We start from the raw sequence: 72,089 nt of genomic DNA on the forward strand, positions 1-72,089 counted from the left end.
AATAGACACCTTTATCAAATAGAGTGTAACTTTTGCATTTTACGCGATTTAGTCCTTTTCTCAAATTAACCACTTAAACGATAAAATTTTCACACGAAACTTTCATACATATATAATCACATACTGAAATCATCAAAAATAATATTAAAAAATAATTTTTTGAGCTCAGATTTGTGGTCCCGAAACTACTATTCAGATTTAGCTAAAATCGGGTTGTTACACTACGTTTGTCTGAGAATCGACTAAACCGTAGCTTTGATACCACTAAATGTAACACCCCTAATCTGTATTCGATGCCAGAATAGGGTACGAGGCATTATCAGACTTATCACACGAACTTTCATACAATTCTAAGTCATCAATTTGCGTCCAAATTAAAACTTTTTGTATTTAATCATAAAGTCCCTAATACAAGCCTACGAGGCCTAAAACATGCTTTGGAAGTGATTCGGGACTAAACCGAGAACTTTATAAATTTTTACAACACTTAGAAAATTTTTGCTAAAACTAGGCTGACCTTATGGATATGGACACGCCCGTGTGGGCAGGCCGTCTAGTCACACATGCCCGTGTCCCGACCCCGTGTAGTCACTCTCTGACTTGTAACTCATGACCAAATTGAGATCACACGGCCAAGTCACACGCCCGTGTGCTAGCCCGTGTGGAAAATTAATTTTCATAAATTAGGTGCAGACTTTACACTGCCAGGGCACATGCCCGTGTTCGAGGCCGTGCCGTCCACACGGCTAAGACACACGCCCGTGTCTCTGCCCATGTGCTCAATTCTAAGCATTTAGTTTCTCAAAATTAAGGTGCAGGGGACACACAGCCGGAACAAATGCCTATGGGGAAAGCTGTGTGTCACACACGGCCTAGAAACATGCCCATGTACCTACCCGTGTGGACCAAATAAGGCTATTTACCAAGCCATTTTTCCACCCTTTAATACACACACCTACACTCTATAACATAGCACCAATTCAAGGATATACATACAACCAAATTAGTCTCAACCAAGACATCAACACATCATTCACATGCGACCATCTATCATACACAAACACCACATATTTATCAATTCAAATCATGTAAATTCCCACATCCATGAAAGGCATTATCATATAAATTACTTATAACAATAGTAGCCAATTTCAAATGGCCTTATATAAAATGAGCTTTCAACCAATATAAGCCAACACATTTAACCAAATCAATTATGACACATAACAAAATGATCGAGTCCTCTATACATGCCATAACTCAAAATGTTGAAATCTTTGGTACCAAAATAATTGTTGATAGAGTGAGTGGATCTCCGACGATCTCTGATCTTCGAGCTATCTTGATGACACTATAAGACAAGGGAAAGGAAGGGGAGTAAGCTATATAGCTTAGTAAGTTCATATGCAAAAAATAAGCATCATAACCACACATTTAACATACAATTAACATGATGAAAATTGGCTTAAATGTTATTAAAATCTTGTAGTCATAAATTACTCAATCACAACCTTACCAAGGGTTCATCACATATCGAGCTCATTACGTATGAGTTTTACGTACATACCTCTACCAACTCTCAATATAACCATAGTCTTTCACAACTTTGACATTCTCGTTGAACACTCGAAATATTAATAGATACTCGGAAATCTTGCACATAAGTTCCATATATGTAGCCAAAGCTACCTCACATCTCATAATACATATAGGCTCGTTTTCGAGCTATTCACGGGCTTGCTCACACAAGCTGTCAGTCAGGACGTAGCTACCCAGTGCTGCTCACACAAGCTGTCAGGTATCCGAAACACATGCCAGACTACCTAGCCTCTGGTAGGATGTACGAGACCAGCACTCGGATTATATAATTGCATATACACATGGGTTCCTAGTGACATGTCACTCGTATTATATTCTATTCCTAATGTTCAACCAGGATTTCTTGCTTGTCAAAACTCTGTCGAATACATCCAAAGAGTCAATCACAATTCATACAATATTAAAGCATTTAAAACATAAATATAACAATTCGTTATTTACATACGAACTTACCTCAGTACAAAATAGTAGAATTGGACCTAATCGTCAAACATTTTGTTTTTCCCCCGATCTAGGTCTGAACCTCATTTTTCTTGATCTATAATAACAAATTTAACCCATTTAATACTCACATTATTCAATTTAGACCAAAAATCATATTATGGTAAAATTTTATTTTTGCCCCTAACTTTTCAACTTTTTACATTTTAGTCCCTAGGCTCTTAAACTGAAATGTATTCAATTTCTTCAAAACCCAAGCCTAGAAGAACCATTTTCATATTCATACTAGCCCACATCTTCCATTTAATCACACTTCTACTACCCATTTTACAACTTTTACAAATAAGTCATTTTTGACATTTTCATCAAAAATCGCCTAATAGATGTTGTTTATCTAACACCAAACATATACCATTAGGCATCAAAATACAAAAATATCTACCATAGGTAAAAATTTAGACTTTGATTATTTCTTAAATTAGTGGTAGAAATAGATAGATCAGGTTACAACGACTTCAAAAATGTAAAGAGCATTAAAAACGAGGCAAGAACGAACTTACAATCAAGCTTGGATGATGAACAAACCCTAGCTATGGAGACCCATGTGAATTTCAGCCATTGGGAGACTAATTTGAGAAGATGACATCTTTTTATTTGTTTATTTTGTCTTAATTTACCAAATGACCAAAATGTCTTTGTTTATTTTGTCTTAATTTACCAAATGACCAAAATGTCTGTCACTAAAACTTTGAAATTTTATCCATCCATGTCCATTTTGTCCAACTTAAAGTATAATGGTCTAATTACCATTTAAGGACCTCCAATTTAAAATTTCATAGCAATTAGAAACCTCTAGCTTCTAATAATGGTCTAATTACCATTTAAGGACCTCTAATTTAAAATTTCATAGTAATTAGACACCTCTAGCTTCTAGAACACACATTTTGCACCTATTGTAATTTAGTCCTATTAGTCAAATTGGACACTCTATCGATAAAATTTATTAACGGAATTTTCACACAATCATTCAATCATATTATAGACCTTAAAGAAAAAATAAAATAAATATTTCTACTTTGGATTGTGGTCTCGAAATCACTATTCTGACTTGACCCTAAAACAGACTGCTACAATACGAACTTACCTCGTTTACGGAAATGACGAAACGGACCGACTATTCAATTACTTTGCCTTTTCCCCGATCTAAGTTTGAATTCCTCTTTTCTTCATCTATAAGTAATTCAAAATCATCTTATTTATTCCTTTATTTATTCAATTCAATCCAAAGTATGTATTTAAGCTATTTTATACATCAGCCCCTAAACTTTCACATTTTTACAATTTAGTCCTTATTACACAAAATCACAAATTCATGAAATTTAAGACTAACCCATACTAGTCAAATTACCATTATTCCCTAGCAACCCATATTTTTTAATAATTTCACATTTCTACCACACAAATTACACATTTCTCAATTTAATCCCTATTTTACATTTTTCTCAATAATCACTTAACAAAACTTGTATAATTCATAAAAAAATATACATATTTCATCATCAAATATCAAAGAACACATATATACATCAATGGAAACTCTCGCAAATGTTAACAATATTGAAATCGAAGGTACGGGCAAGATAGATTGAGCTACAACGAACTCAAAAACATAAAAATCACTAAAAACCGAGTCAAAAATCACTTGCAATTGAAGCATGCATTAGCTGAAACTTCAAAGCTCATCCATGGCTTCTTTTCTTTCTTAATTTTGGCTGGAATAAAGATGAATGAAAAATTTTGTCTTTTGTTTTAATTATTTTACCTTTATTTAATGAATTACTATATTAACCTTATAAAAAATCATTTAAAACACCTTAATATATATATCCATATATGACCGCTCATGCTATTAATGGTCTAATTGCAACATAAGGACTTAACTTTAAGGTTCTATAGCTATTAAACACTTTTAATAGAACTCCACTTTTACACTTTACGCAATTCAGTCCTTTTTATCGAATTAAGCATTCAAACGATAAAATTTCTAAACAAAATTTTCACACAAACATATTTTCATGCTGAAACATTAAAATAATAATAAAATAAATATTTTAAACTCAGATTTGTGGTTCTGAAACCACTGTTCTGATTTGACTAAAAATGGTTTGTTACATTGGTTATTTTCTTATAATTTTTATAGATTTGAGGTCATGGAAGCTTAATTTAGCTAGTTCATGTACCAATTTGTAAAACTGTTAAAGTTTTAGAAAGTTTTCATTGTTAATTTCTTGAAGTTTTAGGTGTTAAATTGATAGATTTTAAGCTTAGATGCGAGAAAAGACTAAATTATAAAACTTAATTGATAGTTTCTTACCTTAGAGACTAAACTAAATAGAATGTAAAATTGACTATAAAAATAAGAAATAGGAGGTCCCTAATTTATAATAATGAAATCATAAATCAATTTAAAGCTTTAAATCAAAAGTTATGTTAGTCTAGGTTTTAGGGACTAAATTGAATAAATTACAAAATTTGTATAAATTGATAATTGAATATGAATTGATTGATTATTAATAGTGTTACATGTTTTATGTTAATCCATAACTAATGTCGACTAGAAAATGTCCGAAGACATTTTGGTAAATAGAGCATTAACAGTTTGAAAAATGTCTTACTGAACAAAATTTAGTAAAACATTTTACGGGAATAAGGAGATAATTTTACGCTAACCAAAATTTTTTTATGTTGACCATCCTATTTTACATGAAACAAGTATCGAAAAAGACTAAAAATATTTTCCGCTAAATTTTTTACGTCAAACAATCATAACCTTAAGAAAGTGAATTTGAGTTGATTAAAATTAATTGAAGATTTTTAATTTCCTGATTTGGGTTTTAAATGTGAGATTTAGAATTATAATTAATTTTATTATTGCAAATAAATTATTTATTAAAATAATAATTTATAAATAAAATATTTTTTAAATCTACAAACAAGATTTAGACCATATTCAAGCTTCTTTTTTTAAAAAAATTATTTTATAAATAATAATTTATTTATTTATTATATGTCAGTCTTTGTTCATTAATTCTCCTCAAATTTATTTATTTATTTGAGGATTTTTTTGGAAAAATCCTTGACAAATTGACGATAGAATCTTGCGTGATCAAGGAAACTTCGAATACCTTTCACTGACGTGGGTGGTAGCAATTTGTTAATAACCTCAATTTTTGCTTTGTCAACTACAATTCCCTATTTTTTAAATCTTATGTCCTAGAACAATGCCCTCACAAACCATGAAGTGACATTTTTCCCAATTTAGCACAAGATTGGTTTCTTGACATCGACAAAGGACAAAATCCAGATTTCCCAAACATTCTTCAAATGTATCACCAAATATTAAGAAATCATACATAAAGACTTCTAATAATTTCTCTAGCATGTCTAAAAATATAGCCATCATGCAATGCTAAAAAGTTGCAGGGGCATTGCATAACCCAAATGGAATCCTTCAAAACAAAAAATTTCCATACGGACAAGTAAATGTAGTCTTCTCCTGATCAGTAAGCACTATGGCAATTTAATTGTACCCTGAATATCCATCCAAAAAAAAATAGAAGGCATTTCTTGCTAGTCTATCCAAAATTTGATCGATAAATGGAAAAGGGAAATGGTCCTTCTTGGTGGCTTTGTTGATCTTCTGGTAATCCATACAAACCTTCATCCCGTGACAGTACAAGTGGGAATAAGTTCATTATTATCGTTGGTGACCATAGTGACACCCCTTTTTTAGGTACACACTACACAGGGCTCACCCAGGAACTATCAGAAATTGGGTAGATGATTCCAGCAACCAGTCATTTGATGATCTCATTATTTACCACTTCTTTCATGATAGGATTCAGTCTCCTTTTTTGCTCAATAGATTTAATATGACAATCTCTATTATTATCTTGTACTTGCAGATTGTTGGACTGATTCCTTTGATATCTACAACCATCCCAAAGCTTTCTTAGATTTCCTCAAGACTTCTAATAATTGACCATCTTGTTTTGGTGTTAACTCAGTAGAAATGACTACTAGCAATGTGTTGTTATCTCCCAGATACGCATGCTTCAAGTGCACTGGAAAGGGCTTTAATTCCAACTTGGGAGGATCTTCTATTGATGGTCAAAGAGGTATAAAAGAACGGTCAGATAGATTTAGTGGTTCAACACTGCCCCTTGGTCTATTTCCAATTTGCTGAAATTCCATAAATTTATCAAGATCTATAATCATGTCTATATCAATTAACTCATATACATCTGCATCATTTTCTGAGTTATTAGAACAAAAATCTTTAATTTTTTCTTGTATTGTTGTATCAATGATTTCAATGGCACAGCATTATTCATCAGTATCTGCACACTTCATAGCATCAAAGACATTAAAAGTTAACAGTTTATCATTAACTTGCATAGTTAATTCACTCTTTTGGACATCAATTAATGTTCTACCTGTGGCTAAGAAAGGTCCCCTAAGTATAATTGGGACCTCTATATTAGCCTCACATTCCAAAATGATAAAATTTTCTAAGAAAATAAAATTGTCAACTCTTAGCAACACGTCTTCAATTTTACCTTCTGCATGTGCAAAAGAACTATTAGCTAACTACAATGTGACAGTTGTGGATCTTGCCTTTCCTATTCCAAGCTTCCTAAAAACAGACATAGACATTAGATTTATGCTTGCACCCAAATCACATAGTGTTTTGCCTACATACTGATTACCAATAGAGCAAGGTATAGTAAAACTCCCTAGATAATTTAGTTTTGGTGGCAATTTGTTTCGAAGTATTGTCGTGCACCCTTCAGTGAGAGCAACAGTCTCAAATTCTCCTAACCTTCTTTTCTTTGAGAGAATATTTGTCATAAACTTCACATAGTTAGGCATTTTTTCCAGTGTTTCCACCAATGGTATATTAACATGTAATTGTTTTAGGACCTTCAGAAATTTCCTAAATTGAACATCTTACTTAGATTTTTGGAATTGCTACAGAAAAGGTGGCGGTGGTCTTCTTTCTATTTGCCTAAACTATTTTGTCATGGAATTTGTATCAACAATAGATGTAGCATTTGTTTCAGCATTTTTTTGGTAAGTCTTTTTCTTTGTAGCTTGTTCCCTTATTGCTTCTGGAATCTTTTCATTTGCAACAGTTGAACTTCCTTCTTCAAGCATGGTGTCATTCAAAACTCCTGGTAGTTGAGTACCACTTCGAAGTGTAATGGTTTTGCATTGTTCCCTTCCCTTGAGATCGAGAACTCTCAGTGTCATTCAGGAATGCTGTAACACCCCTAACCCGTATCCGTTGCTGGAGTAGGGTTACGAGGTATTACCAATCAATTCACAACATATATCATATATTCTCATAAATCATTCAACACAATCACATTGTCCCTTATAAGGGCCTACAAGGCCTTAAACATGCTTTAGAAGTGGTTCGTGACTAAACCATAACATGTGAAAATTTTGGAAACTTAGAAAAATTTCAATCATAAGAGTTCACACGCCCGTGTGAATAGGCCATGTGCCTCACACAGTTCCAGACACTCTCATGTCTCTGGCCATGTAAAAATAGGGCATACATACTAACCTGGGTCACACGGCCAACCACACTCCCGTGTGTCTAGCCCGTGTACCTTTCGAAGTGGCTACACACGCCAGTGTACCAGGCCGTGTACTAGGCCGTGCCAAACCTGTAGGGTACACTGACTTATGCAACACGGCCAAGTCACACACCTGTGTGCTAGGCCGTAAGTGAATTAGGGGGTATATTGACATGTACCACATGGCCGGTCACACGCCCGTGTGTGAGACCGTGTGGAGCATATTGGCTTCATTTCAATTTCATCACCAGAGCACACACGATTGTGTGTCACACACGGCTAAGACACATGCCCGTGTATCTGCTTGTGTGGAAAAAAATAGGTCATTTGCAGGGCCAATTTGCCACCCTTATTCATGCTCACTTAAACAACCAAAATGGTACCATTTCATCATACAATTAGGCAGCCAAAATCATCAACCAAATGCACAATTCATACCATTATAATTTCACCTATTCCGAATCTCAAATCACTACCATTTACTTAGCCAAATACATGTCAAAACAATATCAATCTATATAGTTCATTTACCATAATTCACACTCATATAACTTCCTTATAAATAACCACACAACATCTAAAATCATGCCTCATCAAGGTATTTCTCAAGTATTTTATACTCCACAAATCAATTAATCATTTGAGCAACTATAAAACCATAACCACATTCATACCAAACATACCGAAATAAACCATCACTCATGGCTATATATACAAACCAAAACATATACAATTTATAAGCCAAATCTCATGTCTATATTCACAACCAAAATGCCACATCTAGCCTATATATGCTATATGCCAAATATGTATAATCCAAAAGTACCAACTTAGATGTTTGATAGTGTGATGATGTTCCCGACGACTTCCAGATCTGAGCTAGCCTTGATTCATTTAAAACATAGAAAAATAACACAAAGTAAGCTTCATAGCTTAGTAAGCTCGTATGATAAAAATTTAACAAATTACAAATACAACATTCATCAATCTAAACATATTATCATGTACTTTAATATTACTAACAAACCTTTCAACTGCTTATTCATAAGCTTATATACAAACTTTGTAACTTCTTCGATTTTAAGCTCATAATATACATGTACATACCCGTACCAATCCATAACAAGTTCATACATACACGGAATGTCATTGAATACTCAATGTCTTTCACACTAAGTGTCATACTCAATATCTCACACACTAAGTGTCGTACATAGCCGAAGCTATCTCAAGTCGCACAATAAGTGCCATATATAGCTGAAGCTATGTCGAATTGCACAGTAAGTGCCATCTATAGCCGAAGCTATATCGTCTCGCACACTAGGTGTCACAAATAACCGATTTGTCATCAAACATATCTGTAGTCCTGTATATACAATTTATACAATATCAAGGCACTAAAGCATAATTATTACAATGCTTAATACGTACGAACTTACCTCGGATGCTAAAACAGCGAATCGAGTCGATTATTTGATAACTTTATCTTTTCCCCGATCCAAGTTCGTATTCCACTTTTCTTGATCTAATTATATTCAAAATTAACTTATTCAATCATCTATTCATTCAATTTAGTCCAAAATACACTTTAAAATACATTTACACTTTTGCCCCACAAATTTCACATTTTTCACAATTTAGTCCTTATTTCACAAAATCACAAATTAATAAAATACAAGACTAACCCATGCTAGCTAAATTACCATAATGCCCCTAACAGTCCATAATTTTCATTTATTCACACTTTAAACCACTACATTTCACATTTTCTCAATTTAACCCCTTTTTGACATTTTTGTCAAAAATCACTTTACAAAAACTATTAATCTAACATTAAACCTTCCAAATCTATCATCAATCATCAAATTACTCAAACATTCAACAATTACAACATGTTAAATCTTTAACAATTTTGCAAAATAGTCCCTGGGCTAGCTAGTACTAGATGCAACAATCACAAAAACATAGAAATCATTAAAAACCGAGCAAAAACAGACTTACAATCAAGGAATATAATAGCTGATCCCTATCAAGCCTTCGTGGACATTTCTTTCTTCCAAATTTGGTGGTGGAGAAGATGAATGAACCATATTTTTATTATTGTTTCATTTAATTTTACTTTAATAACTAAATTACAAAAATAACCTTAATGATAAACCATTTAAAACATTCATTTAATGTCCATATATTTCCACTCACCAATATAATGGTCCAATTACAACATAAGGACCTTAAATTTAAGGTTCTATAGCTATTTTACACCTTTAGCTATTAGAATCCAAGTTTTACAGTTTACACGATTAAGTCCTTTTTCTCAATTGACCATTTAAACGATAAAATTACTTCACAAAATTTTCAAACATACATGCTATCATGTTGCAAACATTAAAATAATAATAAAATAATTATTTTGACTTCATCTTTGTAGTCCCAAAACCATTGTTCCGATTTGACTAAAAATGGGCTGTTACAAATGCTACTTTCTGTTAGGAATTCAATGCAGTGACAATTTGCCCTACTTGGTATTCCAAGGCTCTTAAAGAAGAAACCTAGCTCTGAATGATAACATCATCCTTGGCCATTTACTATTTTAATAAAGCTTCCATATACGAAGAACATGAAGTAGAATTTTGCTGAGCATTTTGTGGTGGCAATGATTTATTGTACCCAGGTGCTACACCCGCAGCATTCAATCGAATGGCATTATTGGTATCTCTATTATGGATTACTCCAATTGAAATTAGGATGTTGTTTCCACCCGGATTGTAAGTGTTGGAGTATAGTTTGTTGTTGTTGTTGCGAATAAAATTCCCTATGTAATAGACTAAGGTTGGATTTGGGGGGCATTCATCAAAGACATGATCTTCCCCCTAATAAATACAGGCTAACTGTAATAGCCCATTTTTAATTATGTCAAAAATAGTGGTTTCCCAACCACAATTCTGACAAATGAGTAAATATTTTAAAATTTATTTAATGTCTGTAGAGTTATTTTAAGGTTATATTAAATTTTTTATGAAATTTTGAGGTTTATATGGTTAATTAGGTAAAAATGACTAAATTGAAAAAGGTGCAAAAGATGGTTTCTATTTGTAACACCCCTTACTCGTACCCAAGACCGGGACAAGGTACGAGGCATTACCGTACACAACCGTGAACATTCCAGGAAGAACGGGTTATAAAATTTCATTTCAAATTAAAAACCAATTGAACAAAATCATATTGTCCCCATTACAGGCCTACGAGGTCCAAAACATACGTTAAAAGTGGTTCGAGACTAAACTGAGAACTTAAGAAAATTTTTGAAAACTTTTCATGTTTAAGCCTCACACGCCCGTGTGAAGGTAATGCACAAGCTTGTGTGCTTGGGACACGCCAGTGTCCCGTACCCATGTGGAATTATTTTTCATTTCGAACCTACAAGGGTTTTCACATGGCCAAGCAGACGCCCATGTCCTTGGCCCATGTCCCTCACACAACCACGACACGCCCGTTTCACAGCCCGTGTACAAAAACTTTGACATTCTATTTATGACATCATCATTCATTTAGGAGCACACAGCCAAGGCACACACCCGTGGCCAGAGGCCGTGTCCTCCACACGGCTGAGGCACACCGCCGTGTCTCTACCTGTGTGTTTACTACGATGCATACTGCCCTAAAATTCTAGATACAGAGGACACATGGTCGTACAACACGCCCATGAGGACTGACCGTGTGTCACACACGGCCTAGACACATGCTTGTGTGTCTACCTATGTGGACCTTTTTGGAGGCTATTTCCCAAGCCTTTAGTCACCCTAAAAAATCCATACACACTAATATACTTCTCGGACATTTATCAGGGTATAAATGTACACTTTAAACCTTCCTGGCCAAGGTCATACATGTTCATGTCCCTCTTTAACCTATATAATATTACATCTTTGTGTTAGGGTTAACATTTAAAAAATCCCATTTTATACTTGGCGTATTTATAACCCATGCCAAATGTGACATAAACCATTTCCAAATTATTTGGCCATATTACACACGTCCATTCATGGTATATCGCATCAACCATCGCATGAAACATTCGAGCATAAACATGCAAAATTTTTAGGTTTACAACCTACATCAATATGAGCCGTATCTCATGGCTATATTCAAATTGAATAAGCAAATCATTTAAGCCTTTACTTTGGCTATCCAAATGACACATATAACAAAAATGACCAAGAATCCTATACATGCCATTATAAAAAAATAAAAGTTTCTATATACCAAAGCAAGACAAGTTGATAGTGTGATCGGAGCTCCAACTGTCTTCTAATCTTCACAAGTTCGTGAGCTCTGTAAGATAAGGGAAAAGAGAGGGGGTAAGCATTAACATGCTTAGTAAGTTTAGATAACTAGAAAGTAAACTTACCAGTTGTTTAGCATACAACCATATTAGATATTCAGTCCAACAAGTATAATATAATTTCCCTATCACATACACTCAGTCATCAAGTTAGTCTCATGTCAATACAATATAGCATTAATCTTAGATGAGCTCACTGATTCAAGAAATTCCATTCTCATTTCTCATTTTAACCCCGTTGAATTTCTCGGAATCTCGATGGATATCCCATTTACCATCATTTCATGCAAGTGATCATTTTAAGTACGCACTCCCACGAACCTCGCTCTTACGGCGGGATTACCAGTCCAGGCTAAATCCCTTGTAATGTAAACTCATGGACTAATGTCAGAATTACCAATCCAGGCTAAATCCCCTACAACGACATATACTCCTATGAGCTCGGATCTGAATTACCAGTCCAGGCTAAATTCAAATCCTAATTGGACTACCCATCCGAGATAAATCCATTTCAGTACACATATTCTTCGGGAGGCTAGATCACTTTAGGATCAGCTGTCCAGGCTAGATCCTTTTTACCGTCAATTCATTTCTAGAAAAATCCATCAGATATCCTTGTTATTTAATCGGGACAGTTTATCAACTTTTCATTAACACAATATTTTTCATACATTATCTCACAACGAATAGCAATATTATAATTCATACATGAATATAAATTTTTAATGTATTTAAATAGTCTACATTCGAGTTACACGAACTTACCTCGTAACCATTTCGGATTCGAATTTCGGTTACTCTGAAACCTTTTGTATTCCTCGATCGACCTTCAGGATTGGTCTTTCAGGGTCTATATAAACAACAATAAATTATTAATACCTCAGATTACTCATTTTCAGCATAAAACTCAACCCCGGATGAAATGACCATTTTTCCCCTAACCTTTTACAACTTTTACAATTTAGTCCCTAGGTTCGTATAATGAAATGCATGTAATTTTCTTGGTTACCCAAGCCTAGCCGAATATTTTTCATACTTATAGTAGCCAACATTTCCCTTCATTTCACATTTTTCTACCCATTTTTACGACTTTTACAAAATGGTCCTTTAAACCATTTCCATGAAAATCTACTTAGTAAAAGTTGTTTACTATCCTTTAAGCTCTCCTATTCCTCCATAAACCATCAAAACACAAGCTTCTCATGCATGGGTAAATTTCTAACCGTGAACCCTAGCTTAAAATATGGGTAGAAATAGATAGAGCATGTTATGAGGATCTCAAAAATACGAAAAATATTTAAAACAAGGCTAGGGAGCACTTACTACTGAGCTTGAAATGTTGAAACCCTAGCTATAGAGAACATATAAATTTTGCTAGCGATGGGGAAGAAGATGGCTGATTTTAGCTTTCATTTTCCCTTTTTATTAATTTTATTACCAAATGACCAAAATGCCCCTCCATACTAAACTTTCAAATTTTTCCATGCATACCCATTTTTGTCCAAAAACTTAGAAATTGGGAATTTCTATTTAAGACCTCCTAATTAATAATTCAAAGCAATTTCATAAAAATTGCTTCTAGAACCCAAGTTTTGCAATTTATTCAATTTGATCCCTAATTTCCAATTGGACACCTTATACTTTGAATTTCTTCATGAAACTTTAACACATGCTTATTTTCATATCCTGGGCCTCAGAATAATCATAAAAAAATTATTTTAATGTCGGATTTGTGGTCTCAAAACCATTATTCTGACTACGTCCAATTTCAGGATGTTACATTTCTCCCCCCTTAGAGACTTTCGTCCTCGAAAGTCTTACCAGTAAACAGGTTCGGATATTGGCTTTTCATGGTTTCTTCAAATTCCCATGTAACCTCTTCCACTCCATGTCTATGCCATAATACTTTTACCAAGGCAATATTCTTGTTCCTCAACTGTTTGACTTCTCAAGTCAGAATCTTAACCTGTTCTTTACCATAGGTCATATCTGGTCTAATCTCAACTTCCATCGGTGAAATCACATGAGAAGGGTCTGATCTATATTTACGCAACATGGATACATGGAATACATCATGAAGCTTTTCCAATTCAGATGGCAACACCAACCAGCAGGCTAATGGTCCAACTCTTTCAGTAATCTCATACGGTCCAATAAATCGTGGACTCAATTTGCCCTTTTGACCAAATATCAAGACCTTTTTCAATGGAGACACTTTCAGGAATACTTTATCTCTGACTGAAACTCAATCTCTTTTCTTTTCAAATCAACATATGACTTTTTCCTATCCGATGTCGCTTTCAAGAAATCACGTATCACTTTAACCTTTTCTTCAATGTCCTTGATTAAATCAACTCCACGAATTTGACTTTCCTTGAGTTCTGTCCAAAACAGTGGAGTTCGGCACTTTTGGCCATACAATACCTTATAAGGTGTCATTTTCAAACTCATCTAGAAACTATTGTTGTAGGAAAACTTCACTAACGGTAAGTATTTTTTCCAACTACCTTGAAACTCAAGAACGCAACACCGTAACATGTCCTCCAGAATCTGAATCGTTCGCTCAGACTGACCATCAGTTTGCAAGTGGAATGCCATACTAAAACTCAACTTTGTACCCAAGGCTTCTTGTAGTTTCTTCCAAAATCTCAAAGTGAATCTCGGGTCCCTATCTCAAATGATCGACAACGGTACCCTGTGTAATCTCACAATCTCAGATATGTACAAGTCAGCCAATATATCAAGAGAGAAATATCTCCGTATCAGAATAAAGTGACCTGACTTCGTTAGTCTATCAACCACATCCCAAACAATATTTTTCTTTTTTGGGGTCAACGTTAATTCTGTCACGAAATCCATGGTAATCCTATCTCACTTCCATTCGGGGACCATCACAGGCTGTAACAAACCAAAAGGTACTTGGTGTTCAGCCTTGACTTGTTGGCATATCAAGCATTTCGATACAAATTTAGAGATATATCTTTTCATACCATTCCACCAGTACATTGTCTTTAAATCATTGTACATCTTGGTACTTCCTAGATGAATAGACAAATGGCTATCATGTGCCTCTTGCAAAATTTTCCGAATAAGTTCATTATCTTTGGGTACACAAACCCTATCTCGAAACATCAAGTAACCATCGGGACCAATCCAAAAATCTGATTCCACGCCCATCTCACATTGTGCTCTCCTCACTTGCAAGTCACTATCATTGATCTAAGCTGCACAAATTTCTTAGAGAAATGTCGGCCTGGCTCTTAACTCTGCCAAAATCGAACCATCATCAGACAACACCAATCATGTGTTCATAGCCCTCAATGCAAACAAGGACTTCCTACTTAAGGCATCGGTGACTACGTTTCCTTAATCAACTCTAACCATCTCCATTGTCTCAAATTCAATTCCTTTTGAGTCATCAAGTACTTCTAACTTTTTTTATCAGTGAATACACGGCAAGTTCCACCATACAAATGGTGTCTCTAAATCTTCAAGGAAAATATAATGGCAGCTAGCTCCAAGTCGTGTGTTGGATAATTTTTATCTTGTGGCTTTAATTGCTTCGAAGCATAGGCTATCACCTTACCCTCTTGCATCAATACGCACCCCAGCCCATTCAATGACGCATTGCTATAGACTATAAATTCTTTTTCCGGCTCGGGTTGTACTAAAATTAGAGCTTCTGTCAGTAATGTCTTTAATTTCTCAAAACTTTGATGATACTTTTCTGACAATTCAAACTTAACATCTTTTTGCAGCAACCTCGTCAAGGGAGTTACGATCATAGAAAATCCTTTTACAAAGCGTCGGTAGCAACTGGCTAAGCCCAAGAAGCTTCTAACCTCAGTTACATTCTTTAGGGGCTTCCACTTGACAATAACAGAAATCTTATTTGGATCGATTCGGATGCCATTATCCAACACAATGTGACCGAGGAATCTGACCTCTCAAAGCCAAAATTCACATTTGCTAAACTTAGCATATAGTTGCTTGTCTCATAAAGTCCATAAAACAATCCCCAAATGTTCAGCATGCTCAGACTCATTACGGGAATAGATCAAAATATCGCCGATAAATACCATAACAAACTTGTCCAAGTATGGTCAAAAAACACAATTCATTAAGTCCATAAACGCAGCTGGGGCATTTGTTGGAACAAAAGGCATGACAAGGAACTCATAGTGGCCATACCTCATGCTAAAGGCAGTCTTAGGCACGTCAGACTTTTTAACTCGCAACTGGTAGTAGCCGGATCTCAGATCTATCTTTGAAAACACGGTGGCTCCTCTCAGTTGATCAAACAAATCGTCGATCCATGGTAAAGGATACTTGTTCTTAATAGTCACCTTGTTGAGTTTTCGGTAGTCTATACATACCCTCATCGAACCATCTTTCTTTTTCACGAATAATATGGGAGCGGCCCAAGGTGAAGAACTCGGTCTTACAAAACCTTTTTCGATCAATTCTTGCAACGGTGATTTTAACTCCTTCAACTCAGTTGGGGCCATTCTGTATGGAGCAATAGAGATAGGCATCGTTCTCGGTACCAGCTCAATACCAAACTCCACCTCTCTAGCAGGAGGTAATCCGAGTAGCTCTTCTAGGAACACGTCTAGATATTCACAGACTATCAGTACTAACTCAATCTTCAACTCAGGTTCTTTAGTATTCAATACGAAAGCAAGGTAAGCTTCGTACCCTTTTCTCATATATCTTTTAGCCAACATTGAGGTAATCACAACCGGCGGTGCATCCAACTCATTTGAATCAATCCAGAGAATTTCACCATCTGAGCATTTCAATTCAATATTCTTGTTACCACAATTTACAACCACCTCATGAATAGTCAACCAATCCATGCCAAGTATTACGTCAAACTCATCAAATGGAAAAAGCATAAAGTTAGCTGGAAAACAATTACCTTGGATCATCAAGGGACAATTCTTACAAACCTTATCTACTAATACAGACTTGCCTAGAGGGTTCGACACCTTGATCACAAATTTCATTGGTTCCACAGGCATATTCATGCTAGACACCAATTTCATGCAAATGTATGAATGGGTCGATCCCGGCTTAATCAAGGCAATAACATGAGTATTATGGAGAGAAAATGTACTCGTAATGACATCAGGAGCTGAGGCTTCCTCTCTAGCGCGTATAGCATAAGTTCTTGCAGGGGCTCGAGCCTCAAATTTTGCAGTAGAATCCTTTGTAACAATTCGGCTGCCACTAGCACTTCCAGGATGCCGTGGAGGTCTACCTCGGGAGATGGGAGCACTCAGGTTCAGGGCTAGCGAAACCTCTCTATCAGCTCATTCGGGACAATCTCTAAGAAAGTGGTTAAGAGAACCACATCTATAGCATGCTCCACTCCTCGTCCGACACTCTCCAAAATGGAATTTATTACAACTTTTACACCTCGAATTTTGATCTCCCACACTTTCCACACTAGCAGTCATGGGGGAAGAAAACTTCGGGTTGTGACGCTTAGAGGTTCTTGCTCTACTCGAATATCCGACTAATGCAGTGGAGCGTTCCTGATGACTTCTAGATTTCTTTGTGGGGAACGAGTGCGCCTTACCACTGGATATCTTACTCGAAACTCGAGCTTCTCTCTTTGCTTTCTTTATTTCATTATTTAGCTCTTCGGCCCTCTTGGTTCAATCGGCTAATGTAGCTAATTCCCTTATCTCAAGGATCTTGATTAATAGTTTAATTTCCTCATTCAAACCTTCTTCAAAGTGCTTGCATATTTCTGCCTCTGTTTGTACCCACTCCTTTGCATACTGACTTAGTCTTACGAATTCTCTTTTGTATTCTGACACGGTTCTATTTCCTTGTTTGAGTTCCAGGAACTCCTTTCGCTTCTGATCTAAGAACCTTTGACTAATATACTTCTTTTTAAATTTCTCTTGAAAGAATTCCCATGTAATGCTTTCTCTTGGTGCCACCAAGGATATAGTCTTCCACTAGTGGTATGAAGTGTCCTTCAATAATGACACCGCACATTTCAAGCTTTCCGTAGGAGTACACGACAGTTCGTTGAAAACTCCCATGGTATTCTCAAGCCAAAATTCATCATGCTCTAGATCGTCATCCATCGTGGCCCTAAACTCTTCAGCCCTATATTTCCTAAGTTTGTCAACAGGAGCCTTACCCAATCTCATCGGATAAACAACCCGTGGTATCTCATTAGGTCGGGTAACAGGTGAGGGTGGACGTAGTATTTCAAGGCGGTTTCTCAGGTATTCCCCAAACTACTCATCCGTCACCTCGAAAAAGGTAGCTCTGGCCTCTTCCTGACCCTCAGACATAGGCCTTCTACTACTACTAGAAGTAGCTGGCTGAATGGAAGCTGGAGCATGGCTCTCAGCTCCCTCGAACTCATCTTGGGCATGATTAGAGGACATTACTATATACAAATACAATTGAAATGGTTAGGAGATGTCACACTATCTTAACTTTTATAATGGCATGTATAGCTAGACTCAATACATGCTATGTTAGTCTGAGAATTGACTAAACCGTAACTCTGATACCACTAAATGTAACACCCCTTACCCGTACCCGAGACCAGGACAAGGTAGGAGGCATTATCGTACACAACCGTGAATATTCCAGAAAGAACGGGTTATAAAATTTCATTTCAAATTACGAACCAATTGAACATAATCATATTGTCCTTATTATGGGCCTACGAGGTCCAAAACATGCATTAAAAGTGGTCTGAGACTAAACTGAGAACTTAAGAAAATTTTTGAAAATTTTTCATGTTTAAACCTCACACGCCCGTATGCTTGGGACACGCCCGTGTGCTTGGGACACGCCAGTGTCCCGTACCCGTGTGGAATTATTTTTCATTTTGAACCTATAAGAGTTTTCACACGGCCAGGCACACACCCGTGTCCCTAGCCCATGTCTCTCACACGGCCACGACACACCTGTGTCACAGCCCGTGTGCAAAAATCTAGACATTCTGTTTATGATGTCATCATTCATTTAGGAGCACACAGCCAAGGCATATGCCCGTGGCCAGACGTCGTGTTCTTCACACGGCTAAGACACACGGTCGTGTCTCTACCTGCATGTTTACTACCATGCATATTGCCCTAAAATTCTAGGTGCAGGGGACACATGGCCATACAACACACCCATGGGGACTGACCGTGTGTCACACATGGCCTAGACACATGCCTGTGTGTCTACTCATGTGGACCTTTTTGGAGGCTATTTCTCAAGCCTTTGGTCACCCTCAAACATCCAGACACACTAATATACTTCTCGGACATTTATCAGGGTACAAATGTACACTTTAAACCTTATTAGCTAAGGTCATTCATGTTACTTCATGTCCCTCTTTAACCTATATTAATATTACCTCTTTGTGTTAGGGTTAACATTTCAAAAATCCCATTTTATACTTGGCCCATTTATAACCCATGCCAATTGTGACATAAACCATTTCCAAATGATTTGGCCACATTACACACCTCCATTCATGGTATATCGCATCAACCATCACATGGAACATTCGAGCATAAACATGCACAATTAGTAGGTTTACAACCTACATCAATATGAGCCATATCTCATGACCATATTCAAAATGAATAAGCATATCATTTAAGCCTTTACTTTGGCTATCCAAATGACACATTTAACAAAAATGACCAAGAATCCTATACATGCCATTATAACAAAATAAAAGTTTCTATATACCAAAGCAAGACAAGTTGATAGTGTGATCGGAGCTCCAACTGTCTTCCAATCTTCACGAGTCCGCGAGCACTGTAAGATAAGGGAAAATAGAGGGGGTAAGCATTAACATGCTTAGTAAGTTCGGATAACCGGAAAGTAAACTTACCAATTGTTTAGCATACAACCATATTAGATATTCACTCTAACAAGTATAATATAATTTCCCTATCACATACACTCGATCATCAAGTTAGTCTCATGTCAATACATCATAGCATTAATCTTAGATGAGCTCATCAATTCAAGAAATTCCATTCTCATTTCTCATTTTAACCCCGTTGAATTTCTCAGAATCTCGATGGATATCCCATTTACCATCAATTCATGCAAGTAATCATTTTAAGTACGCAATCCTGCGAACCTCGCTCTTACAACGGGATTACCAGTCCAGGCTAAATCCCCTACAACGACATATACTCCTATGAGCTCAGATATGAATTACCAGTCCAGGCTAAATTCAGATCCTAATCGGATTACCCATCCGGGCAAAATCCATTTTAGTACACATATTCTTTAGGAGGCTAGATCACTTTAGGATCACTCGCCCGGGCTAGATCCTTTTTACCATCAATTTATTTCCAAAAAATCCATCAGATATACTTGTTATTCAACCGGGACAGTTTATCAACTTTTCCTTAACACAATATTTTTCATACATTATCTCACAATGAATAGAAAAATTATAATTCATACATGAATAGACATTTTTAATGTATTAAACTAGTCTACATTCGAGTTACAAGAACTTACCTAGTAATTGTTTCGGATTCGAATTTAGGTTACTCTGAAACTTTTTGTATTCCTCGGTCGACCTTCGGGATTGGTCTCTCGGGGTCTATATAAACAACAATAAATTATTAATATCTCACATTACTTATTTTCAGCATAAAACTCAACCCCAGATGAAATGACCATTTTGCCCCTAACCTTTTACAACTTTTACAATTTAGTCCCTAGGTTCGTATAATGAAATGCATGTAATTTTCTTGGTTAGCCAAGCCTAGCCGTATATTTTTCATACTTATAGCAGCCAACATTTCCCTTCATTTCACATTTTTCTACCCATTTTTACGACTTTACAAAATGGTCCTTTAATCCATTTCCATGAAAATCTACTTAGTAAAAGTTGTTTACTATCCTTTAAGCTCTCCTATTCCTCCATAAATCATCAAAACACAAGCATCTCATGCACAGGTAAATTTCTAACCATGAACCCTAGCTTAAAATATGGGTAGAAATAGATAGAGCATGTTACGAGGATCTCAAAAATATGAAGAACATTAAAAACGGGGCTAGGGAGCACTTACTATTGAGCTTGAAAATGTTGAAACCCTAGCTATGGAGAACATACAAATTTCGGCAGTTATGGGGAAGAAGATGGCTGATTTTAGCTTTCATTTTCTCTTTTATTAATTTTATTACCAAATGACCAGAATACCCCTCCATACTAAACTTTCAAGTTTTTCCATGCATGCCCATTTTTTTCTAAAAACTTAGAAATTGGGAAATTTTCTATTTAAGACCTTCTAATTAATAATCCAAAGCAATTTCATAGAAATTGCGTCTAGAACCCATGTTTTGCAATTTATTCAATTTGGACCCTAATTTCCAATTGGACACCTTATACTTGGAGTTTCTTCATGAAACTTTAACATATGCTTATTTTCATATCCTAGGCCTCATAATAATCATAAAAAATTATTTTAACGTCGGATTTGTGGTCTCGAAACCACTATTCTGACTAGGCCCAATTTTGGGTTGTTACACTATTAATTAAATGGACTAAGTAGCTTTGGAAATGAAAGTTAATGGACTTAATTGATAATTATGTCATATCTAATGTTGGTGCACATTTATGGATTCATGTTTATTACTTGTTAGTTAAAATAATAAAGGATAAAATCGTAAATTAAAATTTAAATAAAACAAACAAAGAAAAAAAGGAGTTGTCATCTTCTTTGTGCTATCACCGAAAACTGAAGGAAGAAAAACACCATTGCTAGGTTTTGGTTTGGTTATGAGATTTTGCTCTACATGGTAGGTAATTCTCACTTGTTCTTAATGATTTTTTTGTTTATGAACTCGTACTAGCTTAATCTAGCTAGCTAGTGGGTAAATTTGTAAAACTGTTAAAGGTTGGGGGATATACTATGAATGAAATTGATGAATTTGTGATGTTAATTGATAGATAATTAAAGTTAGATGTCAAATGAACAGGTTTTGTTAAAGGATTTTTAGTAAATTTAGGGTTTAAAGATTAATTTATTTAAATGATAAATTTCATATATATTTTGTAAAATGAGGAAAAATAAGGGTTGATATAGGTAAAAGGAAAAATTGAATAATATGGGTTTCCATTAAAAGTGGTTGAAACTCAAGTTTTGGGATTAAGGACTAAATTATAAAATATTAAAACATTAGGGGTAATTTTGTAATTTTATAATAAGATGGGTTATAAGCTAGAATTTATGATATTAAATTATTGGTATGATTTAATTGAATCAATTTTTTATTTAGGTCAAGATAAACTACAACCGAATTTAAATTGAGGAAAGACAAAAGCTTTGGATTAGTCTCCAACTCTATTTTTGCCACTATAGTTATCGAGGTAAGTTTGCATGAATTATAATCTTATTAATGATAGTTGATTGATTATCTATTAAATTATATTTGTTACAAATTGACTTGAATATATAAATACATCGGCGTTTTGAGTAATTGATGGATAAATAATCTCGTCTGAACCTTAAGAATTCTTAGGATACAAATGACATGTCATTAGGGATTTCATGTTTCAAGTGTTGGTCTTGAATGTCCTACAGATTGCTGAAGTCCTGCATTTGTTGCCAATTCTTCACAGCTCGTGTGAGCAACATTGTGTAGCTAACATTCTGACCCACAGCTTGTGTGAGTAGGCCCATTTCACAGCTCGTTTGAGCACTATTGAAAAGGAAAGGTTACAGTTATATGGAAAGATACACTATGTGTGAGCATTCTTGGGTATCCAATGTAATTCTAGATGGTTCAACGAGTAAGTAAGATAAATGGCAAGGTAAGTATTCAAATGGATAATTGTTCATAATCCTATGAAATGTAAATTTGATGAATGCAAATGAATTGAAGGGAACTAAATGATCATGTAATGGATGGTATGTATATGGAAATTTACTTATGATATGGTTGAACTTATATGTATTATGTATGAACTTACTAACTTGTAAATTTGATGATGCTTTTAGGATTGTATTAAGCTTATGAGCATGGTAATGATGTCATGCATATTTTCTAATTGAGCTTAAGAAGGTAAGTTATGTTTATACGAGCTTACTAAACACTAGTTGCTTATGTACTTATTTTCCTCTATTTTGTAGATTATCAGAAGCTCGATCAGTTAGAGGCTTGTCGGAGATCTATCACACTATCCAGCAATCATTTTAGTAGTTTTTGAGTTATTTTGGCCAAGGTTATAAATGGCATGTATATGACCTTTTTATAATGAATGTATTTGAATATGATAATAAACATTTTGGTATAAATATGTCTTTGGAGTATGTATTTTGTATATTAGACTTATAATGCTTAGGCAAGTTTAAGTCTTTTGGTCCTTTTGGTATGTTTATTATGAAAAGTGAATAGTTATAATTGTTGTCATTAGGAAGCTAAGTTGACTATGTTTTGTGCTTGATATGTGGCATTATAGCCTTGTTTGATTGAAGTTGTTTTGGTATAAATATTGTGCCTTTGAATGCCATATTGGTTAGATGAAATAAGCTGCTTGAATTAGTATGTTTAGATGTGTTTGAAAGATGTTTAGGTCTATTGAATGTAAGCACAAATGGAGTGGATGATTGAATATGTTTTGGTCTTGAAATGGTTTGTTTATAAGATCAAATTATGGAGCACACAGGCTTTCACACAGCCGTGTGACACACACAGCCCGGCTACACGGTTGTGTGTCATTTATTATTTTAGGTGTAAGTCTTACATGGCCTAAGATATGTTCATGTGTATCAAGTCAGTGAGTTACACGGCCAACGACACGGCTGTGTGTCACAAGTCAAAAAGTTAAAGAGCCTTCGACACGACCGTGTGACCTAACTCAGTGGGTTACACAGTTTAAGAAATAGGCTGGGGCACGGCCATGTGTCCCATTGTTTGAGCACTACACGGTCTGAGCTATGTCACACAGCCGTGTGACCCCTATTTTCAAAATTTTTAACCTTTTCCTAAAGTTTTTGAATTGTTTCAAAATAGTCCTAGATTGATCCCGAACTGTTTTTAAGGCGTCGAAGGCCCGATTTAAGGCACAAATGTATATGTTTGATAATGTTAATGATTTATTAAACAACTTTATTGTTCTGATTTGCATGGTAATGCTCCATAACCCTAATCTAAAAATGGAGACGGGTTAGGGGTGTTACACTAACTCTACTGCTTTCATTTCCTACACTGCAGATGGTCTTTTCAGTGTTTTAATCATATTTGTTAAAGATGATACCTGAGCTGTTAGAGATGTAATTACATCAAGCTCCATTACTTTTGCAACTCGTTCTTTTGATTCCTACTCTGGTAGTAAGGTATTGATAATCATTATTTGTTATCCTTTCCAGAATTTCATAAGCTTCATCGTATGATTTATCAAGTAAAGTCCCATTGGTAGATGCATCAACAACCATTCTAGTAAGAGCATTCAATCCATTGTAGAACATTTTCATCTGTGTCCAATGCTAGAAACCATGCCTTAGGCATTTTCTCAGTAGCTTCTTAAATCACTCTCATGCTTCATGTAATGTTTCATCCTTTGATTGTCTAAACGATGTAATGTCATTCCTCAACTTAGCATTCATGTTAGGAGGATTATATCTTAGCAGAAACCTCTAACACAATTCATTCCATGATGCCACTGTACCTGATGGTAATGCATTTAACCATACTCTGGCATGATCACGCAATGAGTAAGGGAATAACTTTAGTCACAAGGCATCCCCAATAACACCTTGCTGTCTAAATGAATCATAGACTTCCAAAAAAGTCATAAATGTATCCTCGAATCCTCAATAGGCAATCCATTAAATTGCCCTACTGTTTGCAGCATTTGAAACATGAGTAGCTTCAATTAGAAATGTTGAGCCTAAAAATGTGGCCAGACAATTCCTGGATTTAATTCATCCAAGATTGGCATGACATGTTCTCTAATGGGTCTGTCTCTTTCATCTATTATTTGAGGAAGATCAACATCCCTTCTTTCCTGATTTAGTGGCTCCTCTCTAAACTATTCATTTCCAATTCTTTCCATTTCTCACAACTCTTTTCTTCTTCGCCTTAAGGTTGTATCAATCTCTAGATCAAAATAGTACTTGGTATTGTCTGAAATTTTTCTATACATGCACTAGCATAGACCTGAGAAAGAAAAAACAAAACAACTAATTAAACTAAACTTCAAAGAAATTAAGCAGATAATAACAAACCAATTTTTCACCAATATTGTCAATCCCCGGCAACGGCACCAAAAACTTGTTGCGTGTAAATAATGCAAATATGCAAGTGTACACATCGATTTAGTTATATAATGATAAGTAAAAATCGTCTCCACAGGGATCAAAAGTTGATTTGAATTGGTAAGTATTACTAATGATTTAAAGAATGAAATTGTGTAAAAGGAATAAAGTATAAATTTGTGAAAGGAATTAATGAAAGAACTAATAATATCAATTATAACAAAAAATGATCAAACAATTCAAATGTCATGGGAATTCACGAGGAACAAGTAGAGAGTGTTCCTGCTGTTGAATGATAAGGGTTGGAATTACTCAGGGAATATTTTCATAACATAATAATGCCATGGAAAAATTATGACTAAAGTACTGCCCAGATATTTACTACTGCAGTCTACTGCTTTCGAGAGTTAAACTTTGATTATTATTCGAAGTCTGTGTATGTCTACAAGACTCACAAATGATGATCTAATGTATTTAATCCTTCCAGACTCAAATCCATCTAAGTCCATAACATGCAATCAACTATGTCTAGAGCTTGCATGCATTCCAAATAAACAATGATCAAATGAAATAGTAAATTTAATCACAAGCATATCATGGGTATTATAGTTAATTCAATATTTACCCAAATAGATCATGGGTTGGGCAATGAATTCCAAAACAAAATTATTCATCAACATATTTCCAGTTTTACAAATCACAGAATTCAACACCAAGAAAATAGAACAAAGGCAGAATTGTAGGAAGTTCCTGCTGCACTCTAACTCCTTATCCAAATTATATGCAAAACCCAGGGCAGATTTCTCTTCCCCTTCTTCGAGTCTGTGATCCCCCTTTTTTAGTTGCTCTATTCTTCTTCTCTTCTGAATTACTCCATTGGATTTTGTTGCAAAGAGAGCAACCGTTCTCTTTCTTTTTCTTTTTTCTCCTCACAATCTGTATGTGTTTTTCTTCTCTTCTCTCTCCTCCTTTTATAGGGTAGATCCGTCCCTCTTAGCACACCTTTTTTACTCCTATTTTTAGGATGATTTTTCTTGTACACGTATAGTTGGCTAAGAGTGACATGGATTGAGTGTTGTGTCATATTCCTGGAATTTTAAGGCATTTCTGTTGGCAATCTATCCCACCATTTTCCATGGAAATGTTTCACATCCTTTGTTCTCTTTTCCTGCTTCTCTTTTCTTTCATCCAACTTGCACTTACGATCAAAGACTACCAAACCTCTTTCCAGTAATTAAAAGTAACATAAATGTATAATTGAAACACAATCCCAGTTTTAGTATGCAATGCTCTAATAATAAGTCTAAAATGCAAACATATTTTCTTAATTACAAGCAAATATTTAGATTTAGAGGTCTAAAATATAACTTTTTTCAAGAGTTATCAACAAGTAAGGCCCATGAAAGGAATATTTCGAGTTATAATTCAATGTATTCCAAAATTTCCATATTTTGGTATCACTAAAGGTATATTTATATTTATCTTAATTTATGTCTTCCATTTTATTAATCTCAAGGTAACAAACAAGTGTCATACCACTAAAGCAACAATTCTGCCAGGGTACTAAATGGGTGAGTTAGTATTTCAACCGCAACAACTCTTGTTAAACCTAGAGTGATGGAAAATGACACTTGATCGCAAAAATCTATATATTTTTTACATCATATTTAACAACCTTGATAAGTTTTACGAATCATGCTTTCAGGATCTTGAAGCAATAACGTTTTGTAATTTGAATAAGAAATGTTTTGTTAATGCCACTTAAAACAATCTAACTAATGTATATATGTCATGTTTTGATTCATTGTGATTCATTCCAAGATTTTAAAATAATCTAAAAAATTCTTTCTAAGTACTACTAGCAAACAGTATATATAATTCTAATTGATGAAGTTTGTTTTGACCCACTGATGTTATACCAACCAGACCTATGGAAGGAATATTTCGAGTTATAGTTCAATGCATTCAAAAAAATTTATATTTGTCATTTCAACAGAAACAACTCTTGTTAAACCCCGTGTGATGGCAAATGATACTTGAATCGCAAAAAATCTATTGTGCATTCCTTTTTTTACATCATATTTAAAAACTGTGATAAGTTTTATGAATCGTGCCTTCATGATCTTGAAGCAACCATGTTTTGTAAGTTGACTAAGGAATGTTTTGTTCGTGCCACTTAAAAGAATCTAATTAATCTATCTATCACATTTTGATTAATCTTGATTTGTTCTAAGCTTTAAAAATAAGTCAAAAAATATTTTTAAATAATGTCAACTAAGAGTATATATATTTCTAATTGATGAGTGTTATTTCAACCCACTAAAGTTGTACTGGTCAGGCCCAGGGGATGTATGTTTCAAGTTATAGTTCAACGTATTCCTACATTTCTATATTTTTCCTTTCCACCACAACCACTCTTGTTAAACCCAGAGTAATAGAAAACGGCACTTGAACAGCAAATATCTTTATTGTATTCCTCTTTTTACATTATATTTAACAACCCCAATAAATTTTGTGAATCGTGCATTTAGGATCATGAATCAATTGCATTTTATAAGATGACTAGGAAATGTTTTGTTCATGCAACTTAAAAGAATCTATTTAATGTATCTAAGTCATGTTTTGAATTATCATGACTTATTCCAAGCTTTAAAAATTATTCAAAAATTCTTTTTGAACAATGTTATTGAAAAGTATATATAATTTTAATTGTTGATGTTTGTTTTGACTCATCAAATCGTATTGACCAGACCCATGAAAAGATATTTCAAGCTATAATTTAATGTATTTCAAATTTTCCATATTTGGGTATCACTAAAGGCATATATATATATATATATATATCTTAATTTACAACTTCCATTCTATTAATCTCTTAAGGTAACGAATAGGTGTAATACCATTTTTTTTAGATGGCAAATGGGAAAAGAAAGAGGGCATTTGTTAGCTTTGAGAAGTCTTTTTCAAACATGGCTAAGGAAAAGTTTGAAAAATTATTTAAACCAAAAGTTCATCCTGAGCTTAGTATGTCATTGGAATCTGTCTTTGTTGATGAGAAAGAAAAATATGATGTGAAGGATTATATCAATTTAATTACTGGGAGGAAATGAAAACTTATTTTTATACTCGTGATATTTATTTCTTTCCAATTGTATGTGATTCAATAATAATCTTCCAAAGGCCAAAAACAATAGTTGTATGGTGAGAGGAAAGAAATTGTGTTTTGATCCCAAAATTATTAGGGTATATCATGAACTTCCAATAGTTCAGACTTGTGAATATACTGAGTTTGTTAATTCTAGGATGAACATAGACATGGTTTATAATGTGTTTACTCAAGGTTGTGGAGTGGTTTTTCCTCATGGAAATGACATCATCTGCTCCACCAATCTTTTTCAAGAAGCTAAGACGTGGTTAAGATTCATTCATCATCATATTATGCCCTAAAAGCAACATAGTGAACCATAACATCCTGATTATCTACTCTTTTTTAGCATTTGTTGAGTCACAAGATTGACATTGGACAGTTTCTTAACAATCAAATCTTCAGTCATTCCAAGCCTAGCCAAACAATTTGTATATCTTGCCTTATTACGGAGTTGTGCTTTCAAGCTGGTGTCCCCTGATGGCGTAATGAGGTTGTGAGTCCATCGAGCAACCCAACTGACAAGTGTTATTATGATAGTTTTGGGTAAACTAATAACATTGTTGGTTCTTAGATTTAAGCTGATGAACCATTACACGTATCTCAACCTTCATCATCACAATAAGTTCTTTTGGCTTCATCTTCAAAGTCATCAAGTACCTTTAGGAAGGTAAATGCGTCATCACTCATAGATGCAGTACATGTAACACCCCAAACCTGGCCTAGACATTACGATCGGATTATGAAGGTTACATCGACACATAAAACATTATCTGTTTATTTTTGTGAAAACTTAAGTTTAAACCGAGAGTAAATAAAATTAATTAATTTAACAAAAAAACATAAGTATCCATAAATTCGTGCGATAGCGCGTTTGGATGAAAACTTGTTTTATTAAATATTTAAAAATAAACCATTTGCTTTAACTAGTTAATATTGTAACACAAAATTTTATTGATGTCAAAACTTTTGCAGCGATAAAATAACATGGAGTTCTTAATTTTGAGAATCATAATTTTGATTGGTTATGTCATCTTGTTAGAAATACCAATTAAAGCATTATGTTTGCAAAATAAAAACAAATGCCAAAATAAGTATCCCAAAAACAAATTAAAAAGTCTAAAAGTTCGTAAAGTCCATAACAAACCCAAAACATACTTAAAGTTAATCCTAAGTCTGAGGATCACCTAAAATGTATTAAAATAAACGAGTGAGCTAGAAGCCCAATTTGACTTTCCCACATATAAAATTTTACTTATAATATGCAATTATGCAATTATCATAACAGAATTTCATATATATTTGAAACATATATCATATCAGAAAAAATCCTACCTCCATCTGCTACATACTAACTCTGTCCAACCAATCACACTAATTAGGACTACATGAGTCCATCCATCCAATCACACCGGTACATGGTGGTATTCCACTCATAAAGGTGCAGCTAAACTGTCAGACAGATATTGTGGTTTAACCGCTAGAATTTGTAGTAATATTGCCAGAATACACTTCCTCCATCACAAATCAAACCCTACCGCGATGCACATGCATAATCAAACTAACATATATTCATATCACATAAAATGTATGGCATGTATACCTAAATGTCTTTTCACAGATCATATCATATCATATAGCTTACACAAAATTAATCCTACTTATCATGCTTTCTAAGCATACAAACACATAACACACTGAATTTACGATTTTAAAAGCTTACATAATAGCCATAAATCTAATTTCATAGTATACTAATCGGCTCCAAATAAGGCCTACAAATTGAGCAAAATGGGCCCACATGCCTGTTTGTCCCACACGACCTACTTTATCAGCCCGTGTAATCGCACGGGCTATCTAATCAGCCTTTGTAATCTCACACGTCTATAACACCCCAAACCCGGCTAGACGTTACGGTCAGATTGTGAAAGCTACATTGTCACGTAAAACATTGTCGATTAATTTACGTGAAAACTTAGTTTTAATTCAAGAGTAATAAAGTTATTTAAAAAAATATTAGTGTTTAGAAGATCGTGTAACAGCACTTTGTCGAAACCTTGTTTTATTGATTTTATTAAAACAATAACATTTGCTTACCAATTGACATGTAAAACATCGTATCTAATTTCAAAACCTTCCAACAGAAAAATGCCTTAAAAATTCTTAACATTTAAAATCATAAAATCCCATTAGACATGTCGTCTTAAATAAAATATGGTTTATAAATATTACATTAATGAAATAAATACCAAAACCAAAAATTAACGTCCCAAAACAAATTAAAAAATCTGAAAGTCCATAGAGTCCAAAATTTTATCCAAAACATACATAAAAACAAAATGTCTGAACTGAGCTCCAGATTCACCACCAATCCTAAATCTATGGATCACTTGAAATGAAACAAAACAAACAAGTCAGCTAGAAGCCTAATGTGTGACTTGTCCCACATTCAGAATTTTACTTATAGAGTTCACATATACAATTATCATATCAAAATTTTTCATATATTTAGAACATATAGCATAACAGAGCAAATCCTACCCCCGTCTGCTACACACCATCTTCGTCCAACCAATCACACCAATTAGGACTATAGGAGTCCATCCATCCAGTCACACTAGTACATGGCGGTATGCCACTCATAAATGTGTAGCTAAACTGCCAGATAGAAATTTGCAATTTAACTACCAGAATTTGCAGTAAAATTGCTAGAATACCTTTCCTCTATCGTATCAAAACCCATCCCAAATGCGCATGCAACAACATATAGCATACATACATATCTCATAATTTGTATGGCATGCATACCGAAACATATAATTTATAAAGCATAACATATCACATAGCTTATACTAAACGAAGCCAACTTATCATGCTTTCTAATCATACTCATGTGTAACATACCGAATTTTACATTTTTAAAAACCTACAAAAGGCTCGTGGTTTTTGAGTCTCATTATCGGCCTCTGATCGGGCCTTCAAATTAAACAAAAAGGGCCAAAATGGCTGTGTGGCCCACACGGCCTAATAAGCCAGCCCATGTGGTCCATACGGCCTACCTATTCAGGCCATGTAATCACACATGATCGTGTGCTCCACACGGCTAACCACATGATCGTGTCGTGTATACGGTCTGTGACACGGCCTGGCACACAGCCATGTGACACTGGACAGTTCTAAAAATAGCCCCTGTTTTTGGGTTTTTTCGTGTTTTAGTCAAGATTTCAGGTCAGTTTCACACACCTATTGATAGTTTCGATAAACCACACAATAATGCACTCAAAATCCTACATAGGGCACCAAAATGAATTAATTAACAAACACGAATTAACCCAAATTCCACCTTTTCTCCTAAAAGAAAACATTCCCAAATAAGCACACGAGCACTAACTTCACAAGAACACCCTTCGCCTAAGCAAAAACCATGAGAACACTTAACATAATGTAGAACGAGAATTCATACCAATAACTCAAATCTTGTTCAAGAACGAATTAAAACTAAAATAATAGAAAAATAATTTGATGAAACTCACACCACGCTTGAACTATGACTGAAGAGCAAAAATCACGCACGAACATAGAAGAAAATAAAATGATACTAATCAAGAATTAACAAAAAGGAAAAGAAAACTCAAAGGGAGAAGAAATAAAAAGAAAAGCACAAAGAGGAAAAACAAACATGAAAGAAAGTAGGGGTATGGACTGTTTGTTTGGTGAGTGAATTTAGGGATTTTGATCATTTTAATAAAATAATAATAATTTTAAAAAATCATAAACCCACTAGATTTTTACAATTCCAATCTAACTCAACCCACTTTACAAACACAAGGATTCAAACATAGGATCAAAGGGAAAACTAATACCTTACCACTTGACAAACAGGCTCATTCTATCATATCTTGTATGGAAATAAGATTTAAGTTGAATGATCAAGGATAGGGATTGATTCAAATTTAACAAAATTCAAGGAAAAGGACTCGAACCCAGACCCTCATGCACTCAAATACAACACCTATCCACTAAACCAAATTATTTTTTTAACACACTTTAACAATTCAAATTTAAGAAAATTTGGGGCATTATAATGCTTGTGTGCTCCACACGGCTAACCACACACTCGTGTAGTGCACACGGCTGTATGGTAGCCATGTGATGCAGAGAAGTTTTGAAACAACCACTTCTTTTTGGGTTTTTCTAAGTTCTAATCGAATTTTCAGGTTAGATTCACACACCTGATGATATTTCTGACTAACCACACAATAGCGCACTCTGAATCTTACATACAACATTAATTTGCAACGATTAACAAGCAACTAACAACACCAAAACCTTAAATTTGATAGTCAATACTCAATACATGAATCCCTAAATCTGACATAATCCCACTTACCATGAAATTGGCAGAAACCTAAGCCGTTCTTAATTTATCGAGGGATCGTTAAGCATTGTACGATTATCTCCTAAGAGCACAAGGACCAACAATTCCGACATTAATCACAAAAGAAATTTAGCGAAAACTTCACTTAACTTAACAAAGCTTCAAAACAATTTATACACTTCCCGAACCCGTCGCAAATCCACAACGAAGAGTGAAAGAAGATAGGTTAAATAGCAGAATCCAATGGAAAAAGATAGCTTTCAGTGTAACAAAAGAGGAATTTGGAAAAGAAATAAGAGGGGAAGAAAAAGACTAGAAAAAAAAAACATGAAGAGGAAAGAGAAAAAAACGTGAGGAGAGTGGGAATGTTGGACGGTTAAAGTTTGGGAGCAAAATTAGGGACTTAATAATTTTTAGCAAAAACAAGGTAAAATATTTTGGTGTTATCCTAACCACCAAATTTTATAGAATTCAAATTGAACTCAACTTCTAACAAATAGCCAGAAACAAAAAAGTATTCCACACATGTGCACAATAGAATTCAAATACAAGACCTAAGGGTAAGTTAAAGCCTTACCACTAAACCAGTGAACTCATCCTTGAGAACAAATTATGAAATCAAAAGATAAGCCCTAAGACTCAAGTTGACAAAATTTAAAATTAACAGAGAAAAATCCAAAACAAAGGAATTGAACTCAAGACCTAAAACAGACATTTAAAGCACTTAACCACCAAACTAAATCAAATTATTTATCATAATTTATCAATCCAAATCTAATAAAATTTGGGGCGTTATAGTGTAGAAATTGACAAAGAGGACAGAGATTTAAGATGATCGTCGCATAGCAAATATGAAGAGAATTCATGAGTCTCTTTGTCAGGTTGTGAAAGAATTGGGCAAGGATCCAACAAATTATACTACAGTTTTACCTTCTTTGTTTGAAGCGAATGGGGAGTATCCACCACCTAATGTACCTAGGCACGAGGGAGGATAAAGATGATTAATGCTTTATGGAAGTCTTCCAGATTTTGAGTCTGCATATGTATGTTAACTCTCAGTTCTATAATAGACACAAGTTGGTAATAATAACTTCCATCTGGATTTTGTTAATTGGAGTGTTAACTCTCAATTTATGTAGTAATTAGAGTGTTAGTTTGTCTGGATTGGTGTGTCTATGGTTTTTGGTATGTCATTGGCCTGATATGATATGAAGTTGGTGTCTATGTTTTCTAGTGTGCTTGATAGCTATTATGCCTTGTCTTCAAGTTGTTGAGTTTAATGTGCAGGAGTGATGGCCAGATAAAGTGCCCTAGAGAGTTTCGAGCAATTTGTGTGGGGGACTAATTCAAATCTATTTTTTGGACACTAGTGTGCATATGATGTTTGATTTTGTTGTATAAGTGAGCATTTAGTTGTTTTGCTAGAATTGGATCCTTTTTATGCTTGTCGACAGTTGTTATTGTAATGGACACCAATGTGCTGCACCTAGTGCTCTACTTATTTTCTTGTGCTTTATTTGGTTTCATTAAAAAAAAAAACAAGGCAATAGTTTGATTACATAAAAGAAATTGAGATCCATCAACAATCATCAAGACTTCCATGTGAATATTGCCAAACAGTTGGGGAAAGTAGAAAATATAGAAGATAAAAATAGGTATTAAGAGGTAGAATCGATTGCAACCAAATGGAAATCGTAAATGAAGATACGGTAATATTAATTATTTGCTAAAAATTGGAGTTTAAAAGCGAAAATTAAAAATAGAAAATTCAGGTGAAATTGGGTTGAGGCTTGTTAAATTTTGGGTCTGAGTTTGGGGTATTTTTTTTTCTTATGTATTAAGCTAGGTTGGGGTCAAGATAGGCAAAAATTCGTACTATTTCCATCTCCAGTAGACTTGTTCATGGGTCAGGCCACCCGGTCCGGCCCGAAGGTCCTCTCGAAATGTAGGAGGATTTGAGTAAAAATATAGGCCCGAAAGTGGGCTTGGACAAGAAAATAAGGCCAGCCAAGTCTCGGGTAAGGCATTTTTGGCTCGGGCTCAGCCCGAATTCACTAAAGGAAAAAAATCTGTTTTTTTTGTTTTTTAATATTATTTTCTTATAGTTTTCTCCCTATTTTGCTACCATTTTACTATTATGTTACTACTATATTGTTGTTATTGTTTGGATATTGTATGAAACTTATTTTATTGTTAATTTTGTTATTATTTTAAATACATTTGTTAATTTTTTTATTATTTTAGATGCATTTGCTTGTTAAGTTGCATCTATCTTAGTGTTATTTAAGTATACATATTTTTTTAAATTTATTTTCAATTTGTTGGGAAATATTTATTTTGATGTTTTTAGTATTTTTTATATATTATATATATTTTAAAATTATATAAAAATAATATAAAAATTAATATGGGCATGCCGGGTCGGGCTCGAGTGTTTTAACATTTTTATCCGGGTCAGGCTTGGGCAAAATTTTAGGCCCATATTTTGGGTCGAGACTAGCAAACGGGCCTAAATTTTTAGTTGAGCCCAGTCCGAACCCGGCTCGGCCCAACCCATGTACACCTCTAATCTTAGCCATACCCATGTCCACAATTTTTCAAATTTAACATGTCAATGTATCCGTGGTGTTATATCCGTATTACATGTTCATATTTCATAGCTTTTCATATTTAAAAGTATTAAACTTCATGCTTAATTATTACTTTGGTCCCTAAAAATATATCGATTTTTTCTCAATTTAGTCCTTAAAAGATTTTTTGGTCCACTTTTATCTATATTGTTATCAAAAGTTCACTTTTGTCCATGAACGTTAAAGAAAACAAGATGAAAAATCTAGCCAATTACAAAGTGCCATGTATCAATTGAGGCGTCACAATGACATCATCATTTAAAAAATACATTAAGTGGTAAAGATAATAATATAGATATATGTAAAAAATCAATGTGGGTGAGACCGTTTATATAATAAACATTGAAATGTATAAAAATACCAAAATTAAAATTTGGTTAAAGTGATTAAAAAAAAGATTTTATAGATGTTGATAACAGGGGTTTCAAATTTCAACATTTACAAATTTTATATTGGTTTTATTAAAAATGTGAAAAGATATATTTGTAAGAATATAACTTATTTCAAATATGTAATGGTAGTTTAGTAATTTTCCAACTAAATTGATATCTAGTTGATTCGTGACACCAATTAGGATTTAAATAATAGTATAATTTAAAGAAGGATGAATAGTAAAAGGATTATCTTAGTAACTGTTATACCTTTCTCTTTATACTTGAACTTTACTTTGACTCTTATTACTAATCGTTTTCTTGTATGAGAGTGTGTGGTCCTTTTTTGATTGGTTGCGATATCTTTATTCACTGTCCCTATTACTTTGCTCTTTGCTTGATTCAAATATCTGTTGGATTATGATATTTATTTTAGAACACCAAACGAAACGTTGTGATAGGTAGTGATTGAATTTGAATAACTTAGAACATGTTTGAAAAATCATAATTGAATTTAGATATAGTTGTTTGTAATTATACATTTGTGGTATATTTAGGTAATCATTATAATTAGTAGGTCACACTAAGTTAAGTGTAACTGTAATGCTCGAATTACATTTCTTAATTCTTATGAAAATGTGAGAATAGAAGTAATTACACAAGTAATGACAAATAGATACACTCAAATCCAAATAACTTGTCTTTTCAAACATATCCACTTGAATTTAAAACCAGATGTTTTTATACAATAATAGTAGAATTTTAATTTTAGAGCTTATATTTTATTTTTTATTATTGATGAAATATAATTTCCTCTACATTTTAACATATTACATAATTAATTAAGTTACATAATATTTTTTATATTTTTTATACTAAATTATATAATATTTATTATTAATTATTTATACTCGATTAAGGATGAAACGATCATATATTTAGATACATGACAACGATGTAATTACGCAAGTCTAGAAAATTAAAATTTCTTGTTATTTTTCATCCAGTTCTTCGCGACCCTTAATCTTTAGACTTTAATACCTTTTTCCCAGGTTGATGTAACAAAATTTAAAATTACATTTTATGAGTTATAATTGTACCTTATGAATATTTAATTCTTGGATTCCATTTGATCAAACATTCGACCTACGAGTCGGATGGTAAATTAAATAATTTTAACATTTTAATTTTGAATACTAGTGGCTGATGACCTTATCAAGTTAATTGCATATTTTGATATAGAATATATCGTTTACTTAATTAAATATTCGTATGAAGTTTAGCTTCAGAATCAAAGAATAATAAAGCCCAACCCAAAGTCAGGTCTATAACTATAAAGCCCCAAAATTTGACCCCAAAGTCAGGTCTATAGCTATGAAGACTTGGGCTATCTCCTCAATCGCTACCAAATTTAGAAAAATGCAAAACCAGCCCTTCCTAAAAAAATTTTATGGCATTATATCCTTTCCTACAGCATAAATATTGCAATATTTTCAAAAAAAAAAAAAACTTATACTCATTGAAATAAAAACCATGATGGATGCACTTAAAACCTAAAACCTAAATTGGAATAATTAACAGCATTAACAGACGCCAACTTCCTAAAATGAAGTGAATTCAATGGCAAAACACTCCCTCTGCATATTTCACATCCCAACCGTCGTTTTTGCTTTTTTGCTTTTCTTGTTTGTCAGAGTGGCTGGCTTCCGTTGCTTCTTGTATTCTTCATATAACTGTAGGGCTGATGCTGTCCTATCCAACTCACCCCTTAATCTCTCGTTCTCTTTAATGTCCCGAAGAAGAATGAAATGCCTTCTGAGCTTCTTGCTCACCTCATTTTCTTCTATCGGAGGAGGTTCAACACTAGCCAATGTTGAGGCAAGTGCAGTGCTTCTGCCTTTCCTCTTATTTGACTTCTGTGTACAGCCCTGTTGGTTGTACTTGAATGACTCCGCTTCCAGCAACAAGTTCTTAAAAGCTTGTTGAGGGGATATGGAGATATAAACCTGGTTCTGTGCAGAATTCATGCTTGAGATGCCTGATGCCAGTGTTGAAATGGCCGGATGATAGTGTTTAGATAGAAGATTTAGTTCCCAAAGTACCGAAGCAAGTGCACCACTTAGGCTGGGGTCTGAGCCATATGGTTGGTATTTCTGTTTTTACATTTATTACAGTGTCAAAACAAAAGCAAAATCCAACAATTACATCCATGCTACTTAAATAACCAAATTCATAAACCAGTGTTCCTTCTACCAATTAATCAAAATAGTAACTGAACGGACATCAAACCCTTCTTTTTTGACACAATGGAAGTCATAGTTTTGGGCTAGGAGTAGCATATGTTGGAAATCAAACCCCAGACCAATAGCTAGCCTAAATTGCGGATTAGAGGGCTAATACTACAGCCTAATTTGCAGATTAAAGCACCAACCCAAATCGAGTTGCCACGAAATGTTCACTAACTAAAATTTTCATGCTGCAATTCCTATATCTCTTCTGATCATTCTTCCCATTAATGACTTGCAAAGCATATAGGAATAGAACATTGTAAAAAGAATGACAATGAATTTGCTGGGATATAGGAATAGGACATTAACGCAGCAAATGTCACTTTCAACAAAAAGCATATGAGAACTTATTCTATCATTTAAAGAGTAACAGAATATCTTACAGCAATAGATCCTGACACAGAGCCACCACCAGCATCATTTTCTAATAGGTTTCGGCACTTCACATTTCTCTGAAGAAGCTGTTTTAATGTTACCAATGCTGCATATCCAAAAAGGAAAACCAAAAAAAGGAAAATGAAAAAGGCCTTAACAATACCATAAAAAGGCACTAGAAATCAAATTGTCCAACAATTCAAATAAGTAAAACCCACCAGCCATGGATTCAGCAGATCCAAAGCACAAAGCGAATGTGGCTAAGCGTTTTATAAATGCAGCTGCCTTTTGCATGTCATGTTGCCTATCATCACATAGCATTATCTTATGAGCCTCAGCTAAAACTTCACCTTCATCTCTGCAACATAGACAAAAGCAAAATATTAACACCGGCTATGCGCTTTGCAGTTTTTCCTCTGGTGACTGGCTTTTCTTAAAAGAAAATAAACCTGTTCTTGTTTCAGAAAGTTGATTTCAGCTTTTGAAAATGTTTGCAATAAGCTAGTCTCAACCAGATTTTGCGGCTAGAAAAGAATTTGCGAAAGCTATATTTACTCCTAAGCTCTGATATTCATTAGAAAATATTTATGGAGCAGCAATATCCTACTAACCTTCCAGGCCTGTATTCAAGTACAAGATTGTAAAGCTGGACAAAAAAATCTTGTAAATCAACATTCAAAGCATCAAGATTGCTCCTCATAACTTTAAAAGCAACAATGCAGCAGTGAAGGCGCTCAGACAGAGTCAAATTTTGCACTTTCTGGGCAGAACTATCTGAGCTGCTACCTCTAGCAGCAAGCCTTTTCAAATAATTCATAAGATCTCCAATGTAATCCATGTCAATCAGATGAGAAAACTTCCCCAAACCACTTAAACAAGGAGCTAGAAGAGGATGTGCCCCAGACCCATCCGAAATTATATTACCATTTGCTTCAGAACTGGAAAGAAAATGACAGAATTAACTGGTTTGCTAGAGATTTTTAATTATCAAGATAAGACTTGAAAACTTCAGATTAAATAAAAACCAAATTGGTATAAATATTCATATGGTAATTACTTTTTTATTTTGTCAGTATTAACCATCCTAATCCACCATTGTTTGGAAATCTAAATCAACGTTAACAAAATTTCACTCTTTTTTTGACAAAGATAATCTGTTTCATCTATATTACTACATTCTGATACATTTTTTCCCCTCTTATGGTTATGAAACACATACCAAATCTTAAGGAAATTTTAAGATATCATACAAAGACTAGTAATTAAACAAAACGAGATAGGTGTAAAGATTCATCTCTCATCACTTTATTTCACATATAAAGTACGAAGAAATCCTGACAAAATACTGATAGTAACCATCTACAGTTAATACAACCTCCCTCCCTCACAACCACACAGAAAGACAGGATCCTGATCATGTATTTTGTTAACAAGAGGGAACAAATTGGGTTGGGATTGGGTGAGGTTCAATAAAAGAGCACCTTATCAGAGAAACACAATGACCCAGAAACGGCAGTCCAACTGAAAAGTGCAGGAATTCGTTTTTGCAATTGGTTAACAAATTCTATCTCAACATACACTACATCTATCAAATATATAAGAGATTTTTCAATTTCTTTATGCATCTTTTTTTTAACGACATGGGGTGTTGGAATCTAAACTTTGACCTCAGTTGGAGTCATCAACCTCTAAATTAAAGGTCGCTGGAAATTAAATTTCATGCTATTTTCAGTTCATGTTTATGGTTTTCTTTTATCCTCCATTATTGATCAATAGGATAACTAGGCAGCATATCACACTGCCTTAAACAAATTGTAACTGAAAAACTCACTGAGTACCAATAACCAACCACACTGTTCATTGTAATTGTGTAATGAGTGAGGACCAAACACACCTGGCTACAGATGATTGCATGGTATGCCTCAAGATGCGGAAATATGTCTCAAATACAGCAGAAAGTGTCTCAGATTGCATCCTCTTCCGTTCCTCAACATCTGGAGTATAGGAAACAGCTTTATAGTCTGTAGCAACCTGAGCAAAGCATTCAAGCATCAATGCAGTAATATTTATAACAAGAAAGATAAAGCAAACATAAAAGAATTATAGCTATTTTGGGGATACCTCTTCCTTCATCTTAGCTATAGTCTCTTGCTTACTTCTCGTTCTGTCATTTCCTTGAGGCTGATTTGACTCCTCAAAATTCTTTCTCTTTTTATTTTTCTTCATTTTGTTATTACCTTCTTGAACTTCAGGCTTCCCAAGATCATCATCAAATGACAAAGACATTAAAACCTGAAAAGTATCAAAAATTAACCAAAGAAAAAGGAAGTAAGGAGCAGGCAGACAGTTACATAAAAAAGTACATATCATGTGAATTAATAAGGAAACAGTTATCAGTAGCTAATTCGATAAACGGCCACCTGGCAGATTATCAGTTAAAAACAGAGGATGACGTTTCCACATCTTATTAACATCTTAAAGACAAACATTCATAATACAATCTGACGCCTTCAGTTGCCGAGCTCAAACTTGCATTCCATATAACAACTTCAAATCCCTTTCATGTGAGAAAAGGTGGAGAAACAAAATGGAAAAGGAACTTGAACAAAATGGAATTAAAACAGATCCTAATCATGCAACTATTTCAGCTTACCATTATTTGCACAAAAAGCAAAAGGCATACAAAGAACCATAAATGCAGCAGAAATGTATTCAATACCTCAACAGAATCAGGATGCAATTGACAGTCATGAACTTTGACATGATCTGCAATCAACCGAACAGCCTCAACAGTAGCTTCACCACCATGTTTCCCCTCACTGGTAAAAAGTGACTTAATTGTTGAATAACAAATTCTCCTGTAAACAAGTAGTAGGCCCTTTAGACAAAAGCAACAAAAACGTACTTCATGCAATCATCACTGAAGCAACAATGGTGGCATGTTTCAAGCAGGGTGCAAGACATAACTATCCAAAGGTTATCCAGGATGTGCAGAAAACTCAAATATGAATGGAAGAGAACATTACAATTTTCATTGACGATATTAAAGTGACATCTGCCAGAAATAAAGTGAAACAATACACTGTAGTCTACTCCATAATTCATATGGATTTGGTCTTTTGGCAAGGATAACACAGTGGCTGAGTAGCAGAAAAAGTAACAGGACCTTTCTTTTAAAGGAAGCAACAGAAAATTACCATTCCTCTATGCATGAAATGATCATAGGAAAGATATGGATGTTTAATAGGATTAATTTTCCTTGGCATAAGCTCAAGGTCATTAGATAAGGTGATATGAAATTATCAGCTGGTTTATAATTTGACTTCTCAACTATTTTTGAAACACCATCTCTCAAAGTTTATTTTAGAAGTTCTTTTATTCAAAGATTCATTATGATTAATAAGATTAAAATAAAACTTAACCTAGATCCCCTCTTCCTATTAATCAGTTAGATAACTGTAATATTTCTTTTTTTGGCTTCTTTAAAGCCCATCTATTTATTTACGAGCATAGCAATTTCTACTCACCCAAAAGGATGAAATTTTATAACAATAAAGGCGGTGATAGGAAGGAAATGAAGTGAAGTGGAGGAGAGAGTTGGTGGCAGCTGAAAAACCACTTGATCATGCAGCAGCAAAACATTAGGCTAAAACACGTCTAGCAATTAAGCTAAAGGAAGACTTTTAGATACTTTAATCTATGCTTCTTATAACTCTGTTTTAAGAGAAGAAGCGCTGAAAAATAGTTATGTACCAATGAAATGACTCCTCCAAGTCTATTTCTTTTCACTGGAACAAAGTAGCAAAAGATATGCAGTGCAAATAGGTTCTACAAACTAAATCCTGATCTTACAAATATGGAAAGTAACAATCAAAAAGAAAAGAACAATGAACGTAAACCAGCTATGCCATCAATCTTCCAAAATCTCAAGCTTAAAGTTTTAAAATGACCTAACATTTAAGACCAATTAGCAACAAGCCACATATTAATGAAGCCCATACATCAGAGGAGTAAACTAAATACATTAGATGAGAGTATTAAATTGCTTCCATGGAATTCGACATGCCAGTCCAAAATATAGTTAAACTAGGTAAGTATAGGAGGATTTTCACATTGAAACAAGCTTTCATTTTCCTCAACAGTTTAGCCATTGCACATATGTCAATATCCTATAGTAGGTTTTAGAATTTTGAAAAACAAGTAAGCTCACCTTTTGTATCAATTTTACATCATTGTGCTGTCCAAGCTCAAATTATTCTACTAATATATTAAATTCATTTTAATAACATCAAAACTTGTAAGGCCTTTGAGAAATTACTTGAGGATTTTTAACATTTCAAAGAACATCAATACAGTATACCTTACAACATCATCTGAGGAGCCTATGTTTCTGACAACAGCTACTAACAAGCTTTCTCTGAAGTTAAAGTGAGGAACAGCATCAAGCAAAGTACAAATACAACGAACCACAACATGATGAAACCTGGGCTGCTTTTCTAATGCTAACAACTTCTGCAGGTATCCCTGTTGCAAATTCCCATGAATAGTATGAAGGATGCATGCCCAAATTAATAACAAGTTATTGCACTAAAAATAAACTCGAGTGATGTGGAAAACATCAAATCTTATTATTAGACATACTATAAAACCAGCTAGAAGATGGAATGCCCATATCTTCACAATAGACCAATGCTTCTACAACCTTTTCATATTCATCAGCACATAATATGGTTGCACAAATCCATAGGCCAATTAAGCCGTGTTGAAAGCTTTCAGATAACGGTGATCTTTCTAAAAGAAAAGATGGTAGAAAACCCTGTTTAATTCTGCTGAATACCCACAACATGCAAACTCCACTCAAGAACTGATCATATAAAGTTAGCAGTTCAAACCTTGTAAGCAGAAAGAAGTGTTGATTCATAGAATCGCATTTTCTTAACTTCCTTGGAAACTTTCATTTCTAGCTCTTTTTCAGTAGGTAGCCTAATCCGATAGCTGTATTTAGCACATTCAAAAGTTGAGTAAAAATATAAATATAATGCAGTGAACAGGAAGATTAATTAAAAGTAGTAATTAAGGGGCAGTAGAGAAGGAAAAAAACTATAGGTACCCTGGAATAATGTCTTTGAAGACAGCCAACAAGGACAGCAGTCCAAGCTTTAGAATTGAGTGATCACCATCTTTGGCAAATTGCAACATCTCTTTCAGAGACTTAATGTTTGCCTCTGGGTCTGCAAGTAGTGCCATTCCAAGCTCAGCTAGCTTACGCTTTTTGGCTTCAAATGCTTCCTCAGCCGTGAGGTCTTCTTTTACCTCTGCCTAAAAGACAAGCACTCTTAGAATATTGAATATATATTGGACCATTTGACTCCTAGACGTTCTCTAAGAAAGATCACCAATATTGTCTAAGACATTAGTGTAAAATCTAATATTCATAGTTTTTTGTTTAAATTGAAAGATACATAGAAGAGCAATCTAACAACATACTAGTGCAGCTTCTTGTTGAGTTGGTTGCACTTCTTCAGTTTTAGCCAATTCCTTCCCCATTTTCTTGGCCTCTTTCTTAGTTTTTTTAAGCTTTGCTCTCCTTTCAGCTTTCGTCAGCTTAACTACGCTCTTATCAATGTCTCCTTCATTTTCAGTCACTTCTGCTGTCTGGGAAACTGCATTATATAACAGCATAAACCATTTCATTCTCTTCCATAAATGAAGACACTTTCTTTAGCACTGAAAGAAAGTAAAATAACTTTTTTTTCCATTTTTTTCCAAGAAAAGAATAAGATACATGTACGGTAGTAGACTTCTCCATCCAAACTCTTGACAGGAAGGGCATCAACAGGATCAACTTGAACAACACTTTTCTCATTCTCTTTGTGCTCCAATGTCTTCCTTCGTCGCTTCTCATACAAAGCCTCCAAAGCATCTTCATTCACACCCTCCACCCGAGTGACTTGCCTATCCACAAAACAATCCACAAAACAAAGTTCAATGGAAATATCTAATTCCCATTTCAAGTTGCCACAGTCGAATGCCGTTTTTAAATTTTAACTAATTTCCACTATCCAAATATCAAATCAAAGCATGTATAACCAAAACAGAAATTAAATCAACAAATAACAAATGATTTTATTTTTATAACTAAAAATAGAAGTCGAATTTGAAAATTGAGGAAAAAGAGAAGAAATGGACTTGTTAATAGAATGAGTGTCCAAGCGAGAGACGAAGCCAGCGTAGTCTTTGTTTTCATCCACGAATTTAAGGTCCTCGTCAGAGACTTCAATATCATCATCTGCTATTTCTGGTGGGAGTTCCGGGGGCAGAATTATCTGCTTCCGCTGCTTGCCCTTCCCCTTCCCCATGGCAATTTTATTATTATTATTTTTAATTTCTGAATTAGATACACATACGAAATTTATATCTGCAGCAAGGAGAGGGATGCTAGGGTTTAGGGTTTATCCCTGTTTGGAAACTTTAGCCCACGTCCAATCTGGTCGGGTCGGGCTTGCAGCTAATATCTCGGTCTTCAATAAAACCAACCTTTTAAAAAAGGGATATCTTATTTATTAGTAAATATATTTATATTTATATAAAAGTAAATTTATAAATTAGGGAAAATAAACTGAATTTATCAATATTTAGAAAGCTCTTCCTGTCAAACTTGCTTTTGAAAAATGCTTTCTTCATTCTCGATGATTAAACGTTGATGTTTTTTTTTTTTTGACCTAAATTCGATTATCTTCTTAACTTTTTTTTCATGTTATTTTAAGTTTTTTTTACATGTTTAAAGCCCTTTTTATTTTTAATTAATAAATCTGTTCTCAAGTTTATTATTTTACTTTAAGTTCAATTTTTAATTAATAAATTTTTATATAAAATAATAAATATGTAATTATAACATTATTCTATTAAAATTTAATGAACCAAAAGCATATGTAATTTTTTTGGATTTTAATTAGTACTTTCTTCAGATAACTAACGTTGTAATATTATATTTTTAGTAATAATATTCCCAAAAATCACATTGCATTAAAATATTATCATGAGAATGTACCAAACGTCACCTATGAGTAAAATAAAATGAAAATAAATTACATTTAAGGTGGGATTGGACATTGCATTAATTGGATGAAAATTAATTATTAAGGTAATATTTTTTATTTTTGCAATTGAAAAGAATTTTATTTCTTTAATTACAAAAAAATATAATTTTTATTTTATAATTATATTTTCATTCAATTACTTTACTGTGTTTAAAGTTTAAACACAAAATGTGTTTAACTAAGAAAGTACAATTACATCATAATTTCCTATATTATTTTTGTTGGTAAAAATTATTGTAGCAGTCAATGTCTTATATTTGGGATTGCATTTTAGTCCCTCTAGTGAAAAATAGGCAAAATAATCCTTGTATGTTAAATGAATGAACAAAATAGTCCCTCAGTTAAAATTGTGAATTAAATGCTTATTTATATTAGATATAATAATAAATTTAACCCTCAACTTTTACCTTTTTTTTCTCAATTTGACTCTTACTCTTCTATTCAGAGTAAAATAACCCTCAAGGTCTTAGCCTTTTATTGATGACGTGGTCCTATTTTATCTTATATGTCATCATAGAAAATTTTAAAAAAAAATTAAAATTATAAATAAAAAATGCAATTTTCTTTTTCAAATTTTCCATAAAAAATTTACCATTTTCAACAATCTAAGGTGTGGTCATTTTATAGACTTAATAATACTATTATCAACAATTTCATGGCAGTTTTGTAGTGTGATACTGTAATGACCCGAATTTTACCGTTACCGAAAAAGTATATTTTCGGGTCTCCGTTTCTAAAAAATGGATTCGTAAATATTTATTAAAAATATTTACGAAGTAAAATGAGTAGTTAATTAGAGTTTAATTAAGTGAATTTAATTTAATTAAGAGTAATTAAGAAAAAAGACTAAATTGAATAAGGGGTAAAAGTTGAATTATAGATTAAAAGAAAATAAAAAGGACTAAAAAGGAAATTATACAAAAAGTATAAATTGAGGCGGTGTACCGTGAAGAAAATCTAAGATTTTTTTTATGTTTAGTATATTATTATATTATTATATTATTATATAATAAAGATATTTTATGTTTTAATTATATTATATTATATTATATTATATTATATAAACTAAAGAAACAAAAGAAAGGAAATAGAAAAAGAATGAAACGAAAAAGAGAGCAGGGGAGAAAAAGAAAGAAAGAAAGGGAGAAAAGAGAAAATTTAAGGTTTGAAGCTTTAAGCTTTAATAGGTAAGTCAATCAAGCCCTTTTTACTTAATTTTGATGTTTTAGAAGTTTTAGAACAAAGTTTTGATGAAATTAAGTTGATATTTTGATAGTTATTAGATTTCTAGATATTGTCCATGTTAAATAAAATGATGAATTAAGGGCTAAATTGATAGAAATTCAAGTTAAAAATGATACAAGGATTGAATTGTAAAGTGATTCATAAGTTTTATGCTTTAAGGACTAAATTGAAAGAATTTCGAAATTATGGTTTTATGATGAAAAATAGATAATTATGCCTAAGTTTGGTTAAAAAATTGAGTAGAAATAAAGTATGAATTAAGATAGAAAAGTAAGTGAATTTAGTTAGGATTAAATTGAAATTAAAGTAAATCAATATTTTGTACTAAGACTATTTTGGACAGCAGCAGTAGTCTATGTTTGAAAAATCACCAAAAATTGTAGAAATTGAATTAGAGGATGAATAAAATATGTAATTAAAGCTTATTGAGTCTAGTTTTTTATAGAAGAAACAGTATAAGCAATTGAGTTGTAAATTATGAGATATAATGAATTTTGTGAGATAAGGTCAGAATGAATTCGGGTTTCCCTGTTCTGACTTTGGAAAATCACCAAAAATTGAAGAAAAATAATTAGAGGCTTAAAGTTATGTGTTTAGAATCCATAATGAGTCTATTTTTAGGAGAAATCAACGGGAATGTTATCCGAGTTCTGTACTGTGAGATAATTAATTTTTAGTGAAGAAGGGATGAAACTATCAGACAGCAGAATAGGGGTGAATTTAAAGAATAAACTATACTTAATGGCTAAACCAAAAATTCTGAAAATTTTATTGTAAGAAGATTTGTGAGTCTAGTTTCAGGAAAATTTAGCGGATCTTAATTTAGAATTTTGTAACTCAAGATATGAATTAGTAATGTATTAATAATTATGAATTGCATTAATTTCATAGTCAATGTGGTACCGAAAATCTCGGCTAAGAAAGGACAAGACAAAGTCAACGGGAGTTAGCTCGAAAATTACGGTTTGTATTTCTATAATCCGAACTTAGTCATTATTTATTATATTTATATACATATGGCAATTGTTAGTGATTGAATTATGATGTTTTACAATTGAAATTGATTGATTTTAGTATGCGATGAATTTATTGAATTTATATTTATTGAAATTATTTTGATTGAAATTATTTTGATTGAAATTATATTGATTGAATTATATAATATATATGACTTATGTAGAAATTTGAATATTGAATGAATGTTATATTAAAAAATTTATTAATTGGAAATATGAGGAAATTGATATGAATATATGAGATTGTGATATTTGAATATTTGGTATTGAAAAGTGAATTGAATTGTATTGAATTATGAATTAATGTGCATAATTGAAATATATTTGTTGAATTGAATGAAATTGTATGAATTGTGAAAATGGGTAAATATGTGTAATTATCGGAATGAGATATTGATGAAAGAATTATTAAATTGAGAAAGTGAATGAAATACCCTATTAACTAGTCGGGCTGAGTCGGATATAATTGGCATGCCATAGGATCTGGAAGTGTACGGGATTTGTCGGCTTTATCGATCAGGCACTTTATGTGTCATATTTCAGGCACCTCGTGTGTCGTATCAGGCACCTCGTGTGTCGTTTTAGACACTTTATGTGTCGTACTCTGATCAGGTACTATGTACCGTTTTAGGCACAATGTGCCGTACTGGTGTGTTTGGGTTGGAATCCGTGTATCCGTCAAAGTCCGGGTTTGTTAATAGGGGTAAATAAGTGAAAGATAAATCGAATAAATTTGATTGATCAAGCTGTTGAAATGAAACGAGAAATTGAATTGAGAATTGAAAATTTAGATATGAAATTGAAAATATGAACCAAAGGTTCATGAAATGATTGGAGTTCGAATTGATGATATATGATGTCACTTGATGAATTGAAATGTGATTTGAGATATATGAATCGTATGTTTATAGTGAAAGCTATCAGGGATAGTAAGTTGATATGATATAAATGAAATTGATTGTTATTGAAATGAATTAAAATAGAATATGATTGACAAGTGTATAGTTGAATATAGTTTAATGATATTGAATTATGAATAAATTAAGGAAAGCTATACCGAATAGTAAGTGAAAGAATGGAGTAAATAATAATGGATTTAGTTAAGAATCGAACAATTATGTTATTGTGTTTATTATATGATTTGTATAAAATTTATATGGTAAGTAGTTGAAATTTATCTATGAATAAATAATTGAATAATTGTAATTGTTATTATGATCTTAAGTATTTGTTATATTATAAATTGTTCGGATTATAGAAATACCACTAAGTATACCATACTCAGCGTACGGTTTGTTTCCGTGCGCAGGTTAAGTAAAGATAGTACGTTGAATCAGCATCCCAAGACGATCCCGAATTCATTAAGGTAAAGTATGTTAAGTATTGATAATGGCATGTACCCAGGATGTTTAATGAGAGTCATTTAGGTTGTAAAAGTATTGATGAAATGAGTAAATTATGGTTGGCAACGGTATGTAGTATGAAATTTGAAATTTACTAAAAATTCGTAGTGATTCTAAATTAGTCCCGAATTGAATTTACTGTTCATATTGGACCGCGAGGGCCCATTAAAGGGACGACATCTTAAAACTAGGATGTGTGTGAATATTTATTTTAATTAATGACCGAAATTGGACTGTACTGACTAGTAATGTCTCGTAACCTTGTTCTGGTGACGGTATAGGGTTAAAGGACGTTACAGATACACATCCCATAACATGTGAATGTTATTTCACTTTCACTAATAGTTTTAAATATTTTTGTATGAGATATATTTCCATCGAATTAATTAATAAATAAATAAACATTAATTTTCAGTATTAATTAAAAACTTAGTGTATTCCTTTTATGCCTCGTTCAATAATAAATATTCAAATATATGTATGATATTTATAAAACTTATTTAGAATTAGGGGAAAGCTTTATTTTAAATTATAATCTTTTTGGGAGCAACAATGTAAATTTACTTTACTTTTAGCAAATGGTAAATAGTATATTGCAAAACTCATGCTTGCATTCTGTTAAAATCGTATGGACAAATAAAATGTGTAACATCTCTATATCCAGTTTGATTCAAGGAACTTGATATAAGAATATTATATTTGGTGCCAAATTGATTTTGGATAATCACTAATATATTTGAATATTTAAAAAAAATAAGTTTTCATTACTTATATTTTTGTCCCTACTACTTGGAACACACTTGATCTTCCTAAATACATGTCATTCTATTTAAAATTTTGAAACATACCCTTTTGGCACTTGAAGATGTGATGAGATGGATGCTCACAACCTCAATTATAACTCTTCAAAATCACTATACTTAATCTGCGCACGGAAAACAAAACTGTACGCTGAGAAAAACTCAGTGGTATTTCTATAATTCGAATAATTAAAGATAAGAAATTACAAATGTACAATTGAAATATAAACACATATTAATATGTAATTTTTACAACAACCATATCATATTTCATTTATTTCACAAATATCTCAATTCTCATTCTTGCTATATAAATAGCTTTTTACAATTCATTTCACATTTCATTATACAATTGCATTATCCATTCCATAATCATTTCTTGAGTATATAACTCATATACTCCATATATTTGCAACATACACTTGTTAAATAGGGCTTAATTGCTTATTTAGTCCCTTTACTTTTTCTTTAATCTATAATTAAACTTTCACCCTTTATGCAATTTAGTCTTTATACCTAATTACCCTTAATTCATGCAAATTTACCTAACCAAAACCTAATTAACCACACAAATAACTTTGTAAATATTTTTAATAAATATTTATAAATCCGTTTTACGAAAACGGAGACCCGAATATACACTTTCTGATTACCCGTGACTATCGAGTCATTACAAATCTCCCCCTTAATAAATTTTGTCCTCGAAATTTACCTGAGAAGAGGTAGGGGTATTGAAATCTTATAGTATTTTCTGGTTCCTAAGTCTCTTCCTTAACACTATGACTACGTCATAATATTTTCACTACCAGAACTAGCTTATTATGCAACTCTTTTACTTCAAGTGCTCAAAATCTTAACCTGTTCTTCTTCGTATGATAAGTCGGGTCGAATCTCAATATCTTCTATCGAAATAACATGAGATGGATCTGATCGATATCTTCTGAGCATTGAAACGTGAAGTACATCAAGTATTTTTTGTAATTCTACAGGCTAAGCCAAACGATATGCTACTGGTCTCATTCTTTCCGTAATCTCATACGGTCCAATAAATCGAGGACTCAGTTTTCCTTTTCAACAAAATCTCAAAATTTTCTTCCAAGGTGAAACTTTAGGAAATACCTTATCGCTAACAGAGTATTCAATATCTTAACGTTTCAAATCTGCATATGATTTCTATCTATCAAAAGCTATCTTCAATCTATCTCAAATTTTCTTAACAATTTCTTCCGTTTCTTGAATTAATTTCGGCCTGATCATTTTTCTTTCACTCAATTCCATCCAATAAATAGATGATCGACACCTATGACCGTATACGGAGTCATTTTAATACTCAATTGAAAACTATTATTGTATACAAATTCGGCCAAAAGTTTTCATCCAAAATCTGAATAACACGCTTAGATTGTTCATCAAACTGTGGATGAAAAGCTGTGCTAAAATTAAGTTGCGTACTAAGAGATTCATGGAACTATTTCCAAAATCTTGAAGTAAACCGCGAATCCCGATCAAAGATTATTGACATGGGAACACTGTGCAATCTCACAATTTTTTTTGAATATAAACTTCAGCAAGCTTTTGAAATGACCAATCAGTCCTGATTGCGATGAAATGAGCTGATTTTGTAAGTTAATCAACAATCACCCATGCAACATTTTTCGTACTTGTCGATAAAGGTAACCCCGTTACAAAATCCATCGTGATACAATCCATTTTCCATTCAGAAATAGAAATAGGCTGAAGTAATCTCATTTCCATTTCCATTTCCATTTCCTGATGTTCTACCTTAACTCGTTGACAAGTTAAACATTTAGCCACATACTTAACCGTATCTCTTTTCATTCATGGCCATCAATAAAATTCTCCCAAATCACGATACATTTTTGTTCCTCCAGGATGCAAAGCAAAATGATTATCATGAGCTTCGCAAAATATCAACTCTTTCAATTCAAAAACATTCGAAATGAAAATTTGGTTATGAAATCTCAAATGACCATAATCATCAATGCTGAAATTTTCTAATATACCATTCTGAACCATTTCTCTTTTCTTCACCAACTTGTCATCTTCTAATTGTGCTGACTTGATTCGATCAAACATCACTGGTTTGATTTTTAGTTCAGCCAATAGGCTTCCATAGTCATTGATATTGAACTGAGAAAACATTGCTCGTAATTCAATTGCTACTTTCCTACTCAACGCATCAGCTACAACATTAGCTTTACCAGGGTGGTAATCAATAACACAATCAAAATCTTTCAGAAGTTCTACCCAACAACGCTATCTCAAATTCAATTCCTTTTGAGATAAGAGGTATTTGAGACTCTTATGATCGGTATAAATATAACATTTTTCACCATACAGATAGCATCTCTAAATATTTTGAGCAAAAACCATAGTAGCTAGCTCTACATCGTGTGTCAAATAATTGCGTTCATGCATTTTTAGCTGATGAAATGCATAAGTAATCACTTTTCTGTCTTGCATCAAAACACACCTAAGACCACTCAAGGAAGCATTACTATAAACGACAAAATCCTTTCCATAAGAATTGAAGACCTTTAGTAGATTACCTTTGGAATTATTCTTATAATCCTATATTTCCTTTTTACTCAATTGGTCTTTTATTTCTTTTCTTTCCACTTAACCAGAAGTCCTTTCTGCATTTAGTTTTCTTAAAATCATCTCTATAATGCACTTTATTCTTTTTAATCAGTTCATGACCCTTCCATGACACTTCTTGCATCTTTCGATTTGCAGTAATAAGATGTTGAACAATGTCTTCTTCTGGTTTCATTCTATAATCTTACACTTCTCTCATTATCCTATCAACTTTCTCCTTCTATGCTGAAGTTGTTATCTTATCAGGTAATATCAGATTTATTATCATTTCTTCCAATATCTATAATAGAAAATAAGTTTTTTAATCAAATTTTAGTATTTATCTATTTCCCTCTTAAGTCATTACTAACTAATTCAAAATCATTTCCTTATCAATAACGAATCAGATTTTCAAACTTATCAATACTTCTAATATTGATATCACATCTCATCACATCGATATTTCCTATATGGCTTGTACTTTCAGACTTGTTCTTTACCCAGAAATTAGAAAACCAAAACTCTGATACCACTAAATATAACACCTCTATACCCGGTTCGATCCAAGGAACCTGATATAGGAATATTACATTTGGTGCCAAAGTGATTTTGGCTAATCACTAATATATTTGAACATTTAAAAAAAACTTTAAGTTTTCATAACTTATATTTTTGTCCCTACTACTTGGAACACACTTGATCTTCCTAAGTACTTGTCATTCTATTCAAAATTTTGAAACATACCTTCTTGGAACTTGGAGATGTGATGAGATTGGCTCACAATTTCAATTACAACTCTTCAAAATCACTGTACCTAATCTGCGCACGGAAGACAAAACCGTATGCTGAGTAAAAATTCAGTGGTATTTCTATAATTAGAATAATTAAAGATAAGAGATTACAAATATACAATTGAAATATAAACAAATATACAATTGAAATATAAATACATATTAATATTTAATTTTTACAACAACCATATCATATTTCATTTATTTCACAAATATCTCAATTCTCATACTTGCTATATAAATAGCTTTTCACAATTCATTTCACATTTTATTATACAATTGCATTATCCTTTCCATAATCATTTCTTGAGTATATAACTCATAGACTCCATATATTTGCAACATATTTGACATTCTATTTTCAATTCACTATTTCACTTCCATTTCTCATATTATATCATTTCAATATCAATTATAAAACTTTATTATTCATTTACCCCTATTAACACAACTTGGACTTGGATGGATACACGGATCTAACCAAAACACACCAGTTTGGTACCCAATACCTTATCGGATAATTCAAGTAATAAGTTGACACCCAATGTCTCATCGGCTAAACCAAAGTAAGTTGGCACCCAGTGCCTCATTAAATTAATTCGAAGTAAATAATTGACACCCAGTGTCTCATTGACTCAAGGTCGAAGAATCCCTGAACTCTTCCAATCCTATGGCATGCCATTTATATCCGACTCAGTCCGATACAGTTAATAGGGTTTAATTCCACAATTCAAAAATAATCAATATCCAATATCCATATTTCACATTTCACATTTCACATTAATCATGAATTCATATATATTCAATTCAATATCAAAACACTAGTTACTCACCTCAATCACTTACCATAATTATTAAATCAAAATACAATAATTAATTATTAGATTCAGATTATAGAAATACAAACCGGAGATTTCGAGCTATTCCTCGTCGACTTTATCTTTCCCTTTTTTAGTCGAGGATTCCGGTACTATGCTAGCTACGGAATTAAAACAATTAAAAATCATTAATACAACACAACACAATTCAATTTCATATTGAATATTTCAATTTTTTACTCAAATATTGCTTAATTTCTAATTTAGTCCCTAAACCGAGACTAACTTTATTTCTTTACAATTAATCTTATATTTTCATACAAATTCTACTTTAAACTAAATTTAATTCCCTAATTTTACTTAAATCCATAAATTTCAAAATTTTCACAATTTAGTCCCTATTACACAAAATGTACTATTTATTCTACAATTTAATCCATTTTCATTTCTAACTTAAAAATCTATCAATTTAGTCCCTAATACTTTAATTATTCAACATAGACAACATTTAAAAACTCAATAATTTCTAAAATGTTGACATGGGTTGGGTAGTATTTAATTCTAGGATTCTAAAAACATAAAAATTATAAGAAAAGAGATTAAATTAACTTACCAATTGAGCTTTGAACTTTAAAAACCCTAGCTTTTTCTCCTTTTCTTTCTCTTTTTCCTTCTTTCTTTTTCTCTCGTTTTACTTCTTTGTTTCTATTCCTTTTTCTATTTCATTTCTTTTATATATTTGTTTACTCTTTTATAATATAATATAATATAATACGATATATATACTTAAATATTAAGTATTACATATATTATTATATACATATGTATATTATTTTTACACATGTAATTATTTTTACCATACATTTGTTAAATAGGACTTAATTATTTATTTAGTCCCTTTACTTTTTCTTTAATCTATAAGTAAACTTTTACTCTTTATGCAATTTAGTCTTTATATACTTAATTACCCTTAATTCATGCAAATTTACCTAACCAAAACCTAATTAACCACAAAACTAATTTCGTAAATATTTTGAATAAATATTTACGAATCCATTTTACGAAAACGGAGACCCGAATATACACTTTTCGGTTACCCGTCACTATTAGGTCATTACAAAATGCATATACACAGAATTAATTGCAACAATGTATGACCAATTATACTTCTAACAACAGCTTGATTGATTTGATATATGATGAAATTAATTATGATCTTAATATCTACTAAATATAAATAACCTTAGTATTTATAAAAAAAATTATCAGTACTATAACATAGTGATGGATGGTTGAGGGTAAAAAAAAACACAGATACATTATAGTATTAGTACCCAATCTATAAAACAATTACAATTTAAGTCGATTATATGATAACTCGATCCGAGATCCAAGCCGAAGAATCGACCCAAAGAACTCACTAAAATACAATTTCGAGACTCTTTTGAAACGTAAGCTTCTTCCTTTCGGTGGCTGGTTCTCTATTTCTAGAAAAAGAAACCACTCATCCCCTTTTTTTTACTACCTTTGATGCAGTGCATCAATAATTGGTGCGGTGAGCATGGAACGAATCTCCTAAAAAATTTGTCGTTCTCTGTGATGCTGAGGTCTCTATCATCATCTCTTCAATACTGGCAAACTCTTTGGGTTTTCCATTTCTGGTTCAAAAAACAGCAGCTAAGAAGCAGTAATGCCCAGTGGCGATGGAGAGATGTCGAGAGGAAGCAAGCGGCATCGGCAAAAGATACATGCACCAATTGCAGTTTCATGGTTTTATGGTTTTCTGCTTCTAATCCTTTTTAAACTCCCACATCCCTAAATGATCTACTTATTCTCTAATTTAATCTATTTATTTCCTTTTTGAATTTGATTGTTTACTTTGCATTACATGGCTAGCACATTTCTAATCCGAGGATAAGGGGAACAACTTTTAATTTTTTCTGAAAACACTAAGGCTTAGTTTGGATGGGCGGTGTGTTTACTTCCGGTGAGGTTAAAAACAGTGGTGGCGGTGAGATTAGTTACTGTAGCGGTGAGATTGGATATTGTAGCGGTGAGATTAGAAACAATGGTAGAGTGTCTGTTTGGATTTAAACGCAGCTGTAGCGATGATGTGAAAATATAAAATGACTAATAAGGACATTAAATTAGAAATGATATATAATAGAATTTTTTTTAAATTATTTTACTTTTACAAAATTATTAAAAATAGGTAAATTTATAAATTCATTTAATAAAATATGTTTATTAAAATTTTTATTTTTAATTCATTAATATTAATTTTATAATGGTAATATATATAACTACTATTTTAAAAAAATCAGCAATACAAACATATATTAAATGAAAGGTTAAAATTGTAAAAAACTATGTTGAATGGGGTTGCTTTTTTTTCATTGGAGCTGAAATCTCCAGCTAATTTTCAGCCTTCCAGTGTGGTTGAAATGCATTCTCACTGGACTTTCATGTTGAACCAAATAGCAGTGCAGTGAGGTTAGTAGCAGCAACTGCACCTCACTAGCAATAACTACTGAACCAAATGCAACCTAATACAGTAATAGCTACTAGTATCTGATCTAACATAAAAGCTTCTCTACATCATACAGTTTACATGTCACCAAAATCCTCAATCTTGGCTCAAGTTAAAATTAATTGGTTTGCTTTTACAGCGACATGCATTTTATTTTTGGTATGATATGCATTTCTTTTCTTGTAATTTGTACTTCTATTTCTTCCTTAAACTAGTCATCTTCAGAATTTATTTTCGGAGTTATCTATTTTGACTTTGTTTATGGGTAAGTGCTCAAATTTTTGAACCATTAAGTTAGCTAGTTAATGGAAAAGGTGATTTTAATGTGAATTTGCAGCCTCATCACTAAAGCGTCCCAGTTAAGTTTCCTTGCTCTCATGAAATTGCAAAGTTTCTATCTTTAGCCAGAAAGTTTAATAATTTATTGTAGCTGAGAGGTGTGATGCCGTTGTATACATGATGTTTTAGGCAATGGTCCATCTAAGCCGAAGTTGAATAGTTGAATAAATCACAGAATCATTGGATAGAACTCCTATATGGAATAAGGAAGTAGAAGCAAAAAGGCGACCTCCAAATATTGCAGCAGGAATGAAAGAACTTTATCAAAATTATAAAAATGCGGTGAACTAATATTTTTGAGCTCTTTATTTTATTGGAAATTAGTGAATGCTCTAGATATGATAGATTCTACTTTGCATATAACGTGTGTGTTCAAATCGTAGCGTCAAAACCCTCTTGCTCCATATAGGCAAATTAACCAACATTATTTTCTCTTTTAATTTTTAAACATTATTTCTTGCAATTAATGTTACCAACTTTTTTTATTATAAAATTCCATAATTAGTATAATAAATATGAGTAGGTTTTCATATTTATTTGAAATTTTCTATATTTTATTTCCAAGTTTACTGAAACTATAAATAATTAGTAGAAAGCTAAATGAAGTGGTATACTATTTATTTAATTTTTGTTATTAATAATACGCTTTCTAATTCCAACTCAATAAAATCGAAAAAAAAATATTCATACAACGTGGAAAGGAAACATTTGCATTAATTATCACAAAATTTAATTTAATTACATCATTCAATTAACCAAATAATTACGTTGAATATTGGAAATTAATTATCAGGTAAATTTTATAATTACACAAACATTTAAGCAAAAAAGAAAAAATTAAGGAAAAGAAACATTGCATAGCCAAAAATAAAATGATTATATCTTTTGCTCAACTTACAAAAGTTATTCACACCACTAACCCACACTTAAGGTAAAATAAATTGAATTATATATTTTACCAAACATATAAAATTATAATAAATAAAAATGAATGGCATAAATGGTAAAAGTTTATGGGTTATGGGAAAAATAATTTCTTTTTCAAATGCATGGCAAAAATGAAAAGCAAGGAAAGAACAGTTTTTAAAATTGAAGGGAGATAAATTTTACAAAGGAAACTCCACTGCATTTTTTATTTTTTTGATTGTAATTTAAATTTGCTAATTTAGCCCTCAAATTTCCCCATTCTTTTAATTATTGACATTAGTCATTATACATAATAAGTTTATATAGGAGTTTTCTAATTTGACAATTTTTTTTGAATTTATACAAAATTTACTTTTAATATCACATAATTTATACAAAATTATTGTATAAGTATCTTAATTGAATTTCCACAAAAAATAATCTTTATATCTTTATATGACTATTTAACTTATACAATATTCATAAATTTATCAACTTTAAACATTCATTTTCAGTTTAATTTTAATATACTTTATCTACACAAATTATATTGAATTTTAAATATAAATAGTATATATACACAATCAATTCGTGTGTAACACAAAAATACAAACTAATTTATAATTATAGTTTCATCCTTAACTTTGTTTGAGTGTCCCTTTCATAAATCAAAACCCATATGTAATGATTGCTATATACCTTTTTTTTTTGCGAGTAGTTAACACAATCTAATCTTTTATCTACTTAACATTTGCTTTTATGATGTGATGTGAATCGTGATAAGTTTTATAATTTATGAATGTCCGTTCTTGAAAACGTCCGTTCTTGAAAACTAACTAGTATCACGACAAAGACAAGCGCACCTTATCGAACAGTAATATGGCTTATGGCAAGACCGGGATGTCGAACCCAAATGAACTAAAAGTACTAGTATTAACTTTCTTTTTATTATCTAGCCTAAAAATAAAGGGGTTTGTTTTATCTAAACTAATTACTAAATTAAGAATGCACAGAAAGTAAATTGGGGAAATAACTTTTGGGAAAACTGAATGATTTGGACAATACCCAAGGGAAAAATCCACCTAGACTTCACTTGTTATTGACTCTGAATCAGACGATTTATTCACTTGACTTGATCCGTAGAAATCCCTAAGTTATATTATTATATCTCTTGAGACTAACAACATCTAACACTAGGTTGATTAATTGAAATCTCTTTCTAATTAAAACCCTTAGTGTTGCATTAACTCGATCTATGGATTCCCTTATTAGGTTTCACCCTAATTCGGTAAAATTATGTCACCCTATCTTTAGGCGTGCAATCAACTCCACTTAATTATGCTAGATCTACTCTTAGACAGGGACTTTTGCTCCTCTGAATAAGCACATAAATACTTGAATCAATATCCTGGAATATTAAAGCAAGAATTAAGAACTCATAATTAAGAACAAGTCAAATATTTATCATATAATTCAGATAATAATAACAAGATCCATCTTAGGTTTCATTCCCCTTAGGTATTTAGGGGGTTTAGTTCATATTTATGATAGAAAACATCTCAAAAGAATAATGATAACAAAACATAAAGAAAACCCAAGAACTCTTGAAAGGAATTGAAGGGCGATCTTCAGTCTTGAAGGTGAATCTGGCTTCTGAGATGGATCAATTGGCTTTCTTCGAGTAATTCCTTGCCTTCTACTCCGTGTGTCCTTTTTGGCACCTCCTGAGGTGTTTATATAGGCTTTAGAATGCTTCTAAACGCTCAAGACTGGCGTTTTCCGAATAGGACTAGACTTGGGCTTGACAGGGGCAAGCTCGTGTGTGATTGCTTCAAACCGTGTTCGAGTCTGTTGAATGGACACGGACGTGTGAACTACCCGTGTGAGGAAGTCTAGGCCGTGTTGATTTACCATGTTGACCTATTTTCTCCGTTTTTGGCCCGTTTCTCGCTATTTTTACTCTCCTATGGTCTCCTAAGTATAAAACATGAAATTAAAGGATTAGGAGCATCGAATTCACCAATTCTAAAGATAATTCATCCAAAATTATGCTAAGCATGGGATAAAAATATGTATAAATTACGGTTTATCACTTGTATAGGTTTATGTACAGAGAGAATTGAACACTTAATCTATCCTAAATGTAGACTCTTATTGTATGAGTGCATATTGATAGTAAAACCTTTATGTTATGGTTTTACTTGCTGAATTTACAATGAGTGAATTTAGTGGTGAGAATATCGAGTCTTCAAAGTACAAAGGTAAGGGAAATTATCACGGGGTGTGATTGAGTAGATTCACTTTGTATAATTATTAAAGAGAGTGAATATTTCTCACTAATCTAGGCTCTACAAACATAGGGAAGTCGAATTGTGTAACCATCTTCTTATGTCTTGTGTGATTCATGTTTTTCATTTAGTGCTTAGAGGAGTGCCCACCATCTCAAGTACCAATTTAGTTGTGCCTTCCATTGTTAAACAATCGAAGATGCAAATGTTAACATCTAGATTTGAGAGCATGAGGATGTAGGAATTAAAAACTATTAGAGAATACTATGCAAAGTTATATGTTCTTTCAAATCAAGCATTTGAATTGAGAAAAGAATATTCAAGCGCCAAACTTATTAGAAAGGTGTTGAGGTCTCTCACTGAGAGATTTTCTATTAAAGTCATTGTTATTGATAAGGCTAAAATTATTGAAAGTTAGGCAATCAATGAAATTATTGGTTCTTTGCAAATTTTGAAGATGAACCATGAAGATGCCAAACGCAACAAGAAAAAAAGGCGACAGAAGCATTGCTTTCTAAGTGAGTGAGGGAGTGCCAACTCCTAAAATGCTTTGAGAAACTCCAGGAACATATTGCCTAACTCATAGAGAACTTTAACAAAGCATTCAAGAAGTAGTCAAGTAGAATAAAGGAGTTCGAAGCCATCACAAATATTAAAAAAAAAACGAATCCAAGGGTGGTAATAAAAAAGAAATCTGAGAAAGATGAGAAGAATGGAGTCCAATACTATAATTGTCAAGGATATGGTCATATGCAATCTGAGTATACTAACACTCAAAAAAAAAAGAAGAAGAAGAAGAAGTCATTTTGTGTATCTTGGAGTGGTGAGGACTCATCCAGTTGATCTGGCTTAGAGGAGGATCAAAACAACTTTGTTATTTTTCCTACCAATATTTTTGATGATGGTGATTCTAATAGTGATTTAGATCTTAGTTCAAATAAAGAATTTTTGAAGACCTAAAAAGAGATGCTGGGCAAATAGGGGCAAGTGTGTAAAATCAATTCTCAATTATTACAGGAAAATAAGCAATTGAAGAATGAGAACTCTATGTTGGTTAAGCATGTAAAAGCTAATGAATCTCTTCTTGTAGAGGATTTTGACATCCTTGTGAAGGTACAGAAGGAACTTGTTGATACAACACTTATGCTTGAAAAGTTTAATACCAACAACAACAAACTTGATGAGATCTTAGCGGTTGGGAAGAGAGATCTAGGAAGAGGAAGACTAAGCTTTGTTAATAAAGGTAAAGCTATTATGACTAGTCCCATATATTTTTGTGAAAACTTCTGTTCAAAGCCTGTGATACTCGAGCCATCCAAGAAGAATGTTCAATCTCATAAGGAGATTTGTCTCTACTATGATGCCCCTAGTCATATTAGACCACATTGCTTCAAGATGCTCCATGATCTGAAATGGAGGAAACTGGTGCCCATACCCCATGCCACAACTATTAGAGAAGTGCAGGAAAAAGTATAGGTAAAGAAAGAAGCCAAATGTTTGCTTGCTACACATTGTTCCCTAAAGTTCACTATTGATAAAGTATAGTATTTAGGCAATGGTCATTCTAGTCACATGATAGGTAACCAATCCTATTTGATTGATTTTGAATATTCCCCTACTAGAGAAATGACCTTTAGAGAGGGGAAGAAAGGTCAAATACATGGTAAAGGCACTCTAAATGTTCCTGGAATGCATCGTTTGAAAAATGTTCAATTAGTAAATGATCTCGAAACCAATATTGTAAGCATCAATCAATTATGTGATCAAGGTATGCTTGTGAATTTCACTAAAAATAAGTGTATTGTTAGCAATGATTCCAATGAAGTGATCATAGAGGGAGGTCATACTTTTGATAATTACTGTAATGTGATGTTGGTTGTCAATTGCAATAGTGCTATAACTTTAGAATTGAAGCTATGGTATAAGATGTTTGAGCTTAAGAAATCTAAGCTAGCCAAGACACTCATGCCTATTAATGAGAAACAATATGTAGACGTTGAGGAAGTGCCCACTCCTAGACCACTTACAGAAGCATGATCAATAATTTACTTTATCTCACGGCTAGCTGTCCCTATTTGAGCTTTAGTGTTGATGTTTGTGACAGATATCAAGCCAATCCTAAAGAATCTCTTGTTAAGACAGACAAACGAAACATTAGGTACGTTTATGGTGTAACACCTCTAGCCCATATCTGTCGCCAGATTAGGGTTAAAAGGCATTACCGGTCAAACACAATTTGAAAGAATTCATATATATAATCATTCAAGTCAAACTCATTTATAAATAAAATATAATTAATTCACCTTCCAGTACATACATCAATTTATACCTAGCATATATCGATCACAACAAATTTCAACTTATTACTAATAGTATATAACGTATTTAATTACATAGCTTTATCAAATACCAACATGGTTAAATATACTTCCATTACCACCTATGTAATTATACATATAGCCACCACAATTACATATACATTCTTATAACCCAATAAGCCATAAAACACATCTTAAATCATTGTACATAGGGCTTAGGTAATAATCAATATGAATTTTTTTTTTGCATGCTTTACACTTTACCACAAATTGAAACAACCACACGATATTATTCACACTTTTCCATATAATTCATTTATAGTATTAATTATTAAAAGAAAACTATACATACCTACTTTAGTCATTAAATTATACGCAATCGGCCGTAGAGAATTTTAACCATTTCATTCTCACACCACTAAGAAATACACCGATTATATATACTAGTTAATGTGTCCAAAATTTCGTATTTAATAACAAAGTAATAGTCAATGTTCGGACATCTTAAATTATTGATCACTTAATGTCACTCATGGTCTAACTTTTACAACAAATTCTTAATAACCACATTTAAGCATGCAATCATGTCACATAATTTAATAAATAGTTACATATGTATATTTGGTACATTATACCTTGGCCGATTCTAATATTAATGCACATGTACATGATAAGTAGTTTACCCTAAAAAAATAATGATCACACTTAGCATTGAAAACTTACTAAACAATCGACCAAATATTCATGAAACACATTCATTGCATATTTTTCCATCTTAACTAATTAACATACCAAATGCATATTGTACTATTATTCCTTCATAGCCGAATCATTTATTTGAAATCATATACATATCCCAAAACATTCATCATCAATTACCAACGAACATGCTCATTAAATATTTTGACTATGATCTTACCATACCAAGTTCACACATAATCAGCAAGCCATTACCAAATATATAATGCTCACCACATATATTATACTTTCATGGCACGCAACTTAGTAACCAAAATTAATATAAGCCTTAACTAACATAACCAAATTCTAATATAATTACTTAGCCATTTTCGCATGGCTTAGATTACACAAAACCGAAAATCCAGCTTACAAAATCACACTCTAGCCTATACATGCCATAATTCGAGTTTGAATATTAAAATACCAAAGCTGTAGATAGTATGATAGACTTTGCTGACGATCGCCGAGCTTGTAACTCGAATCCAAAATCTATAAAACAAAGACAAATATACACACAATAAGCTATTTAAGCTTAGTAAGTCATAAGCAACAATCAAACCGATAACATAATTAACTTATTTTAACCAACCAAATTACAATACCAATATCGAGCTTATTCTCAACTTTCAACTTCAATAATAATATACCTGAACACATATATCCATGACCTTGGCCGAATGTTCACCAAATTAAGTTATCAAATCATTATTCAATTTTCAAAAGCCAAATTATCAATATAAAACCTAATATACGTACCTTTGTATAAATAAGCTTTTAAATCAAGATAAAATTTATATACACACATTAACTAAGTAACCGAATATGCAAGATCATTATATATATATATGTGAAAAAAAAGCACACCAACAAGGATTAGACTTCTTGCCCATAAGGTCGAATACACATGACATATTTACACATATACTTTTCATTCATGTTACACATGCTTGTAACTAATATCATAACACTCACTTACCTTGTTGCAAAAAATACTAAACTAATACATACCTGATCACTTAGCTAATTTTACATGTTTGTTCCCCACTTATCGATACCCGATGAACCATTCAGAATTGGGTAGGACACTCGGATAATCAAACATGTGTTGTACAATGCCAACGTCCTAGACGTGGTCTTACATGTAATCACATATCGGTGCCACTGTCCCAGATAGGGTCTTACTCGTACACATATATCGGAATCACATATCGATGCCATGGTCTTACTTGCACACATATATCAGGATCCTATGTCATGACATATTTATCCTAACTATTCCTAAGGTTCATACGAGGCTTTTGGATGTCGTAACTCAGTCGGAACGAACTCGAAATGTAGTAACTAAGCTTATTCATATTCGGCCATAGTGTTTATAATTTCATACATTTCGTTCCAACATACATATTTAATATTAAACTACAATTAGACATATCTATTTGCTTATAATCTTACCTCGGACGATACAAAACGGAACATGGCAGCTAGTTGACGACTTTCATTTTCCCCCAATCCAAATCTGATTTCTTTGGTTCTTGATCTAAACATATTCAAATTAAGCTCATTCAAACATATTTTCATTCAATTTAGTCCAAAAACACATAAATGAGTAATTTACCATTTTACCCCTAACATTTACAATTTTTACAATTTAGTCCCTATTGCACAAAACACAAAATATGCAAAATTTCAAAGTACTCATGTTTGGCCGAATCTTACCCATTACCATAAAAGTCCATATATTTTATTTATTTCACATTTTAGTCCCTCGAATTATTATTTTTGCAATTTAATCCTAATTACTCAAAATCATCAAAAACACCAATACAAAACATGTTAACCTAAAACATATCTTTCATTTTTCATCATCAAACAAAAAAAATCACAAGCTATCAACAATGACACAACTCAAAATATTCATCAAAATAAAAAATTCAAGCATGGGTTTTGTAGTACTCGAAGCAACGTTCTCAAAAACGTAGAAATTATCAAAAAACGAGCTGAACTCTTACCTTGATTGAGCTTGAATGAAGCTGAACCCTAGGTTTCTCTTTTTCTTTTCTTTTGTTTTTAGTTTCGATGCAAGAACATAAAAAAATAACATGAATATGGCTTATTTTATGATAAGTTTATGTTATATTAACTTATTTTATTAGTTTACCAAATTAACCTTAGTTTAAAACTTAATATTATCACATTTTAATGTCCTTAATCATCCACTTATTTTACTAATGGCTTATTTATCTCATATAGGCTTCCATTTAAAAAGTCAAGTACAGTTTAGCCCCTTTTAGAAATAACCACCTAATTTTCATTTTACGCAATTAAATCCTTTTATTTAATCAGACACCTAAACAAGAAAATTAAATCATGAAAATTTCACAGATAGATATTCACACAAATTAAACACAAAAAATTAATTTTTAAAATATTTTTTTGACTCGGATTCGTGGTCCCAAAACCACCGTTCTGATTAGTGTCTAAATCTGGCTGTTACATATGGTACATTTGATCTTGGCATTTTGTTTAATAAAGACAACTCAATATGCTTAGTAGGTTAAATATGGATAATCGTGAAAGCACAAGTGGAGAAAAGTATGTGTCTACTCAAAGTCTACTAGATAATTTGTTCACAAAAACCTTGGATCCCAATAAGTTTGAGAGCCTGAGAAGCTCAATTGGAATTTGCCGAACATAAGGTGTGTTGACTGATTATGGAAGGCATTCACACGGCAATACTTGATGCAGCTTTAATTTATTTAAGGTAATTATGCTGCTAATTGATTTACTCAGACTTTTGAGGATTGTGAAATAATGTTTGGCCTTATTTTATTTTTGGTGGAAATCAATCTTTAGAGATATTTATCTCTTCATATATTGGAAGAAACTTGAGTTATTTGTGAAGTGACAACTTTTCTTGTTATAAATATCCAAACAAATCCTTTTTCCTATGGTTATGGCTTTTGTAAATATCATATCTATTAAAGAGTATGAAAAACAACAACAATCACAACAAACTATTGGTGAGGGGACATTCAACCCCCTATTGAGAAAATTGGTAAGGCAACTAAAGGAGTTTCCACTCCCTAAGCACATTACACAAAAAGGTAACTTAGACTACACCTACATCTTTTGTGTCATACCTCTTCTTTGAAGTGTTCGTTCCAGCCACACTAAGGGGCGAATAAAGGTCTGCCATGGAGACAAAAATTATTAGGCCATCTTGAGCTATTCAACAAGGACTGTAGGACATTGATACCTTGTTGAACATTTCATCGATGTTCAAGCATGCTAACAATCTTAATTGAAGAATCCATGTTATTATTCAAGAAATCTTGAGTCGGAGTGTACATGTCTCAATCATTGACAACATTTTGGTGAATATTGTTACTAGTTTTGCTGAACCATCATTAACTGGTAGCCTTATTGATGTAGGAGCTTCTATCACCAACATTTAATATCAATGATGAATAAACATATAGGTTGCTCAACAAACATATTTAGAAGGCCAATGTGGTGGTTGATGATGATGGAGCCTATAAGATGTGTAGAGATGATGATAAAGACAAGGCTCCTGATTTAATGCCTAAAAAGATTCCCACTCCTCTTGGCACTACTAAGCCTGAAGAAAAGTTAGAAGTAGAAAACTAAGATGTTAAAGTTCTTGATCAAATATATGATTAGTCTAATGATGATGAGCCACTTCAACCTTTATTAAAAGTTAGGAATAATCACTCACCTATTGATATAATTGGTGATGTTAATGATGTAATAAATACAAGGAATAGACATAGACAAAACTATAGACACAGAGTTCCTTTGGTATGTTACACCTCTCAGTTTGAGCTAAAGAATGTTGATGAAAGTCCTATCTCCCAAATTTTAAAAGATGACCAAATCAAAATTTTGATGTTGAGATCACTAAGGGAGTGCACACTCCCTCAAACCCTGCCCAAGCATTATGTTGAAGATGAAGAACAAAGTTTTTCTTGATACTATTTGTTCCAAGAGGTATGTCATTATACTCAAAAAGAGTTTTGTAGAAAAGACTAGTTTTGCTGATTATGGCATGGATATACTTATTAGAAATAGTGATTATGAAACTTTATGCATCAGAAGATACAAATACATGGAGAATGGTATGAATTTAGCCCTACAATGATAAGGAAAATCCAGAATTATTACTGTCATGATATGGTGTTGTTGTTAAGGGGGAGAAAGGATGCTAGGAAACTATCATTGATAAAGAAATGGGATGTTTATTTGGTTTACTATTGAGAGGAAGTAAGTTTGTTATGATGATGCTGAGTAGGAGGAAGTATCTCAAACCCAGGACGTGTCCACTATCACAGGCACCAAATTTGTCCCTTTGAGCATGAGAAAAAGGATAATTAATAAACTAAACTTCTCTAATGAATTCAATCAAGAGGCTATTCTTAAGGGGGAGACTACTGAACGAGGGAAATTTTTTTGGGAGAATTTTATTGCTAATTAAGAGTGGAAGTTTTCATTATTTGACATTTCGATTTATTTGCTTCTACTGTTGATACTTCCTTTTGATGATGATATTGTTGGTGAGCTGATTGGTGAGTTTATTTTGAACTATTGGAGAACTGATTTCGCTTATGAATTTCATTTACGTTAATGCATTATCTCATTAATTAGTTAGCTTACTTAGTTATAATTATTGTTGGTTGGTTATTGATACAAATTGGATTAAGCATTGAAGATTAATTTACTTAATTATTTTCAAAGTTAAGTCTATTGAGTTAATGAAAATATCCTAAGGGAGAGTTGAGGTTACTTGATGTTATAGCTTTTTGCTTGATGTATGTTTTACTCAACAAATTGCCAAAGGGGGAGATTGTTGAAAATATGAAACTGGAAATTTGGTGCCGAAAGGAGTGCCCACTCCTTTAACCACCAAAACTGTGAGAAGAAAGTTTCCATATTTGATGCGTTAGCAATTTATTGAACTATGTATATGGGATATGTTGAGTATATGGACGGTATCTAGCCCATCAATGAAGATTATATCACTTAGGAAAACTTGTTTTGGAGATTGGATCGTATTGGTTCATTTTTATCTAATCCCTTGAATTAAATATGTTTGATTGGATTGAATCATTAAAGGCTAAGCTACCAAGAATTCTTGTTTATCTTGCTCATTATTGTTATATCATATTCAACTTATATAGTGATTATTTTATAGGGATTGTGATAGACCTTCTTATATAAGCAAGTCTCAATAAACTCTATGTAATGACTCGATAGTTAGGGGTGTCAGAAAGTGCATTTATGAGACTCTGTTTTCATAATTTAGACTTATAAATATTAAATATTTACGAAGTTATTTGTGTAGTTAATTAGGTTTTGGTTAAGTGAATTTGCATGAATTAAGAGTAATTAGATATGAGGACTAAATTGCATATAGGGTGAAAGTTGAAATATAGATTAAAGAATAATTGAAGGGGCTAAAGACTTGATGTAATCGTCTTGTGATAAGTTGAAATATAAATCAAAATAAAATTTAAATTGCAATAGAATAAATGGCTAAAGTAATAAAAGTTAAGTGTTCCTAATATTTTAGTTCCCCGGCAACAGCGCCAAAAACTTGATGTAATCGTCTCGTGATAAGTTTTAAATTTATGATTGATCGAAATTGAAAACTGACTATTATCATGATAAAGGCAAGTGCACCTATCGAACAATAGTATAGTTTATTGCAAGACTGGAATGTCGAACCAACAGGAACTAAAAGTACTAGTATTAACCTTCTTTTTATTATCTAACCTAAAAATAAGGGGATTTGTTTTATCTAAATTAATTAACTAAACTAAGAATGCACAGGAAGAAAATTGGGAAAATAACTTTTGGGAAAAACTGATTGGTTTGGACAATATCCAAGGAAAAATCCACCTAGACTTCACTTGTTATTTGACTCTGAATCAGACGATTTATTCACTTAACTTGATCTGTAGAAATCCCTAAGTTATATTATTATCTCTCTCGAGACTAACAACGTCTAACCCTAGTTTGATTAATTGAAATCTCTTTCTAATTAAAACCTCTAATGTTGCTTTAACTCGATCTATTGATTCCCTTATTAGGTTTCACCCTAATCCGACAAAATTATGTCGCCCTATGTCTAAAGGTGCAATCAACTCCGCTTAATTATGCTAGATCTACTCTTAGATAGGGACTTTTGCTCCTCTAAATAAGTACATCAATACTTGAATCAATATCTTGGAATATTAAAGAAAGAATTAAGAGCTCATAATTAAGAACAAATCAAATATTTATCATATAATTCAGAAAATAATAACAAGATCTGTCTTAGGTTTCATCCCCTTAGGTATTTAGGGGATTTAGTTCATAAGTGTAAAAGAAAACATCTCAGAAGAATAATAATAACAAAACATAAAGAAACCCATAAATCTCGAAGGAAATCAAAGGGAAATCTTCAGTCTTGAATGAGAATCCGGCTTCTGAGATGGATCAATCGACTTTCTTCGAGTAATTCCTTGCCTCCTACTCCGTGTCTCCTTTAAATGCCTCCTCTGGGGTGTTAATATAGGCTTTAGAATGCCTAAGAATCCTCCAAAGTGCCCATTTCCAATTAGAACTAGACTTGGGCCCGACAGAGACACGCTTGTGTGACACGCCCGTGTGTAAGTGCTTCAAATCATGTTAGAGTCTGTTGAATAGCCACGACTGTGTGGTCTACCAATGTAAGAAGGTCCAGGCAGTGTCAGAGTCTGCCGAAACTATACGGGCATGTGGACTACTCGTGTATGGAAGTCCAGGCCATGTCGATTTCTCATGTTGGCCTATTTTCTTCATTTTTGGCACGATTCTCGCTCTTTTTACTCTTCTATGCTCACCTAAGTATAAATCATGAAATTAAAGGATTAGGAGCATCAAATTCCACAAATCAGATGATAATTCATCCAAAAATATGCTAAGCAAGGGATAAAAATATGTATAAATTACGACTTATCCACGCTTCCTTGGGCGGTCTTGGTTTTGTTTTGATACAAGATGGAAAAATGATTACTTATGCATATCATCAGCTAAAAATGCATGAATGCAATTATCTGATGCATGATTTAAAGCTAACTTCTATTGTTTTTGCTCTAAAGATCTAGGGGCACTATTTATATGGTGAAAAATGTTATATTTATACCTATCATAAGAGTCTCAAGTGCCTTCTATCTCAAAAGTAGTTGAATTTGAGATAGCGTCGTTGAGTAAAACTTTTGAAAAATTTTGACAGTGTTATTGATTATCACCCTGATAAAGCTAATGTTGTAGCTGATGTGTTGAGTAGGAAAGCAACAATTGAATTGAGAGTAATGTTTGTTCAGCTCAGTATCAATGACGATGGAGCCTATTGGATGAACTGAAAATTAAACCGGTAATGCTTGATTGGATCAAGTCAGCACAGTTAGAAGATCAAGTTGGCGAAGAACAGAGAAATGGTTCAGAATGGTATATTAGAAAATTTCAGCATTGATGATTGTGGTTGCTTGAGATTTCATAACCGAATTTGCCTTTCGAATGTTTCTGAATTAAAAGAGTTGATACTTTACGAAGCTCATGATAGGCCTTTCGTTTTGCATCCTAGAGGAATGAAAATGTATCGTGATCTGGGAGAATCTTATTGGTGGCTAGGAATGAAAAGAGATGTGGTCGAGTATGTGGCTAAATGTTTAACTTGTCAGCGAGTTAAGGTAGAATATCAGGTTACGACCAGATTACTTCAACCTATTTCTGTTCCTAGATAGAATTGGAATTGTATCACAACGAATTTTGTAATGGGGTTACCTTTATTGGCAAGTAAGTAAAATGCTATATGGGTGATGTTGATCGACTTACAAAATTGGCACATTTCATTGTAGTCAGGACAGATTGGTAACTTCAAAAGCTTGCTGAAGTTTATATTCAAGAAATAGTAGGATTGCACGGTGTCCCTGTGTTGATAATTTTTGATCAAGATCCGAGATTCACTTTAAGATTTTGCAAATAATTGCACGAATCTCTTGGTACGCCACTTAATTTTAGCACAAATTTTCATATATAGAATAACGGACAATATGAACATGTTATTCAGATTTTGGAAGACATGCTTTGTACTTGTGTTATTGATTTTGAATCAGGTTGGGAACGTTACGTACCTTTGGCCGAATTTGTATACAACAATAGTTTTCAATCGAGTATTCAAATGGCTCCGTTTGGAGCCTAATATGGTCATAAGTGTCGATCACCTATTTTTTGGATGGAATTGAGTGAAAGAAGAATGATCGGGCCAGAATTAATTCGAGAAACGAAAGACATTGTTAAGAAAATTTGAGATAGATTGAAGACAGCTTTTGATAGACAAAAATCATATGCAGATTTGAAACGTCGAGATATTGAATATTCTGTTGGAGACAAAGTATTTCTTAAAGTTTCGCCTTGGAAGAAAATTTTGAGATTTGGTCGAAAAGGGAAACTGAGTGCTCATTTTATTGGACCGTATGAGATCATGGAAAGAGTGAGACCAGTTGCGTATCGTTTAGCTTTACCTGCAGAACTACAGAAAATTCATGATGTTTTTCACGTTTCAATGTTTAGAAGAGATTGATCGGGTCTATTTCATGTTATTTCGATAGAAGATATTGAAATTCAATCTGATTTGTCATACGAAGAAGAACCAGTTGACATTTTGGCACGTGAGGTGAAAG

The 72,089-nt window shown here is 32.9% G+C and overlaps 1 protein-coding gene and 1 non-coding gene across 2 annotated transcripts; one reads left to right on the forward strand and one right to left on the reverse strand.

Annotated features, from left to right (window-relative positions):
• Positions 1 to 24,519: 24,519 nt before the first annotated feature.
• Positions 24,520 to 24,626, forward strand: LOC121212884 (small nucleolar RNA R71). Its single transcript, XR_005908257.1, has one exon. It is a non-coding gene; the product is annotated as a small nucleolar RNA R71 (small nucleolar RNA).
• A 12,483-nt stretch (positions 24,627 to 37,109) lies between these two features.
• On the reverse strand, positions 37,110 to 44,996 carry LOC121212447 (nucleolar complex protein 3 homolog). The gene is made up of 13 exons (XM_041085141.1): positions 44,663 to 44,996; positions 44,259 to 44,428; positions 43,961 to 44,136; positions 43,584 to 43,792; positions 43,366 to 43,468; positions 42,834 to 42,997; positions 41,193 to 41,331; positions 40,595 to 40,765; positions 40,368 to 40,504; positions 39,085 to 39,411; positions 38,692 to 38,831; positions 38,482 to 38,579; positions 37,110 to 37,963 (listed from the first exon to the last, which is right to left on the reverse strand). Exons 1-13 carry the CDS (start codon positions 44,830 to 44,832, stop codon positions 37,457 to 37,459), a joined length of 2,511 nt encoding a protein of 836 aa, XP_040941075.1. The 5' UTR covers positions 44,833 to 44,996; the 3' UTR covers positions 37,110 to 37,456.
• Between the last annotated feature and the right edge of the window lie 27,093 nt (positions 44,997 to 72,089).

The sequence above is a fragment of the Gossypium hirsutum genome, chromosome A13, assembly GCF_007990345.1.
Source record: "Gossypium hirsutum isolate 1008001.06 chromosome A13, Gossypium_hirsutum_v2.1, whole genome shotgun sequence".
NCBI classification, from domain to species: domain Eukaryota; kingdom Viridiplantae; phylum Streptophyta; class Magnoliopsida; order Malvales; family Malvaceae; genus Gossypium; species Gossypium hirsutum.

What these genes read in the sequence shown, in the direction of transcription:
- LOC121212447 (XM_041085141.1), bottom strand. Translation starts at nt 44,832, where the DNA reads ATGGGGAAGGGGAAGGGCAAGCAGCGGAAGCAGATAATTCTGCCCCCG. An exon ending in TTCAAAGACATTATTCCAGG is followed by an intron (nt 43,469 to 43,583) that starts GTACCTATAGTT and finishes TGCTAAATACAG; the next exon opens with CTATCGGATTAGGCTACCTA. An exon ending in TCCTCAGATGATGTTGTAAG is followed by an intron (nt 41,332 to 42,833) that starts GTATACTGTATT and finishes ACTTGTTTACAG; the next exon opens with GAGAATTTGTTATTCAACAA.